Raw genomic sequence first — 72,089 nt, 5'->3', positions numbered from 1 at the left:
CCTGTTATCCTCATTGATGTCATATCAGTAAACACACATCACATTAACTTTTTTCAAAAGCAGAGAGAACCACTTCACTCCCGACAAAGAGGATTACAGAGGTACAAGCTATTTGCAAATTAGGCAACACTGGTACACAGAATAGATTCAGAGTCCATGCATGCGTGGCTGCCATTGGCTAGAGGGCAGTCTGAGTCAACATGTCACTGAACCAACGATTGCCCTGTTGGAAGGAGAGTTAGTGGGGCCACATGGTAGAGCCTAGGTTTCTGGAACTCCATGTAGTCATTTCCTGCCCTGTTCTAAAAAGTCAACAAAAATATAAATGCAGAGGAGACTGTTTATTCTTTGTTATTGCTTTTCAGCATGAATACCTGTTATATGCCAGCTACAGACTAGGGACTAGGAATCCAGAAACAAATAAGATGTGGTCCTTGCCCCTAAGGACCTTATATTTTAATCAAGGAAGTCACAAGCCAAAAATTATAGCACAATGTAATGTTTGCAGAGAAATATACGCCGAGTTCTATGGAACTACAAGGGAAGGACCCTAAAATCAGACACAAGGCAAATGATGGGAAAGGTTTAGAGAAAACAATGTCTGGATTTATTCTAAAACACAAATAGGAGTCAGCTAACGTCCAATTGGAGGGAGAGGTGATGTTCAAAAACTCAGAGGCTTTTGAAAGACTGCAATTTGTTGGGTATAACTAGGAGGCGGGAGGGGTGCTGGAGAGGAGCAGGGCACATAATGCTGGGAAGGCAGGAAACATCAGGGCCTGGCAGGCCTTTGCCATGTGAGGAAGTATGAGCTTAACTGAGCAGAAAGGAGAAGCGATAAAGGATCTAAACAGTGGAAGGAAGGGGCGAGCAATAGACAAGAGGTGGTTGGTATTGAAGAAAGATCATGGTGGCGACTGTATGATGTGTGCAGTGGAAGGGGGTCAAATCCTGGCAGGAAAATAGATGATGGGAGGCAGTTACCAAGATCTAGGCAAGGACGAGTGAGAGCAGAACCGAGGCCGTGGCAGGAGATGGCGAAAACAAGGGTCAGCTATGAGGATCAACACAGAAAACGGAGAGGGCTTAGTGAATGAGTAATCGTGGGAAGTGAGAAGGAAGAATTTAGAATGGCTCCTGTGTTTTTGACTTGGGCAACAGGTGGTGCCATTTCCCAAGAGGAGCAACTATGGGGGAGGAGACACTGCATTTAGATTCAAATGGGTTGCTTTTGTAGTCCCTACAAAATAGGCAAATGGAGAAATTATTCTAGCCAAGGCAATAAGAAGATAATAAATACAACGAACATATACATAGCACTCTACAGTTTATACAGAACTTTCATTGAAATGTGAGACATGGCCGGGCGCGGTGGCTCACGCCTGTAATCCCAGCACTTTGGGAGGCCGAGGCGGGCGGATCACAAGGTCAGGAGATCGAGACCACAGTGAAACCCCGTCTCTACTAAAAATACAAAAAATTAGCCGGGCGCGGTGGCGGGCGCCTGTACTCCCAGCTACTCGGGAGGCTGAGGCAGGAGAATGGCGTGAACCCGGGAGGCGGAGCTTGCAGTGAGCCGAGATCGCGCCACTGCACTCCAGCCTGGGCGACAGCGCGAGACTCCGTCTCAAAAAAAAAAAAAAAAAAAAAAGAAATGTGAGACATGACTGAAGCAGTGTGTGGTGGGCATGTGGGGGAGGTGGTGAGTTCTAAGGGGAATTTATTTGGAGAGGAGGAGCAAGCTGTTTGCAGAGAACACTGAAAATCCAGCACTGGATGCCAGGCGTGGTGGCTCATGCCTGTAATCCCAGCACTTTGGGAGGCTAAGGGGGATGGGTCACTTGAGGCCAGGAGTTTGAGACCAGCCTAGCCAATATGGTGAAATCCCTGTCTCTAGTAAAAATACAAAATTAGCCAGCCACGATGACACACACCTGTAGTCCCAACTAATCGGGAGGCTGAGGCACGAGAATCGCTTGAACCTGGGAGGCAGAGGTTGCAGTGAGCCCAGATTGTGTCATTGCACTTCAGCCTGGGCAACAGAGTGAGACTCTGACTCAAAAGAAAAAAAAAAAACTAGATGCAAAAAGTATGGGAAATCCCAGAAGGGTTTTACAAAGCTGTGTTTAGAAGAAAACATAGGCCAGGAACAATGGGTCACACCTGTAATCTCAGCACTTTGGAAGGCCAAGGTAGGTAGATTGCTTAAACCTAGTAGTCAGAGACCAGCCTGGGCAACATAGTGGGGCTCCATCTCTACAAAAAGTTAAAAAACTGGCCAGGCGTAGTGGTGTGCACCTATAGCCCCAGCTACTTGGGAGGCTGAGGCGGGTGAATTGATTGAGCCTGGAAGGTGGAGGCTGCAGTGAGCTGTGACTGTGCCACTGCACTCCAGTCTGGGTGACAGAGTGAGAATTTGTTTCAAAAGAAAACACAAGAATATTTATTCTGGCAAATTCGAGGTAAAGATAGTGGGAGAGGGGAATTTTGAATTCACTTCCAACTCTTGAAACCAACTGAAAGCCAAGAGCAAAAAAATAAAAAAGAAAATCCTACTTTCAATAAACAGGGGAAAAGTTGTAACACAAAACCAAGGAGGATGACTACTGAATGAAATGAATTTTGATCCAAAATATGGGAGGATTCAGAGCCAACACATCCTTGTAGACTCTGGGAAAGAGATCAATTTCCTTAAGATGAACTACCTTCTTAAGGATGCGAGAAATGCATCAAGGATCCTCTGTGGGTGGACTGATGAGGTGGAAGGTCTGATTAAGGGTGGGGCAGACATGGCCAATGTTCTGCAATATCATTATCTCTATTGTAATGGAACGTATGATTTTTAGATGGGATAAAGACTGTTTATCTGCTTCCCTTGCACATAGGCATGGCTGTAAGTTCTAGCCTATGGAACATAAGCGAAAATGGCATGTGAAATTATGGGAAGTGTGCCCTTTTTTAATAGCTTTATTGAGATATAATTCACACACCACACAATTCCGCCATTTAAAGTGTACAATTCCATGGCTTTTAGTATATTCAGAGTTATGCAACTATTGCTACATTTTTAGATAATTTTTATTATCCCAAAAAGAAACTTGGCACCCCTTATCCACCATCTCCCAAATCCCCTAATGCCCCAGTCCTGGGCAACCATGAACCTACTTTCTGTCTCTCTAGATTTGCCTATGCTGAACATTTTCTGTAAATAGAATCATACACTAAGTGGTCTTTTGTGTCTGGCTTCTTTCACTTAGCATAATGTGTTTGAGGTTCATCCCTGTTGTCACATGTCCATTACTTTATGTCTTTTGGTTGTTAAATTATATTCTGCATTTTGAATAATGGTGCTATGAACATTTGTGCAAGTCCTGTGTGGACATATGTTTCCATTTCTCTTGAGTATATACCTAGGAGTAAAATTTCTGTGTGATATGGTTTTATGTTTAACATTTTGAGAAATTGACAGAACTGTTTTCCAAACTGGTTGCACCATTTTATGTTCCTTCCAACAGATGTGTGAGGATGGGAATTCTGATTTTAAAGATCCTGGATCCTTTTCTTTTTAAAATCAAAATTCCCATCCTCACACACCCGTTGGAAGGAACAGCTTTGGGAGGCTGAGGTGGGAGGATCGCTTGAGCCCAGGAAGCCAGCCTGGCAACAGAGTGAGACCCCCGTCTCTACAAAAACTTTATAAAATTAGCAGGTGCACCTGTAATGTTGGTATGCACTTGTAGCTCCAGCTACTTGGTAGGCTGAGGCAGGAGGATCACTTAAGCCCAGGAGTTCAAGGATGCAGTGAACTATGATTGTGCCACTGTGCTTCAGCCTGGGTGACAGAGCAAGACCTTGTCTCAAAAATAAAAAATAAGATAAAGAGAGAAGGTGAGCTCCTTGTTGGTGACCGGAATACGAACATGCTGACAAGGCTGGAACCATCTTGAATAGTTGGTGAATGTATGTTGAGACTGGCAGAGCAACAAGCTAAAAGGAGCCTGGACAGCAATGGCCTTGAACTGCCTGCTTCCAAACTTCATTTACCTGTAACTAAAGAAATAAAGCTACAATTATATGGGGCTTTCTCTAACTTAAAGCTGAATCTAATCTTAACTGATATTGGTTGTTTGGGGATAGGGAACACCCCTGGAGAATTAGAGACCATAGGGAAAGACTCTCAAGAAGGCAGAACCAAGAGGGAGGTGGCTAAAGGAAGAGCCAGACTGACACACCATTTTATATCTTGAACTGCCTGCTTCCAATATCAGTTAAGATTAGATTCAGCTTTAAGTTAGAGAAAGCCCCATATAATTGTAGCTTTATTTCTTTAGTTACAGGTAAATGAAGTTTGGAAGCAGGCAGTTCAAGGCCATTTTATATCTTCCCAAACTGTCTGTCTTGGTGAGGGGGGATGAAGGAGGAGGCACTAGAATCACTACAACACAGAGCACCTGAGTAAAGTGGGTCTTTTTTTTTTTTTTTTTTGAGACGGAGTCTCGCTTTGTAGCCCAGGCTGGAGTGCAGTGACCGGATCTCAGCTCACTGCAAGCTCCGCCTCCCGGGTTCACGCCATTCTCCGGCCTCAGCCTCCCGAGTAGCTGGGACTACAGGGGCCCGCCATCTCGCCCGGCTATTTTTTGTATTTTTAGTAGAGACGGGGTTTCACTGTGTTCGCCAGGATGGTCTCGATCTCCTGACCTCGTGATCCGCCCATCTCGGCCTCCCAAAGTGCTGGGATTACAGGCTTGAGCCACTGCGCCCGGCCAAGTGGGTCATTTTTGAGCCACACCAATGTCTTGAACTCTAGTATCTGAGAAAAGACGTAACAGCAGAGAGCCCAAGAAGCATGGTGAGAGGTGTTTGAGAAAACAGCCCTGAACTGGCGTTGGGGATGACTCCTGCTCACATTCCTCACTCCCCTCTACCCTATTTTTCTTTTTTTTTTTTTGAGACAGAGTCTCACTCTGTCGCCCAGGCTAGAGTGCAGTGGTGCGATCTCTGCTCACTGCAACCTCTGCCTCCTGGGTTCAAGCAATACTCCTGCCTCAGCCTCCTGAGTAGCTGGGATTACAGGCACACACCACCATGCCCAGCTAATTTTTTTTTTTAGTAGAGATGGGGTTTCACCACATTGACCAGGATGGTCTCAATTTCCTGACCTCGTGATTTGCTCACCTCAGCCTCCCAAAGTGCTGGAATTACAGTGAGAGCCACCACGCCCGGTCTCTACCCTATTTTTCAACACATCATGATCCAGACAGAAACTCCCCCATTCAAAGATGAGGGATAACCAGAAAGGGAGACACGTGGAGATGATTAGGAGAAAAGAAAAGACATCACAAGAGAAATTATTCCAGACAACAGAACAAGAGTTCAGACAAAGAATCCTGCTAAGTCCCAAGCCATAGGCATTATGATTAACTTGGGGAAACATTTTAAAATAGGAGTAAGAGATGAGAGAGGAGATGGTGAGACATCAAAAGGAGGCCAGGCTGAGTTGGATGAGCTCAGGAAGAAAAATAAAAGAGGAAAACCAAAATCATGACAAAGAACCCAGCACGGCATACATTGCAGAATGATTAAATCAAACTAATGAACATATCCATCACTTCACTCACTTATCATTTTTGTGTGGTGAGGACATTTAAAATAGACTAAGCAATTTTGAAATATACAAATCATTGTTATTAACTATAGTCACCATGCTGTGCAATAGATGGCTAAAATCTATTTCTCGTTTCTAACTGAAACTTTGTGCCCCTTGGACATCACCCTTTTCCCCTTCCCCCACCCTCAGCCCTGGTAACCACCATTCTATTCTCTATTTCTATCAGTTCAATTTTTTTAGATTTTATATATAAGGGAGATCATACAGTATTTATCTTTCTGTGCTTGGCTTATTTCACTTAACATTGTGTCCTCCAGGTTCATCCATGTTGTCACAAATGACAGGATTTTCTTCTCTTTTAAGGCTATCTAATATTCCTTTGTGTATGTACACTGCATTTTCTTTCTTTTATCTATTGATAGATACTTGGATTGATTCCATATCTTGGCTATTGTGAATAATGCCACAATGAACATGGGAGTACAGATGACTCTTTGAAATACTGATTTCAGTGGCTTTTCTCAAGGACCTCAAAGGTTCTGTGAAAACCAATAGGCCTGGCACAGTGGCTCACGTTTGTACTCTTAGCACTTTGGGAGGCCAAGGCAGGGGGATTGCTTGATCCCAGGAGTTTGAGACCAGCCTGGGCAACATAGTGAGATCCTGTCCCTATTTAAAAAAAAAAAAAAAAAAGACCAGCAGAACATACAGAGACACTGGCAACCTTAATTTTTATGGCAGGCTTGATCAGTGAAAAACTTACTCTGAAGGCCAGACAAATGCAAAGTTCTCATAAAATGAGGATTTTTTCTTATTTGAATTATATTCTATGGAGCTCTTTTTCCTTCTCTACAGATTTTCTGTTTCGTATTTAATGATGGGAAACAATAATATTAGCTTGTCTGAAAGAAAACACAGAGAGAAGGGAAGGAAGGAAGGAAGGAATAAAAGAAAAAAAAAGCCCAGTTTAAAAAAAAAGATGATAATCTGTCATTTCAAAAAATAAAAGCTAAACAACAGTGAGATTTATGGACACAGAAATATTATAATACTGGAAATGTACAAATGATGTGACTAACGTAAATCTGGAGACATTAGATCGCAAAGGAGGTTTTAGGAGACGAGAGAGCCTATTTCACGCCATTCCCCCATTTAAAGCCCTCCAATGGCTTCCCATTACTCTTGGGTTAAAATCTGAACTCCTTGTCAAGAGAATGAGTTATGCACTCACCTCTTCCTGTTCCTCTCACACACGGCCTCCCTGGTCTCTGAGCTCCCACGCTCGCCAGCCCTCTAGTCCTGAGCCAGGCCTGCTCTGCTATCTCTTCCTTCTGCATGGACGGCTCTGTCCCCAGAGATCCCCCTGACTGAATGCTTTGATCATTCAGGTCTCAAGTCAAATATCACTTGCTCAGACAGGCCCTCTCTGACCTGTAACCTGAACTAGCCACCCAACCCTCCCTAGCCACATACTGTTTTATTTTCTTCATAAATATAATATGAAAAGATCTTATTCATTATATATTTACTGGATTGTGTGTGTTTGTGTGTTTACTGGTTTCTTCCTGCCCCTGTCACACACATATACACCCTACGAGAGCAGGGATCTAGCCTGTTTTATTATCTGGCACATACATCAGAGACTGATGTAAACTATTCAATATATTTTTGTTTCATGAATGAATGAATGAATGAACAAAAAGTCTATTACAGCCTGGATTGAATAGACATCATCTAAAGGTGAAATGTCTGCTTGAGAAAACATAAAAGCATGACAACCACTACCCTTTAATGATTTCTATGCGTTTTCTTTTCTTTTTTTTTTTTTGAGATGGAGTCTTGTTCTGTCGCCCAGGCTGAAGTGCAGTGGCGTGGTCTCGGCTCACTGCAACCTCCGCCTCCCAGGTTCAAATGATTCTCCTGCCTCAGCCTCCCAAGTAGCTGGGATTACAGGCATGTACCACCATGCTCAGCTAATTTTTTGTATTTTTAGTAGAGGTAGGGTTTCACCATGATAGCCAAGCTGATTTCGAACTCCTGACCTCAAATGATCTGCCTGCCTGGGCCTCCCGAAGTGCTAGGATTACAGGTGTGAGCCACCATGCCCGGCCGCCTTTTTTTCTTTAGAGTCATTAATTGGCAACTATTATTTCACCATGGGAAGACTTTTCGTTTTCTTTTTTTTTTTTTTTTTGTAAATCTTTTTTTAGAGATAGGGTCTTATTTTGTTGCCCAGTCTGGTCTCAAACTCTTGGCCTCAAGTAATCCTACTACCTCGGCCTCCCAAAGTCTTAGGGATTAAAGGTGTGAGCCACTGCACCTGGACCCAGTACGAAGATATTTTTCTAAAGATAAGCAACTCTTCCAGCTTTGTTTCAACTTCTTGTTAAATATTCAATATAATTTTTATTTTTAAAGGCATACACACTATGATCTCGTTTTTGTAAAAAGTATTTCTCTACGCTTCTATCTGCAAATTTATTTATTTATTTATTTATGAGATGGAGTCTCGCTCTGTCGCCCAGGCTGGAGTGCAGTGGCGCGATCTTGGCTCACTCCTAGCTCCATCTCCCAGGTTCATGCCATTCTCCTGCCTCAGCCTCCCAAGTAGCTGAGACTACAGGCACCCACTACCATGCCCGGCTAAGTTTTTGTATTTTTAGTACAGATGGGGTTTCACCACAGCCAGGATGGTCTCGATCTCCTGACCTCGTGATCCGCCTGCCTCAGCCTCCCAAAGTGCTGGGATTACAGGCATGAGCCACCACGCCTGGCCTCTGCAAATTTATTTATTCAACAAATGTTTATTGAGCATCTCCTATGGGCCAGGCATTGTTCTAACAATGGGGGCAGAGCAGTGGGAAAAACAGACAGTAGTCCTTGCCTTCATGTAACTTACATGAAGTGGGGGATATGGACAAAAAATTAAAAAGAAATGAGTAATTACAGAGAATGCTTTCAGGTAATGTTATGTATTATGAAGGAGAATTGAGTCAAGGGGTAGAGAATGATAAGGGGTAGCAGCTGGGACCGAGTTTAGGTGGAGGGGTCAGAGCCAGCCACTGCAAGGTGTATTTGAGCGTGGACTTTAAGGGTGGGACGAGGAAAGCCGTGAAAAAATTTAGAAGAGCATTCCTGGCAGGGAAAGGAGAAAATGTAAAAGCCTTGGGCAGAAATAAGCTTGATGTGTTCAAGGAGTAGAAAGAAGGACATTGTGATTGTTGTTTACTGGGCCTTTATGTCACTGTAAGAATTTTTTATTCTATTTTATTTTTTGAGACAGGGTCTCATTTTATCACCCATGCTGGAATACAGTGGCATGGTGCTAAGACCAGAAGCATGAGATGGATGGGAAAGAGAATTGGAAAGGGCTTGGTCTGTCTTGAGGACTGACTTTCCTGGCCCTCCAGACTTGACCGGGTTCCTTTTGCTCTACCCCCTCTCATAACAGTTAAAATCCAAATATCTCTCAAAGAGTGATTGGTGATTTGAACTAAGCTGAACTCCCACCATGCCCGGCTAGTTTTTGTATTTTTAGTAGAGACAGGGTCTCACCATATTGGCCAGGCTGGTCTTGAACTCGTGACCTCAGATGATATGCCTATCTTGACCTCCTGAAGTGCTGGGATTACAGGTGTAAGGCCCTGCACCCAGCCTGAACTCTTGATTCATTTATAGGTGCAGTCAACTAACATTTATTGAGCAGGGTTAAATTATATCAAGACTTCTCTGCAGAGTTACTACGGGGATATAAAGAAAGAAATCTTAAAACTACAATAACTAGAGGTCTGGGTTGGGAAGGTTGGTTCACAGGGCTGGCATTCTCTCTCTCTCTCTGTCTCTCTCTCTCTCACTCTTTTGCTCTTGCTCTCACCCTCTCCCTTCCCCTTTCTCCTCTCTCCTTTGTCTAGGTTCTAGGGAAGGATGACAAATGAAAGAGGACAATTGCCCCCATGTCCCTACTTGAGGGTAAGTATCCTTCTGCCTCCTTCCAACCCTTTCTAGATTTAAACGTACTCTCTTTGCTCACATGTCTCTGGTGGCTTCTTACCCTTGTTCCATAACTGAATTCACTGAAATGCATTGAGCAGGACATTAGGCTAACTGTGCCAGAGTCCAGGCCCTCCTCCACCACTTACTAGTTTTGTGACTGGGAAAATTTCTCCTCTAAAATGGAATTACATTACCCTCTTCCTTGGGAGGAATAAATAAAGAAGTAGTTGGTACTCTGTAAGGCAATGTAGAATTGTAAAGTGTTATTAATATTTGCCTAAGGCAGAATGGAGATGCATCTGTCCAGGCGGGGATGGCATTGAGAACACTGAGAACCCAGAAAGAAGGAAATGCCTAAAATTAGGGTGAGGAGGAGAAGAAACAGAAAGAACTCTGAAGATACCATTTGGTCCGGACCTATACAGCCATTTGCAGGGCTAGCTGCCCAAGATTTGAATCAAGACCCTGGGAGGATGTCAGACAATGAAGCTTTCTGCTCCAGCCTCTCCCCAAGAACCCCAGTTCTGTGGGTATTTGGGGGTGTATTTGTTTCCTGTTGCTATGGTTAAAAAAATGAGCACAAATTTTAAAACAACACAAATGTATTATCTTACAGGTCTAGAGATCAGAAGTCTGCAATGGGTCTCATTGTACTAATATCAGGGTGCTGGCAGAGCTGTGACCCTTTGTGGAGGTTCCAAGGAGCATATGTTTCCTTGCCTTTTGCAGTTTTTAGAGGGTGTTGACGTCCTGTAGCTCATGGCACTCCTCCACCATCTTTGGGGCCAGTGATGGCTGCTCAAGTCTCTCTCACATCTCATCCCTCTCACTCTGACCCTCCTGCCCCCCTCCTTCCACTTAGAAGCACAATTGTGATTGCATGGGCACACCTGGATAATCCAGATATAGCTACCTGTCAAGATCAGCTGATTAGCAACCTTAATTTTTTTTGAGACAGTCACCTAGGCTGGAGTGCAGTGGCATGACCGTGGCTCACTGCAGCCTTGACCTCCTGGACTCAAGCAATCCTCCCACCTCAGCCTCCTGAGTAGCTGAGACCACAGGCATGCACCACCATGCCTGGCTAACTTTTGATTTTTTGTAGAGATGGGGTCTTGCCATGTTGCCCACGCTGGTCTCAAACTCCTGGGCTCAAACAATCCTCATGCCTTGGCCTCCCAAAGTGCTTGGATTACAGGCGTGAGCCACCATGTTGGGCTACAACCTTCATTTTTTCTGCAAACTTCATTCCCCTTTGCCATGTAGCATAACATTTCACAGTTTCCAAGTGGGAGACAGGACTCTAAAAATAATCTAATTAGTTCCGCTCCCGCAGATCCTCCAGCCAGCCCTCCCCAACCTCCCAAAACTAGGCGAGGTGAACCTGCTTGGTGCTCCTAAGTGATAAGAATTGGAGATACAAAGACTGATTGTAGTAGCAACTACAAGGGGAGGTATGGAAGACCCAGAATTTGAGCTGGATTGAGCTACCTAGGGAAATAGCATGAGTGAAAGCAGGAAGGCAGGGGCATGCTCCAAAGATAGGAGGTGGAGCAACAGTGCTGCACTAGAGTGAGGGACAGGATGACAAGTTACAACTGAACTTGGTAGCAAGGACAAAAAGGCTATCTGAGGCATTTGAATTTTACATGACAGTGCATGATGGTTCACTGAAACTTTGCTTTTTAAAAACAACAATTTTAGGCCGGGCGTGGTGGCTCATGCCTCTAATCCCAGCACTTTGGGAGACCGAGGTGGGCAGATCTGAGGTCAGGAGTTCAAGACCAGCCTGGCCAACATGGTGAAACCCCGTCTCTACTAAAAATATAAAAATTAGCCAGGCATGGTGGGGGGTGCCTGTAATCCCAGCTACTCTGGAGACTAAGGCAGGAGAATCGTTTGAACCCAGGAGGCGGAGGTTGCAGTGGATGGAGATTGTGCCATTGCACTCCAGCCTAGGTGAAAAGAGTGAGACTCTGTCTCAAAAAATAAATAAATAATTAAAACCAACAATTTTATTAAGGTCTAATTTACATACCACAACATTCACCCTTTTTAAGTTTACAATTAAATGATTTTTTTTTTTCTTTTTTTGAGATGAAGTCTCTGTCACCCAGGCTGGAGTGCAGTGGCATGATCTCAGCTCACTGCAATCTCTGCCTCCCGGGTTCAAATAATTCTTCTGCCTCAGCCTCCTGAGTACCTGGGATTATAGGCATGTGCCACCACGCCTGGCTAACTTTTATATTTTTAGTAGAGATGGAGTTTCACCATGTTGGTTAGGCTGGTCTCGAACTCCTGACCTCAAGTGAGTCACCTGCCTCAGCCTCCCAAAGTGCTGGGATCACAGGCGTGAGCAACTGCACCTGGTAAGTTTACAATTAAGTGATGTTTAGTAAAGTTATCAAGCTGACCAACTATTACCATCCCCAGTTTTAGAACATCTCCATCACTCCAATAAGCTCTTCCTTGGATCCAGTTTGAGTGCTGATTCATCCGTTAGAAAATAAATCCCTCATGCCCATTTATACTTAATTTCCATTCCCATTCCCAACATCAGGCAAACATTATTTTACTTTCTGTCTCTATAGGTTTACCCTTGCAGGACATTTCATATAAATGGAATTGTACAATATGTGTTTTTTTCATGTCTGGCTTCTTTCACTTAGCATAGTATTTTTGAAGTTCATCCACATTGTAGCATGTAGTCGTATTTTATTCTTTTTATTGCTGAATAGTGTTCCATTGTATGGTTATATCACATTTTATTTATCTGTTCACCAATTGATAGACATTTAGGTGGTTTCTACTTTTTGCCTATTACGAATAATGCTGCCATGAACATTCTGTGGGCAAGTTTGTTCTATTGGGTAGGTACCCAGGAATGGAATTGTTGAGTTGTATGGTAAATTTATATTTAATTCTTTTGGAGGGCTGTACTTAATTTTTATTCCCTTTTTAAAAACAGCTTTATTGAGATACAATTTGCATACCATAGAATTAATCTGTTTTAAGTATGCAACTCAATGAATTTTAGTATATTTATAGAGTTTATAGCCACCACCATCACCACAATCGAATTTTAGAACATTTCTATCACTCTAAAAGACATTTTGTGTCCACATATCTAATCCCAGCCCTTGGCAACCTCTAATCTTCTTTCTGTCTTTATATATTTGCCTTTTCCAAACATTCATATGAACTTAATCATACAATATGTGGTGTTTGGGGTTTGGCTTCTTTCACCGGGCATGTGTAAGATTCATTCACATCGCACAATGTATTAGCACTCCATTCCTTTCTATTGTCAAATACTATTTCATTGTATGGATATGCCATATTTTGTTTATCTGCTCAGTGTTTGATGGACATTTGGGTTGTTTCCACTTTTTGTCTCTTATGAACAATACTGCTATGGACATTTATGTACAAGTTTTTGTGTGGATGCATGTTTTCATTTCTCTTGCATAGATACCTAGGAGTGAAACTGCTGTATTATATAGTAAGTATATATTTAACCTTGTAAGAAACTACTAAAGTGATTTCCAAACTGGCTGCACTATTTATTTATTTATTTATCTTTATTTTTTATTTTTTTTGAGACGGAGTCTCGCTCTGTCACCAGACTGGAGTGCAGTGGTATGATCTCGGCTCGCTGCAACCTCCGCCTCCCAGGTTCAAGCAATTCTCCTGCCTCAGCCTCCTGAGTAGCTGGGACTACAGGTGTGTGCCACCACGCCCAGCTAATTTTTGTGTTTTTAGTAGAGAGCAGATTTTACCGTGTTTGCCAGGATGGTCTCAACCTCTTGACTTCGTGATCCACCTGCCTCAGCCTCTTAAAGTGCTGGGATTACAGGCGTGAGCCACTGTACCTGGCCTGGCTGCACTACTTATGAGGGTTCTAGTTTCTCCTATTCTCACCAACACTTGTTATTGTCTGTCTTTTTTATTTTAGCCATTCTAGTGGAGTTAAAGTAATATCTCATGTGTGGTTTTCGTTTGTTTTTTGAGATGAGGTCTCACTCTGTTGCCCAGGCTGGAGTGTAGTGGCGTGATCATGGCTCACTTCAGGCCCTGCCACCCAGGTTCAAGTGGTTCTCTGCCTCAGCCTCCCAAGTAGCTGAAACTACAGATATGCCATCACACCCAGCTAATTTTAAAATTATTTGTAGAGATGGGGTCTTGCTGTGTTGCCCGGGCTGATCTCAAACTCCTGGGCTCAAGTGATCCTCCCAGTTTGGCCTCCCAAAGTGCTGAGATTACAGGCATGAGCCACCATGCCTGGGATCTCATGTGGTTTTAATTTGCATTTCCTTAATGACTAATGACACTGAACATCTTTAAATGTGCTTATTAGCCATTTGTATATCTATTCTGGTCAAATGTTTTGCCCATGTTTTAATTGGGTTGTTTGTCTTTTTGTTGTATTGTAAGGATTCTTTACGTATTATGGGGGTATTATCAGATACATGATTTACAATTGTTTTCTCCCCGTCCAAGGCTAATCTTTTCCTTTTCTTAATGGTATCTGTTGAAAGATTTTTGAGGAAAAAAAGGACAAAATACAGCCACACTCCAGAAAGGTAGGCAGGCAGCAGTACATGGGATGAATCAAAAGGGACAGATAACTTTTTTTGAAAGTTGTAATAAAGGGAACAGGCACAGGCCAAGTTTTTAAAAATTCTCCGGGAATCAAAGGGTTATAAGCAGCTATTTATTGAAGCCTGTTTACAGTCCAGTTAACCAGTAAACCAGAATCAGTGAAACTACCCATCTGGGGAAGTGCAAAAAACTTTTCAAAAGGCTTTCCCGGATTAGAGAAGGAAAGGGAGAGAGGGAGGAGAGATGAGTGGCTATTCCAGAGCGACATAAAGAATTTCCAGCCTTGGACGGATAGTTCGCAACGTCTTCCAAGTTGGACTGGTGTTTACAAGCGGGAAGCTAGGCGGACCTTGGATTTCGGCGGGTGAAGAGGCTAGGTTGTTTAAGGAGGTGGGGCGCATTTCAGTGGCTCTCTTTGAAAAAGCCCAGCAAGATGTCAGACCTGCTCTCAGTCTTTCTCCACCTCCTCCTTCTCTTCAAGTTGGTTGCCCCGGTGACCTTCCGCCACCACCGCTATGATGATCTTGTGCGGACACTGTACAAGGTGCAAAACGAATGCCCCAGCATCACGCGGGTCTACAGCATTGGGCGCAGCGTGGAGGGGAGACACCTCTACGTGCTGGAGTTCAGCGACCACCCTGGAATCCACGAACTCTGTAAGTCCTGAACAGCTCTTGAGGGTGTGTGGGGCAGAGCCCTTCCCTTGCAAATCCAGTAATTGGGGTGGTTTCTGGGGTGGTCCGTGGACGCCTCCACCTACAAGGTACTATCTCTTTCTCAGCCTGTGCTATTTCCCTCTTAGCCCTCAAACTGCCACTGCCTCTGGGGAGTTATAGCCCTCCTTCAGGCTTCAGCCCTTTCCTCCTTTTTGGGTTCTGTTTGCTCAAAACCTTAATGGTAAAAGATGAGTCTGCTTCCCTGCTCATGTCCCACCTCCCTTCCTTTCCCCCACTTCCTTTCTTTTCCCCTTGCTATTGTTCTGTCTTTCCCGATCCAATGGCTCAGGAGACACAGGCAGAAACAAACAGCCCTTCCAGTTCTGCCAGGAAGCTTAGAAGGGCATAGGGAAATCTCTTCAGGGAGTGACAGTGTGGTATTCCAGACAGAGTTTGGGGACTGGGGTGTTAGTTTTCTTTACTGGATTCTTTTTTTCTTTTTTTTTTTTTTTTGAGACACATGATCTGGCTCTGTTGCCCAGGCTGGAATTCAGTGGCATGATCTCAGCTCACTGCAGCCTCGACCTCCTGGGCTCAGGTGATCCTTTTCCCTCAGCCTCCTAGGTAGCTGGGACCACAGGCATGCACCACCATGCCCGGCTAATTTTTGTATTTTTAGTAGAGACAGGGTTTCATCATGTTACCCAGGCTAATCTCAAACTCCTGGGCTCAGGCAATCCACCCACCTGGGCCTCCCAGTGTTGGGATTACAAGCGTAAGCCACCACAGTTAGCCTGGATTCCTTTTTTTAGTTTGTTTCTACTACAAAAGTAATTCATGTTTGGATTAAAATTTAGAAATTAGATAAGGAAAAAAATAATAAAACTCAACCCCAAATCCCACCACCATTAATGTACTGATGTATATCCTTCCAGACTTTTTTCTATGCATATTTAAACCCCCTGACACAAATACATGTAATCATTTCTATAAAAATGAAATTGCATTATAGCTGCCCTTCTCATTTCACAATCTGTTATGGATAGCATCCATGTCTATAAGCGCAGATCTACACCATTGTGGGTTTGGCTGTGTAATAGCTCATTGCATGACTGCATTTAACTGTCCGTATATTGATGGACATTTGTTTCTAATTTCTTACTTTTTTCCTTACCAATTCCTCCTTCAAACTGTCAACTTCAAATCTCCCTTTACCTCTCCACTTCCACATCCCGTCTGAGTCCAGACTCCATCACAAGCTGCCTACATGATTGCGCTGAACCCCTAACTGGTCTCTAACTTCTTTTTTTTTTGTTTGTTTTTTTTTGAGACAGAGTCTCTCACTGTGTTGCCCAGGCTGGAATGCAGTGGCACAATCTCAGCTCACTGAAACCTCCGCTTCCCGGGTTCAAGCGATTCTCCTGCCTCAGCCTCCCAAGTAGCTGGGATTACAGGCATGTACCACCACACCTGGCTAATTTTTAAAATTTTTAGTAGAGACGGAGTTTCACCATGTTGGCCAGGCTGGTCTCGAACTCCTGACCTCAAGTGATCCGCCCGCCTTGGCCTCCGAAAGTATTGAGATTACAGGCGTGAGCCACCACACCTGACCAGGTTTCTAACTTCTAACTGCTGCACTCTGAATCTTCCATTTGGTACACAGATGCCAGAAAAATTTTCCTAAATCCTGACATGATCCCAGTTTCCTACTTTAAAAGCCTCACACCCCATGGACTGGCCATGGGATTCAGAATATTGCATGGAGGAGGCTCAAAGAAGGCCATGGGGTTACCTGGGATAATTGCCTCACTTTGAAACTGCACTTCCATAGCAAGCAGCCTGCTGTCAATCAGATTATATGTTCACTGTGGAAGCTTGCAAGTGTTCATGGACATCATGGGGTTAGCCCCCAACACTCCAAGCCCCGTTCTTGGTGCTTCTGTACTTTCTAGCTTTCAAGACCTTCCTTGAAGTTTTTTCACAGGACTCTAGCCCTCACTGTTCCCTCTTTCCTCTGAAGCGCTTTAACTGCTATTCACCCATTCATTCCTTTCATTCATTCATTCCACAAATATTTACCAATCACCTACAATATGCAGGCACTTTTGTAGACTCTGGAAGTACAACAGAGAATAAAACAAAGAACCTGCCCTCATGGGCTCAAATTCTAGTGGGGTAAGGCTGGCAATAAATGGGTAACTGAGTAAATATGTATTACATCAGATGGAAATAAGTGCTGTAGAGAAAACTAAATCAGGAAAAAGAGATAAGGATGGCATGGAGGAAGACAAGGGGCGGGGGAGGCACTCAGGAGAGGCGTCTCCACTGAGGTGGCTTTGAGCAGAGAGCTGAAGGATGGGTGTGATGGCACATGCCACCATGATATTGGGCAGGAAAAGATGGCGGGCAGAGGGAAGAGCAAAGGCAACGCTCTGGAGCATGCTTGGCACATGTGAGGAACAGCAAGGGGGCCAGTGGGGCTCCAGCCAAGTGAACGAGGGGAGAGCAAGAGAGGAGGTCACAGCCATGTGATGGGGACACCCGGCAATAGGAGATCACGCAGGGCGTTATAAGCCCTGATAAAGATCTGGGCTTTTACTTTGAGTCAAGTGAGAAGCCTCTGGAGGGTTTTTTAAGCAGAAGAGGGAGACAATCTGACTTAAATTTTGTAAAGATCACTCAGAACAGGGGTCAGCAAACTACAGCCCAAGGGCCAGCCACCTGTTTTGGTAAATGAAGTTTTATGGGAACACAGTCACGCCCACTCACTTTTATCTTGTCTGTGGCTGCTTTTGCTGGAAGAGTTGAGTAGCTGTGACAGAGACAACACAGCCCACAAAGCCTAAAGGATTTACTCTCTAGTCCTTTATAAAAAAGTTTTGCCAACCCCTGACTCTGGAGAATAGACTTTAAAGGGGCTAGGCAGCTGCAGGGAGAGCAAGTGGGAGATTTATTGCAATAACCTAATATGGCCAATAGTACCAAGCTTGAAGGTTCAGGGGCTTGAACCAAAATGGTAGCAGTAATTGTTATGAGAAGTGGTTGTATTCCAGATATATTGAAAGTAGAGGCCAGCTGTGGTGGCTTATGCCTGTAATCCCAGTACTTTGGGAGGATTGCCTGAGGCCAAAAGTTTCAGACCAGTCTGGGCAACATAGTGAGACCTTGTCTCTATAATAAATTTTTTTAGAAAATTAGCCTGGTGTGGTGGTATGCACTTGTGGTCCCAGCTACTCAGGAGGCTGAGGCGGGAGGATGGCTTGAACCGAGGAATTCGAGAGGCTGTCCTGAGCTATGATTGTGCCACTGCACTCCAGCATGAATGACTAAGCAAGACCCTGTCTCTAAATAAAAAAAAAAAAAAAAGAAAGAAAGAAAGAAAAAGGAAAAATAAAAGAAAAAGGAGAGCCAAAAGAATCTCATATTAAGCATCTACTAAGTGCATGGCACTGTCCAAAGTTCTACAGGGCAGTGGTTCCCAGACTTACAGGTTTCATAAAGAAGTTTTAAAAAGGTGGTTTTTCTTTTTTACATAAATAAGAGACTGGAGGGAACTAAAACATATCTTCCAAATTTTATTTTACTGAATAAGGATGTGAAGAAAACTACCTGTCATCTTCTATATCCATCCTTTTCTAACAGAAAAAACATTTTAACACCAAGAAAAGTAAGAAAGACATAATCTACGATTAAAAAAAATACACTAAGATTAAAGAATACCCACTATGGAAAATCCACCACATGATCCTTATGGATTATAAGCATTCCTTTGAGAAAAACTGCTGTAGGTATACTAAGATAAATAATAATGAATGGTGTCACAAGTTAAAAATTATGTACACTGCTAAGGCCAGGTCCAGTAAAGGAAATAGAACATGTACAAAACCAGGTAAAACCTGCTGGGCGCAATGACTCACACCTGTAATCCCAGCACTTTGAGAGGTCAAGGTGGGTAGATCACCTGAGGTCAGGAGTTTGAGACCAGCCTGGCCAACATAGTGAAACCCCGTCTCTACTAAAAATATAAAAATTAGCCACGTGTGGTGGCAGGCACCTGTAAACCCAGCTAATTGGGAGGCTGAGGCAGGAGAATTGCTTGAACCCAGGAGGTGGAGGTTGCAGTGAGCTGGGATTGTGCACTTCAGACTGGGTGACAGAGAGAGACTCCATCTCAAAAAAAAAAAGAAAAGAAAAGAAAAAAAGAAAAAGGTAAAATCGGGGAAGTCAACAGAGAGCTCTCTCTCATCAAGGAGAACCCAAGATGACTTCACAGAATATCATGTGAACTGGGCCTAGAAGGGTGATGAGAAGGATTTGGAAATGAGAAGATGAAGAGGTACAGAACCAGAAAAGTCATGGAGGCAGGAAAATGTTGAGTGGAAGAGAAATCATTTGGCAAGAGCTTTTCTCCTACCTCTTGAAAGAGGGCAAGAATGATTTTCTTTAGGTGATCCCAGAAACTTTCAGATCTTCAATGCTTACCTCAAGCTGAACAGTTAATATGGCCCAAGAGAAGACTAAGGCATGAGACACAGCAGGTGCCTTCCTATTCTGTGCCTCCAGACTTGGCCTGCTTGGATTTGAGGGAGTGATTTTAGTTTTCCCATATTGCAGTGGGGAGAATGGAGAAAAAGCTCAGTCCTGCCCACAGTCCTATTCTTTGTGGTAAGTGGGGTGGGAGGGAGTGGGGAAACCCCCTGCCAGCCCACTGAATCTTAGATCCATCTCTGCGAGGCTGGTCACCTCTGCTCACCTGCTGTGTTCTTGTTCAGATGGAGTAAGAAACTTTTCAAGTGCCAAGAAAATTAAGTTTTCAACTGGGATCATTAGCAGCTGTTATGCTAAAACCTAGAGTACTCCATGAGAGCAGGTTCTGGGGAAACATCCTCATCCTGAAAGGTTTGTCTCTAAGAAGCAGCATGCTACTGTAAATGGCACTGTAAGTGCCACGTGGGCTTGGGCCTCCATAGAGCCATTAGCTAGACAACCTCAGACAAGTTACTTAATCTCTCCCATCCTTATTACCCTCACCCTGAGGCTATTAATGCCCACTTTACAGGTTTTCTGTGAATTTTAGCAGTGTCGAACATAACTGTCTAGTACACTATGGGGGTTCAATAAATGGCACTCATTATTATCCCTGGCATGAATTTTTGTAGTTTTCATAACTGTAATTGGTTAGGAAGGGGCTCAGGGATTATTGCAAAAGACCCAATGAAAACATGAGATTTTCTTTCATTCATTACTGAAAAAGAGAAAAAAGGTCTTCGTGCAAGGTTATGCGTCAATGGCACTTCCAAGCCTCCCCCATCTTTTCTCTTCCTTGCATTTTTTCCTTGCAGTGGAACCGGAGGTCAAGTACGTGGGGAACATGCATGGCAACGAAGCGCTGGGTCGTGAGCTGATGCTGCAGCTGTCAGAGTTTCTGTGCGAGGAGTTCCGGAACAGGAACCAGCGCATTGTCCGACTCATCCAGGACACGCGCATTCACATCCTGCCATCCATGAACCCCGACGGCTACGAGGTGGCTGCTGCTCAGGTACGAGGTCCAAGGGAGATGACGGGGAGAGATCAAGGCCTTCTTAGGAAATAAAGGCCAGTGGACAAGATTCCCTCTCTGTCCCGCTGTAAATGTCACAAATGTTAAAAGTAAAAGATTAAATGGTCAAGAGAAAAAATCTATCAGAAATATAAGAAAGGATGAAGAGGTGGGTTCAGTCCTACAGCACCTCAGTCAATAAACGTGGGCTCTCTCTGAGCCTGCATTCCCTCAACACCTTTCCAGATGACCTGAGGGTTTTGTTGTGAGGATTAATGTGGCAATATCTGTGACAACACTTTGTAACCTGGAAAATACTCAACAGATGTGGAGGGATATTGCAAAACAAAGCTCCTTTCCTGAACTTTTAGCTTCAAACCCTAAATACCTTTCTTCCTTCCACACTACATTTCCATTTGCATTTGTGGAGAAAATAACAAGGACAACAGGCTTTCCCCAGAATTGGGGGCTAGGGGGCTAATTCTAGATTCTTCATACTGTATTATATTTCCATAGAGTTGTTTCCTCTACTAGTATAGTATTTAACCTATTGATTCTATATTTTAGAGTTATATTTGCAGTGGGACCAATAAGAAAAAATGTCTAAGGACTTTTTTTTTTTTTTTTTGAGATGGAGTCTTGCTTTGTTGCCCAGGCTGGAGTGCAGTGGTGCGATCTTGGCTCACTGCAACTTCTGCCTCCCAGGTTCAAGCAATTCTCCTGCCTCAGCCCTCGAGTAGCTGGGTCTATGGGCATGCGCCACCATGCCCAGCTAATTTTTTGTATTTTTAGTAGAGACGGGATTTCACCAGGTTGTCAGGCTAGTCTCAAACTCCTGATCTCAGGTGATCCACCTGCCTCAGCCTTCCAAAGTGCTGGGATTACAGGTATGAGCCACCATGCCTGGCAGGACTTTTTACTTTATTTTCTAACATAAATTCAAAATGTCAGTGTGCCTAACATTTGTCTTATTATTAACATCTTAAGTGTTTCAGACCGATGTGCGTAATTTTAAATCAATGTGCTTGAATCAAGTGTTTCAGACCAATATGCCTAACATTAAATCTTTTGTGGCCATGCATCAGAATCACAGGTGAAGATTTTGAAATACAGATTCCCAGGTCCCATCCCAGACCTACTGAGTTAGTATTGTCAAGGGTGAGGCCAAGCATCCATCTGCTTTATGCAATGGAGATGTTCCTTTAAAAGCTGTGTTTAAAAGGCAGGGTTTTTGGCCGGGTGCGGTGGTTCACGCCTGTAATCCCAGCACTTTGGGAGGCCGAGGTGGGCGGATCACCTGAGGTTAGGAGTTCGAGATCAGCCTGACCAACATGGAGAAACCCTGTCTCTACTAAAAATACAAAAAATTAGCTGGGCGTGGTGGCCCATGCCTGTAATTCCACCTACTGAGGAGGCTGAGGCAGGAGAATCGCTTGAACCCAGGAGGCAGAGGTTGTGGTGAGCCATGATTGTGCCATTGCACTCCAGCCTGGGCAACAAGAGCGAAACTCTGTCTCAAAAAATTAAAATTAAAATTAAAATTAAATTAAATTTAAAAGGCGGGATTTTCTTCGGGGGAGAGTACGTTAAAGCATATTTTAAACTGAGGATCGGCCTGGGGGGTAAGTAGAGACAGAGAGAGCGGTAGAGCCAGGACGTTGAACCAAACACAAACTTGACTCTTGCAGTCTCACCACTTCCTGTTGAAATTACTCAACAAATGAAGAAAGATAACTTTCTTTCACCACTGGAAATCAGGGTGGTGCCCACTACTCTTCCTCAAGACCTGAGTTCCCAAAGAGCAGGAAAATTGGAAAGAGGTGTGGGAGGGAATTCCAGCCTAGCTGATTTCCTTCCATTAGCCCTTTCCTGTGTTGCAGTGGGGAGAGTGGAGAACCAGCTCAGTCCTGCTCACATCCATTGCAGGAGATGGGGTGGGAGGGAGTGGGGAAAACCCCTGCCAGTCCACTGAATCTTAGAGCCATTTCTGGGAAGCTGGTTACCTCTGCTCACCTGCTGTGTTCTTATTCAGAGGGAGCAGATCTTGAACCTGAACCCGAGAGGACCCATCAGGTTCTCAGCCTCTCAGAGATATCTGCCATACCCAGAGGCAAGCTGTCTGCGCGGCTACACAGAGAAGAACTTCCTGGCCACCAGACTTTAAAGCCATGTGTAGGTGGCCAGAATAATGCCCCCCACCAAAGACGTTCATGTCCTAATCCTCAGAACCTATGAATATGTTATGTTACTGGGCAAGGAGGAATTAAGGTTGCAGATGGAACTAAGGTTGCTAATTAGTTGACCTTAAAATAACCTGGAGTATTGTGGGGGGATGGGGCCCAGTGTAATCAATGACAAGGGTCCTTTAAATGTAGAAGAGGGAGACAAAGGTCACAGTCAGAGAGAGATCTGAAGATGTTATGCAGCTGGCTTTAAAGATGGAAGATCCTTGGCCGGGCGCTGTGGCTCATGCCTATAATCCCAGCACTTTGGGAGGCTGAGGAGGGCAGATCACCTGAGGTCGGGAGTTCGAGACCAGCCTGACCAACATGGAGAAACCCCATCTCTAATAAAAATACAAAATTAGCCGGGCGTGGTGATGCATGCTTGTAATCCCAGCTACTCGGGAGGCTGAGGCAGGAGAATCACTTGAACCCGGGAGGTGGAGGTTGTGGTGAGCCAAGATCATGCCATTGCACTCCAGCCTGGAAAACAAGAGCAAAACTCTGTCTCAAAAAAAAAAAAAAAAAAAAAAAAGTGGAAGACCCAAGGAATGTGAACGGTCTCTAGAAGCTAGAGAAGTCAGGGAACAGATTCCCCTAGTCCCATGAAGGAACGTAGCCCACTGACACCTTGCTTTTAGGGCTGTGAGACCTGTTTTAGTCTTCTGACCTCCAAAACTATGAGACAATACACTCGTGCTGTTAAAACCACTAACTTTGTGGTAATTTGTTACAGCAGTAATAGGAAACACAACACTAGCCCTGTTTGTGAAACCTTCTGTTAGGGGAAGCCCTTTCCTGCCAACCTAACTATTGACCAGTGTGCAGGGAAATCAGTGGATAACGCTCATAGCTGTTTATGCTGACGGTCAAGAGCTGCCTTGATATAAATAAGCAAGCAGTGACAAGCCCCTGGAAGCATAAAGAAAATCATATGTCACAGAAGTGTACACCAAAATCAAAGATCCGATAAATGTTTTCCATTGGAACAGAACTGATGTAGGAAACTTACAGGAACTTCAGAACAATTATGTTTTCAATGGGATCTAAGAATGAAATCCAAGCAGGGTGCCATGAAAAGAGGAGAAATCTGAGAATAATACTGAATTCTTAGAAAAAAAATGTAATCTGCCGCATTTTACTGCTTAGAAAAGGGAAAATATGAGAGCGGCAGTTCATCTGTGAGATTCTAGCTTCCTGGCATCCATTCATTCACTTCCAGGAACAGCCTACAATTTGGGCTCCACCTTCTCAGTCTACAGGGACCCACTTGGCACTATTTCCCTTCTCCAATGCCACACAAAACATTAAATGGAATTTCAATTTTGAATGAGCCTTGTAACATATCTCTATTCTATTGCTCTATGTATTTAGTTATTTATGTGTATGTTCATCTCCCCATGTGTACTATGAACTCCTAGAAGGCTAGACTACAATGTCTCACTTGTCTCTTTCCCCAGTGTCTATCTGAGAGCTCTGGATAGAGAAGGACTTAAGTAAATGTTGGTTGACTAAATAGATGACCTAATGAGTGAGTGAATACATAAGCAAATAAATGATAAAACCTGAAATATGGACAAAGAAATGAAGGGATCCAGAAAGTTGATATTGCTCAGAAGAAAGATAAACAAGGATCCTAAAGTTTTTGAAAGGGGGAGGAGTGAGTTTCTCTAGTGTAACCACTTTGAAAAACAGTTGAACAGTTTCTCAAAAAATTAAACATAAGGCCGTAGTGGCTCATGTCTGTAATCCCAGCACTTTGGGAGGTAGGTAGATCACTTGAGCCCAGAAGTTCGAGACCAGCCTAGGCAACATGGCAAAACCCCATCTTTAAAAATAATTTAAAATTAGCCAGGTGTTGTGGCTCATGCCTGTAAGTACCAGCTACCAGGAGGCTGAGGTGGGAGGATCACCTGAGCCCAGGAGGTTGAGGCTGCAGTGAGCCATAATCATGCCATTACACTCCAGCCTGGGCAACAGAGCGAGACCCTGTCTCAAAAAACAAACAGACAAACAAAAAACAGTTAAACATGGACTTACCTTATGACTTGGCAGTTCTACTTATAGATATCTACCCAGAGGAAATGAAAACATACATCCACACAAAGACTTGTGCATGGATGTTCAAAGCAGCATTATTAACAATAGCCAAAAGGTGAAAACAACTCAAATATCCATGAATCTCCCCCTACCACCCTTTGCCAAAATTCGCATTCACCTGAAATCTGTGACTCTGGCCTTATTTGGCAATACATAGTCATCCTTCAGTATCCGTAGGTGATTGGTTCCAGGGCCCCCCACCAATAACAAAATCCTCAGATGCTCAGGTCCTTTATATAAAATGGCATAGTATTTGCACATAACTTATGCACATTCTCCTATATACTTTAAATCATTCCTAGATTACTTATGTTACCCAGTACAATGTAAATGCTATGTAAACAGTTGTTATAATGTACTGTTTAAGGAATAATGACAAGAAAAAAGTATGTACATGTTCAGTACAGATGCAACCATTATAAGCCTAACTACATTTTCAATCAGAGGTTGGTTGAGTCCACAGATGTGGAACCCATGGATATCAAGGGGCTACTGAGGGTCTTTACGGATACAATTAAGTTAAGATGAGGTCACATAAGATCAGGATGGACTCTAAATCCAGCATACCTGGTGTCCTTGTAAGAAGAAAGAAATTTGTGAATAGAGATGTGGACAGACTAGGGAGGAGGCCATGTAAAGATGAAAGCAGAAATTAGAATGATGGGTCTACGAGCCAAGGAATGCCAAGGACTGCCTCCGGCCACCACAAGCTGGAAGAAGCAAAGAAGGGGACCAGAGAGTGTGCTGTCCCTCTAGTTGACTTGATTACAACTTCTAGCCTCCAGAGAATAAATTGGAGAATAAATTGCTGTTGTTATAAGCCATCTAGTTTGTGGTGATTGTTATGGCAGCCCTAGGAAACTAATACAGTTTCCTAATACTAATAGTATTAAACTAATACTCATACTGGTGAATGGATAAACAAAATGTGATAAATCCACGTAATGGAACTATGCAACAATAGAAAGAAATGAAGTACTGATACATGCTACAACATAGATGAACCTCACAAACATTATGTCCAGTGGGGGGGAAAAACCCACAAAAGAACGGATAATGTATGACCCACTTATGTGATCTGTCCAGAAGAGGCAAGTCTAAGGAGACAGAAAGTTATTACCTAGGTCTGGGGTGAAAATGATAAACGGGAATGAGGTGTCTATTTAGTGTCACAGAAATGTTCTAAAATCAGATTGCAATGATGGTTATACAACTCTGTAAACATACTAAAATTCATTGAATTGTACATTTAAAATGAGTGAATTTTACAGTATATGAATTATATCTCAATAAAGCTGTTCATAAAACATTGGGATTCCCATGATCCTGAAACACCCTACTCTTACTAGAACTTCTCTTGAGATATGTACCTCTTACATGTGATCTACAGGGAACTTGAAGCACACCACTGTGACTTTGGATAAGTTAAAGATGAAAATGATTCATCTTCCTGTGATGGGGGCTAAGGGAAAAAAAATGTTACATCATTTGATGAAGCTAATATCTAAGAACTATACAATGTTCTTCAAATATAGGATTCATGACTGCATGCGGTAGCTCTAGCCTGTAATCTCAGCACTTTGTTTGTTTGGTTTGTTTTTTTTAGACAGAGCCTTGCACTGTCACCCAGACTCTAGTACAGTGGCGTGCTCTTGGCCCACTGCAACCTCCATTTCCTGGGTTCAAGTGATTCTCATGCCTCAGCCTCCCGAGTAGCTGGGACTACAAGCATGTGCCACCACACCCAGCTAATTTTTGTATTTTTTAGTAGAGATGGGGTTTCACCATTTGGGCCAGGCTGATCTTGAACTCCTGACCTCAAGTGATCCACCTGCCTCCGCCTCCCAAAGTGCTGAGATTACAGGCGTGAGCCACTGCACCTGGCCTCTCAGCACTTTGGAAGGGTGAGGTGGGTAGATCACTTGAGCCCAGGAGTTTGATACCAGCCTGGGCAACCAGCCTCATCTCTACCAAAAAAAGAAAATAATAAAGAACAATTAGTGGGTGTGATGGCATATGCTTGTTATCCCAGCTACTCAGGAGACTGAGATGGGAGGATTGTTTGAGCCTAGTAGGTAGAGGTTGCAGTGAGCCAAGATTGTACTACTGCACTCCAGCCTGGGCAACAGAGTGAGAACCTGTCTCCAAAAAAATAAGTTAGAAAATATAGGATTCAATCTGAAACCTTCATTTTTCATCTTTTCATTTTCTCCTTAGGGCCCAAACAAGCATGGGTATCTAGTTGGCAGGAACAATGCAAATGGAGTGGACCTGAACCGTAACTTCCCTGATCTCAATACCTATATCTACTACAACGAGAAGTATGGAGGCCCCAACCACCACCTGCCCCTTCCAGACAACTGGAAAAGTCAGGTAGGAGATGAAATTTGCAAACAAAGCAGGTAAATCAGCATCTGGAATTTCTTGCAGAAAGACTGCTAAGCCATCTTTACATCAACTAAACAAGCAAGAATTAAGCATCAACTCAACTCAGTGTTAACCCATCTAAATCAATAATATCTATTTATTCTGTGTCTTTGTATTTTTCTCCCTCAGCATAGAGCCCTCCATGGAGCACACACTCACTAAATGATTTCTTTTTCTTTTTGTTTTTTTTTTCAGATGGAGTCTCGCTCTGTCGCCCAAGCTGGAGTGCAATGGTGCGATCTCAGCTCACTGCAACCTCCGCCTCCTGGGTTCAAGAGATTCTCCTGCCTCAGCCTCCTGAGTAGCTGGGATTAAAGGTGCACACCACCACGCCCAGCTAATTTTTGTATTTTTAGTAGAGACGGGGTTTCACCATGTTGGCCAGGCTGGTCTTGAACTCCTGACTTTGTGATCTGCCCAGCTGGCCTCCCAAAGTGTTGGATTACAGGCGTGAGCCACCATGCCCAGTTAAATATTTGACATTAGTGGTGATTGTGGTGAAGGATATGAAAGCAGTATCATTTTGTTGCATGGTTCTTAACAGTTTTCCAAAATGATTTCACAGCCAGTTTCAGCTGATCATGACATCATGTGAAATGCACCAAGCAGTGTTATCCATCTCTGTTTTATAGCTATTACACTTAGAGAGAAAATAATTTACATTCTCGCAGGTAATGATTGATGGAATCAGGATGAAGACGCAGGCCTGATTCTTATTCCAACATTCTTTCTACTACGCTAGAACGTGGACAGAATCATTCTATAGAGAAGTCTGTCTTACATGTGATAAGCTGTATGCTTACCAACAATTAGCTATAGAAAGAGGTTCAGGCTGGGTGTGGTGTCTCACGCCTGTAATCCCAGCACTTTGGGAAGCTGAGATGGGAGGACTGCTTGAGGCCAGGAGTTTGAGACCAGCCTGGGCAACATAGTGAGGCCCCATCTCTACAAAAGAAAAATACAAAATTTAGCTGGGTGTAGTGACACATGTCATAGACTTAGCTATTTGGGAGGATCCCTTGAACCCAGGAGTTAAAGAGTTCAAGGTTACAGTGAACTATTGTCCTGCCTGCTCTAGCCTGGGCGACAGAGCAACAGACCCTGTCTGCCAAAAAAAAAAAAAAAAGGTTCAGGGAATCTAACCTTTAGTTTTTTCTTTTCCCTTTTTTTTCTTTTTCTTTCTTTCTTTCCTTCTCTCTCTCTTTTTTTTTTTTTTTTTTTTTTTTGAGACAGAGTCTTTTTTACCCCAGGCTGGAGTGCAGTGGCACAATCTTGGCTCACAACCACCTCCGCCTCCCAGGTTCAAGCGATTCTCCTGCCTCAGCCTCCTGAGTAGCTGGGATTACAGGCACATGCCACCACGCCCAGCTAATTTTTGTATTTTTAATAGAGACAGGGTTTTACCATGTTGGTCAGGCTGTTCTCGAACTCCTGGCCTTGTGATCCGCCCGCCTCAGCCTCCCAAAGTGCTGGGATTACAGGCATGAGCCACTGTACCTGGCCCCTTTTCCCTTTCTATATGACCCTTGACTACTTTATCATTACTATACCCTCCCTGATTTCCCTTCCTCTTCCAATTGGAGGATCCCATTCAATATTCCGAGGCCTCACTCTCCAAGAGGCCTGTAATGGAAGTCCTTGGTAACATGAGTGGTTTCACCCTGCTGGTGGGCCTGCTTCTGAAAATAACTAGGCATCCTCTGAGCATCACTGCCACCCCTGGTGATCACGCTGTGTGGGAGAGTTTGAAATGTTCTATTTGTGAATGTCTAAACTTAGAGACTGGGGAAAGAAAAGGAAAGCAGGTGTAAGCCTTTTAATTGGGAGTTTCCCAAATGGAATATTCTGGGATTTTTTTCTCCCTTGAAAATGAAGCAAAAGCCATGCTGACATGTTAGATTTCAAACAGCAACTATCCTCTTGGTTCAAGTAAATAGTAAATAAAAAGTAACTTTGTAAGGCTGGGCACAGTGGGTCACACCCTGTAATCCCAGCACTTTGGGAGGCAGAAGCAGACGAATCAGCTGAGATCAAGAGTTCGAGACCAGCCTAGCTAACATGGTGAAACCCCATCCTACTAAAAATACAAAAATTAGCCGGGTGTGGTAGTAGGTGCCTGTAATCCCAGCTACTTGGGAGGCTGAGGCAGGAGAATCGCTTGAACCCAGATAGCGGAGGTTGCAGATAGCATCACTCCACTCCAACGTGGGCGACAAAGCGAGACTCCGTCTCAAAAAAAAAACCAAAACCAAAAAGCAAAGAACTTTGTGTTAGTCAGCATATCCAACCAGAAGAATGTTCTGATGTATTAAACTTGTTTCTCTAAATAAAATAAGGTAATTGAATCAATGATAACTAGGCTCCCACTCAATCCTCTTGTCTAAATTTTAGGAGAAAAAGCAATGAGGTTTCCCTGGCTCTAGATGGAACAGCCTTGAGGAAGAGGAACAGTGAGAAGCTGGCCTTGTTCTGATAGAGGCTTAGGACACAAAGACAGAACTGCCCCAGAGGGTCTGAGCCCTGGTCACAGACCAAGACTGGTGCCCTCACACTTATATTCATTCTGATTGAGACTCAACCCTATTTATCCAGTCCCCCTGGGATGGAAAAGATGGAACCTTTAGAGCTGACCGTGGTCCAGGAGGAGCCATTAATACAGTAACACCACATAATCTCTAAGCTTGTTTATCCTGAGAGGAGGAAAAATGCTGCAGACTGTAAATTATTTACTTATGCCGCAAGTCCAAGTGGATTCAAGGCTTTCTTTGGCATACTATCACTCACTAGCAATATCATATGCAAGAGACGGGGTGGAATTTCACTGCTTAGCCAAGACTGGCCCATCTGACAGTATGTCTAACCCATGAAATTTGGATATGACCACAGGAGTGTGTTCTACATGTCAACATTACAGCAGGGAAGGAGGAGGTTAAAAACCATCACTGTAAACTAGCGTTTTTCAGATTGATTTATTGGAGTCCTAAATTTCTGCTAAGATGACTTAGAAGTCACTGGAGCAGTGGTAAAATGGGAAACCCTTTTCTAGGGTCCAGAGAGAGGCCAAGCTGGGGCTCTGAGCTCTCCAATCATGGTATCTCTTCATACAGAACTTCTCTTTTTTGGGTGGGAACGGTGGCTTACACCTGTAATCCCAACACTTTGGGAGGCAGAGATGGGCAGATTGCTTGAGGAGTTCAAGACCAGCCTCGGTAACATGGCAAAACCCCATCTCTACAGAAAATACAAAAATTAGCCAGGTGTGTTGTTGCATGCCTGTAGTCCCAGCTACTAGGGAGGCTGAGGTAGGAGCATCGCTGGAGTCTGGGAGATGGAGGCTGCAGTGAACTGAGACTGCACCACTGCACTCCAGTCTGGGTGACAGAGTGAGACCCTGTCTCAAAAAACAAACAAAAAACAAACAAAAAAAAACCCTCTCTCTCTCTCCCTTTCTTTCTCTCTCAACAGACTATTTTTTTAGGATAGTTTTAGGTTCACAGCAAAACTGAGCAAAAAGTACAGAGTTCTCATATACTCCCTGCCCCACTCCACCCACCCCACCATCAGCGTCCTACCCCAGAGGGGTGTGTTTATCACAGTCAGTCATGAACCTACCTTGACTCATTATGAGCGCTCTGAGTCCTTAGTTAGGTTACTGCTCTCTTGGTATTGTGCACTCTCTGGGTTTCAACAAAGGTATGATGATATACAGCCACCATTATGGTATCATACAGAATAGTTTCCTTGCCCTAAATGCTCTCTGTTTACCTATTTTGTATATTGGGATTCCACATAAGATTTCATTTTGAAAAAAGTTCTACACACTCCATTGTTGAAACCATCATTCCAAAGGTCGACATTTCCCCATCTCCACTTTTCATATCCGCCAGGACGCTCACTGTTTCATTCAGACATTTGATCTCCTCAGGCCACTTGCTGACAGACTTACTCTAACCGCCGTTTGTTTGGTAGCCTCAGTTGCCCCTTCACTGCCAACCTCTCGCCTCCTCCCAGGTGGAACCCGAGACCCGGGCGGTGATCCGGTGGATGCACTCCTTCAACTTTGTTCTTTCAGCCAATCTCCACGGAGGGGCGGTGGTGGCCAATTACCCGTATGACAAGTCCTTTGAGCACCGGGTCCGAGGGGTCCGCCGCACCGCCAACACCCCCACGCCTGACGACAAGCTTTTCCAGAAGGTATGTGGAGCGACAGCTTGTCCTGCCAGGGGAACTTGGGGCTCAGAAGATGAGCTTAAGGTCAGTAACAGACCCCTTTTCAGTGCGAGGCCACAGAAAATAATTGAAAATACCGCTTGCTTGTGAGGTGCTTACAGTCTAGTAAATGACATTTGGTTTTGAATAATAAGCCATAGATTCATAAAAAAGTAAATACAAAGAAAGCTTTAAAGTAATTACCACGATGCAGAAAATACTTAGGCTAATGATGAGCAAGAAATATGCCCGAAGACTAATAGCACAAGTGTCATTAAATGTGAATTTTGGGGGGTCTAAAGTAGAATTTTATGATAATATATCCATATTAATGAAAAATAGACTGTGATGGTATTAGGTGGGGCCTTAAAAAAAGAAAAATAGACTACATGAAAAAGTTTAAATAACAGTTCAAAACAATAGAATAAAATCAATGTTAACATTAATTTTATATTAATATATAAAATGGTATAATATAATAAATTTGTAATTATTGGCCTGGTGCGGTGACTCACGCCTGTAATCCCAGCACTTTGGGAGGCCGAGGCGGACGGATTGCCTGAGGTCAGGAGTTCGAGACCAGCCTGCCCAACATGGTGAAACCCCGTCTCTACTACAAATATAAAAATTAGCCAGGCACGGTGACAGGTGCCTGTAATCCCAGCTACTTGGGAGGCTGAGACAGGAGAATCACTTGAACCCGGGAGGTGGAGGTTGTGGTGAGCCAAGATTGCACCACTGCACTCCAGCCTGGACAACAAGAGTGAAACTCCATCTCAAAAAAAAAAAAAAAATGTACTAATATATTAATATATATCTATATAATATAAATGAACATTAATGATATTCAGTATTAATCATTAATGAACTACATGGTGAATAGCACATTGTTTTTTTCTCCATTGATCTCACTTTGTCCACTGTATAGTAAATAGTAATGAAGGAGAATTGTAGAGTTCAAATATATTCCTCTCCCTCCAACACACACCTATCACCCCCTAAATACACATTACTTTTCCTGGAGAAGTCTTGCCTTACTTACTCCTTGATTTATTTGACAAAATTCGGCTAGAAAATGGCACAAAAACAAGGAATCTTCAATATCATCTAGTGCAACTCCTGACTGCACAGGAGAAAACTCAGCCCCGAGATAGTGACAAAATCAGAATACAGATCTCCTAACTCTAGTCTACCACAGATATACTCTCTTAGACACACAGTCACATTCACACACATGCATTCACACATACTCACCTACATACACACACTCATACACACACACATACACACGCTGTCTCTATCCCTGATCCTATTTTCTTTCACTAAAGCAAATAATCCACTGTTTATGTACCCAGCAGGGCTTCTTGGCTTCACCCTAGTTGTGAGTAGGAGCATTGCCATTTGAGTTGGGAATCATCAAGGTCGTTTTCCGCCTGCTTTTCCTCTAGCTGGCCAAGGTCTACTCCTATGCACATGGATGGATGTACCAAGGTTGGAACTGTGGAGATTACTTTCCAGATGGCATCACCAATGGGGCTTCCTGGTATTCTCTCAGCAAGGGTAAGGGGAGTCCTGGGAACTGCTCAAGCTGAAGTGGAATAGTGCTCATTTCTCCTTCTAAATTCCCAGTTTTCCCAGGGAAACAATGGGAATAGCATGGAGTTTTGCACTCAGGTTGAGATCTGGAAAATGGGGAAGTCTCAGGTTGACATTTAGTCATCATCTTGTGATTCTTTAAAACTAAGGTGGGGATGGCTGGGCACAGTGGCTCACGCCTGTTATTCCAGCACTTTGGGAGGCCGAGGCAGGTGGATCACAAGGTCAGGAGATCGAGACCATCCTGGCTAACACGGTGAAACCCTGTCTCTACTGAAAATACAAAAGAATTAGCCGGGTGTGGTGGCGGGCGCTTATAGTCCCAGCTACTCAGGAGGCTGAGTCAGGAGAATGGCATGAACCCAGGAGGCAGAGTTTGCAGTGAGCCGAGATCGTGTCACTGCACTCCAGCCTGGTCGACAGAGCGAGACTCCGAGACTCCGTCTCAAAAGACAAAAACAAAAACAAAAAAACTAAGGTAGGGCCACCTTTTGGTCCTGTAAAACTGGTCGTTTACACAGTAGATTAGGGCATATAGTCACTTGTGGGATCTGAGAGTAGATTGGGTTGAAACCTGGCTTGCCCATTTACTAGTCATGTGGCTCTGGGATAATTACTTATTCTCTCTGTGCTTTCATTTCCTCATCTGTAATTAAGAATAATAAGGCCAGGCATGGTGACTCATGCCTATAATCCCAGCACCTTGGGAGGCCAAGAAGGGAGAATCTCTTGAGGCCAGTAGTTTGAGAGCAGCCTAAGCATCATAGCAAGACCTCATCCCCCTACCAAAAAAAAAAAAAAAAAAAAGCCAGGCAGAGTGGTGCACACGTGTAGTCCCAGCTAATGGGGAGGCTGAGGTGGGACGATCACCTGAGCCCAGGAGGTCAAGGCTGCAGTGCATTGAGCCAAGACTGCACCACTGTACTCCAGCCTGGACAACAGAGTGAGACTCAAAAAAAAAAAAAAAAAGAAAGTGAATACTTGCCTCATAATTTTAATATAAGTATTAAATAAAATAATACACATAAGGCATTTAGAAATGCCTGGGTTATAAATGTTGTAATTGTATTTTAAAAAGTAGCACAGATGTATGCCTCACATAGCAACAGATGAGCAGAGGATCTGGCCTGGGCACAACCAGTTCCCCTGAGATACGCTCCCTGGACCCTGACTGCCTGGCCCCAGCAAGCAGGGGTTTGCCATGGACACTGGCTATTGATAATGTAGGCTTCAAGAGGAGAAACCTCCACAAGAGACTTCTGTCCCTATCCCCTGGGCCTTCCCCGTGACCAGGGGTCAAGATAGAACCTTTGTTTATGAGCCTTCACTGGATTGAAGGATAGAGAAGAGTCTGGAGCAAGAAGCTGGGTTCTTTTAGGAATCATTCTCTAGCATCTGTCTTTCCCCATCCCCTCAAATCTGACCTGGCCATGGCCCAGGCAGCAGATTGGTGAGAGCTGAGTTGGTGGCTGGTCCTGTGCAGAGTAGAAGAGGTGCAAAACTGAGGAGTTGCCATGTACTGGGAGGGTAGACTGGGGACGAAAACTTGCTTGAATACAAGGCACTGCTGGGCGCAATGGCTCATACCTGTAATCCTAGCACTTTGAGAGGCTGAGGTGGGAGGATGGCTTAAGGTGGGAGTTCGAGGCTACAGTGAGCTATAATCATGATGCTGCACTCCAGCCTGGGCAGCAGAGCAAGACCCTGTCTCTGAAAAATAAATAAATACACACATACATAATTTTACATTTTTTAAAAGTTACTTTCTTTAGTTTGCATTAGGAAAGCAAAATATTTTTTGCCCTCCAAATTGAAAATAACCAATATACTTTTTCAAATTATGCTTGTTCTTTTTTTCTCTCTCTCCTCCCTCTCCCTCTCCATCCTCTGAGATAGCAAGGCCCATGCCTCCACTGAGAATCATTGCCCTAAATTAAGCTGGTACAATTCCAAGGTCATTACATTTATCAAATTGATTCTTCCAACAGTGTGGTCTCTTGATTAGCATATCAGCATGAGCTTATTAGAAATGTACATTTCTAATAAGTTGCACCCCACCTCATACCTACTGAATCAGAAACTCTGGGGGTGAAGCCCAGCAAGCTGTATTTAGCCAGAAGGCTCAGCCTTCTAGGTGATTCTAATGCATGGAGAGAACCAATTTACTTGTTTATTTTACTCAAGCATTTTTAAATTTTTATGGATACATGCGAAGTGTATATATTTATGGGGTATATGTGATATTTTAATACAGGCATACAGTGTGTAATAATTACATCAGAGTAAATGAGATGTCCATCCCCTCAAGCATTCATTTCTTTGTGTTACCAACATTCTAATTGTACTCCCTCAGTTATTCAAAAGGTACAGCAAATTACTGCTAATGGTAGTCACCCTTTTGTGCTATCATTCATTCTTTCTATTTTTTGTATCTATTAACCATCCCCATTCTCCCCACCCCCACCATCCTTCCCAGCCTCCGGTAACCATCCTTCCTCTCTATTTTCATGAGTTCAATTATTTAAATGTTTAGCTCCCACGAATGAGAAAGAACATGCAAAATCTGTTTTTCTGTGCCTGGCTTCATCACTATTTTTGCAAATGACAGGATCTTATTTTTTTTAATGACTGAATAGTACTCTATCGTGTAACCCTGCCACATTTTCTTTCTCCATTCATCTGCTAATGGACACTTAGCTTGCTTCCAAATCTTGGCTATTGTGAATAGTGCTGCAGCAAACATGGGAGTGCAGTTAACTCTTCAATATACTGATTTCCTTTGTTTTGGGTATATATTCAGCAGTGGGATTGCTGAATCAACTGGTAGTTCTGTTTTTAGCTTTTTAAGGAACCTCTATACTGTTTGGAGAGAGCCAATTTAATAGGCTATAGTTATTATTCTTCAACTTTCCCCATTCTTTCTGTAACAGCTTGCTTGTACTCATCAGCTTAAAAAGTGATAATTTTTTTCATCTTTATTTATTTATTTATTTATTTTGAGATGGAGTCTCTCTGTCACCCAGGCTGGAGTGCAGTGGCTCCATCTTGGCTCATTGCAACCTCTGCCTCCCGATTCAAACAATTCTCCTGCCTCAGCCTCCCGAGTAGCTGGGGCTACAGGGAACCACCACCACACCTGGCTAATTTTTGTCTTTTTAGTAGAGACGGGGCTTCACCACGTTGGTCAGGCTGTTCTCAAACTCCTGACCTCAAGTGATCTGCCCACCTCAGCCTCCCAAAGTGCTGGGATTACAGGCACCCCGCTTCATTTTTATTGTGGTAAAATATACATAACATAAAATTTACCATTGTAATAATTTTTAAGCATCTGATTCTGTATTATTAGGTACATTTGTAATGTTGTACAGTCACCACCAGCACTCATCTCCAGAACTCTTTTCAGCTTATAAAAGTGAAACTCTATATCCGTTAAACAATAACTACATTTCCCCTTACCCCAGCCCCTGGCAACCACCATTCTACTTTTTGTCTTTATGATTTTGACTGCTCTAAGTAGCTCATATCAGTGGGATCATGCAATATTTGTCTTTTTGTGAATGCCTTATTTCACTTACCATCATGTCCTCAAAGTTCATCCGTGATATGGTGTTTCTCAGAATTTCCTTACTTTGAAGGCTAAACAATATTCCATTGTATGCTTATACCACATTTTGTTTCTCGTTTATCCACCGATGGACATTTGGGTGGCTTTCACATTTTGGCTATTATGAATAATGGTGCTACAAACATGGATGTGCACATCTCTCTTTGAGACCCTGATTTCTGTTCTTTTGGATATATAAACCCAGAAGTGGAATTGTTGGACATAAGGTAGTTCTATTTTTAATGTTTTTGAGGAACTGCCATACTGTTTTCTGTAGAAAACACCACCCGTGCACAGGAGTTTCAGTTTCTCCACATCTTCACCAGCTCTTACTTTTTTTTTTTTTTTTTTTTTGATAGTAGCCATCCTAATAAGTGCAAAGTAGTGTCTCATGGTAGTTTGATTTGCATTTCTCTAATGATTAGTGATCTTGAGCATCTTTTCATGTGCTTATTGGCCATTTGTATACCTTCTTTAGAGAAATGTCTATTCAAATCCTTTGCCCACTTAAAAAAATCAAGTTGTTTGGGTTTTTTTTTATTGTTGTTATTGTTATGTTTTACGAGTTCTCTATGTATTCTGAATATTATATCTTATCAGATGTATGAATCACAAATATTTTTCCCATTCCATGATGGCCTTTTTACTCTGTTGACATTGTATTTGTTTGTTTGTTTGATTCTGTCATCACCTGTTCTGTCCTAGAGATACTGTCTTTTGATGAACAAAATTTTTCCATTTTCATGAAGTCTAATCTGTGATTTTTTTTTCTTTTGTTGCCTGTATCTTTGATTTCATATCCAGGAAATCATTGCCAAATTCAATGTCATGAAGCTTTTGTCCTGTATATTCTTCTAAGAGTTTTATAGTTTTAGGTCTTACGTTTAGGTCACCAATCCATCTTGAGTTCATTTTTGTATATGGTGTTAGATAAGGCTCCAACTTCATTCTTTTGCATTTGGATATCCAGTTTCTCCAGCATCATTTGTTGACATGACTGTCCTTTCCCCATTGAATGGTCTTGGCATTCTGGTCAAAAATCCTTTGACAATATATGTGAGGGTTTCTGGGCTGTCTTCCATTCCATTAATCTATATACCTGCTTTTATACCAGTACCACATTGTTTTGATTACTGTAGCTTTGTAGTAAGTTTCAAAATCAGAAATTGTGAGTCTCTAGCTTTGTTCTTATTTTTCAAGATTATTTTTACTCTTCTGGGTTGCTTAAAATTCCATATGAATTTTAGGATGGGTTTTCTATTTTTGCAACAAACATCATTTGGATTTTGATAGGGATTGCATTGAATCTGTAGATCACTTTGGGTAGTATAGACATTTTTAAGTGAGTAATTTTTAACCCAAATGAAATTATAATGAAAATAACCATCCTAATAATGAGAAACATATTAAAAAGTAATTGATTCAATTGAATAATGTAGAAGATTGGAACAAGCAAGTATTTTTTAGAAGAAGAGGAAAATGTAGCTGTCTTCTGCTTTTTCAGGAGTCTGTTTTTCTGGGATGGGTATTTTCAGATTAATGTTGTATTCTTAGCTAGGAGAAGGGATGTGAAAGCAAAATATTAATCTCATTCCTGACCTCCCAGGTCTGAAGAACATTGTAGTTCAAGGAGAAAATCTGTTATCTTAAAAACAGTCCATGTGCATAGTCAATAGTAAGGCACAGCTAATAAGCAGACTTTGGAAATGATAAAAGGGACAAGAAGTGAAATTCAGTCATGAAATGGAAAAAAACATAAAGGATGAAGATGACAAAAGGGACATTTAAGAAGAGAGGAAACTGCAGAGAGAGATGCATGTGAACTGGAAATTTGGGAAAAATTTTATGGAGGAAAGAAAGAAATAGAGGTCAAGAGGTAGAATAGAAGTTGATGAAGAAAAGAAAAAAAAGGTAATGAAGGGGGTGCTGGATATTTCCAACACAAAGAAATGATAAATGTTTGGGAGGATGGATATTCTAATTAGCCTGATCTAATCACTGTACAGTTTATTGAAACGTCACTATGCGTGTTCCATGAATATGTACATATTATTAGGTGATGTACATGAATATGTACACATTATTATGTGCCAATGAAATAAATAAAATTAAAAGAGAATTCCCAAATAAATAAAAGCAGAAAATTTTAAAAAGAGAGAGAGAGATGAGATGGGGCATTGAGTGGGAACCTGGTTATGGGAATCTGCCACTGCCCTCTTTCCTTTAGGAATGCAAGACTTTAATTATCTCCATACCAACTGCTTTGAGATCACGCTGGAACTGAGTTGTGACAAGTTTCCCCCGCAAGAGGAGTTACAGCGGGAGTGGCTGGGTAATCGGGAAGCCCTAATCCAGTTCCTGGAACAGGTAAAACCTCATTTGTTAACTCTCATGTTTGCAAAAAGAGAAGTGCTTCTCAGACAAGGTGTTTCACAGGTTCAGGTCTGACTTTTGCTCTGATTCAGTCCAATAGATCTGGGCTGCTTCTTCCAATGAGATTTATTCATTCAACATTATTGAGCAGCTGAACACAGTGGTTCGCACCTGTAATCCCAGCAGTGTGGGAAGCCGAGATGGGAGGATCACTTGAGCTCAGAAGTTTGAGACCAGCCGGGGCAACATAGCTAGACCCCATGTCTACTAAAAAAAAAAAAAAAATTAGCCAAGCATGGTGGCATGCTTCTGTAGACCCAGCTTCACAGGAGGATGAGGTGGGAGGATCGCTTGTCTTGTGCCGGGAGGTCAAGGTTGCAGTGAGCTGTGATCATGCCATTGTACTCCAGCCTGGGCAGCAGAGCAAGATCCTTCTCAAAAAAATTATCAAGCACAACTATTTGTCAGAAACTGTACTATACGCTGTGAATTATGAATAAATAAGCAAATATCCCTGCCCATATGGAACTTACCTTCTAGTGAGGAGAGACAGGCAGTAAACAATAAGTTGTATAACATGTTAAAAAAGAAATGCTATGAAGAAAGTCTTTCGGGGAAGTGATATTTAAACAAAAATTTCAAGGAGATGAGGGAGAGAAACATGCAGATATCTAGGGGATAAAAGGGTTCCTTGAAATGGACACAACTGCAAATACAAAACCCACAAAAAGAATATGAAAAGTGCTTGGCATCACTAATCATTACAGAAATGCAAACTAAAACTACAGTGAGATTCCACCTCAAATTGGTTAGGATGGCTGCTATCAAAAAAACAGAAATTCACAAATGTTTGCAAGGATGTGGAGAAATTGGAACCCTTGTGCACCATCAATGGGAATGTAAAGTGGTACAGTCATTATAAAAAACAGCTAATGGCAATTCCTCAAGCAATCAGAATTCCTATGTGCTCCAGCAGTGCTACTTTTGGGTATATATTCAAAAGAACAGAAATAAGGGCCTCAAAGAGATATTTGCACACCCATATTCATAACAGCATTATTTACAATAGCCAAAAAGTGGGAGCAACCCAGTGTTCATTGGTGGATGACTGTATAAATGAATGTGGTATATTCCAGTGGAATATTATACAGCCTTAAAAAGGAAGGAAATTGTCATCAGGTGTGGTGGCTTATGCCTGTAATCCCAGCACTTTGGGAGGCTGAGGTGGGCAGATCGCCTAGGTTTGGGAGTTTGAGACCAGCCTGACCAACATGGAGAAACCCTGTCTTTACTAAAAATACAAAATTAGCCGGGCATGGTGGCACATGCCTGTAATCCCAGCTACTGGAGAGGCTGAGGCAGGAGAATCGCTTGAACCCAGGAGGTGGAGGTCGCAGTGAGCCGAGATGGCACCATTGCACTCCAGCCTGGGCAATGAGAGTGAAACTCCATCTCAAAAAAAAGGAAGGAAATTCTGACACATGCTACAACATGGATGAATCTTGGGGACATTATGCCAAGTGAAATTAGCCACCCATAAAAAGACAAACACTGTATTATTCCACATATATGAGGTACTTAGAGCAGTCAAAATTATAGAGATGGAAAGTATTGATAGAATGGTGGTTGCCAGGGGCTGGGGGAGGGGGTAATGGAGAATCATTGTTTAATGGATATAGAGTTTCAATTTTTTAAGATAAAAAGAGTGATGCAGATGGATGGTAGTGATGGTTGCACAACATTACAAATGGGTTTTATTTTTTTATTTTTTATTTATTTATTTATTTTTTAATTTTTTTTTGAGACAGAGTCTCGCTCTGTCACCCAGGCTGGAGTACAGTGGCCGGATCTCAGCTCACTGCAAGCTCCGCCTCCTGGGTTCATGCCATTCTCCTGCCTCAGCCTCCCAAGTAGCTGGGACTACAGGTGCCTGCCACCTCGCCCGGCAAGTTTTTTGTATTTTTTAGTAGAGACGGGGTTTCACCATGTTAGCCAGGATGGTCTCGATCTCCTGACCTCGTGATCCGCCCGTGTCGGCCTCCCAAAGTGCTGGGATTACAGGCTTGAGCCACCGCGCCCGGCCTTTTTTTGTTTTAGACAGAGTCTCGCTCTGTCACCCAGACTGGAGTGCAGTGGTGCGATCTAAGCCTACTGCAACCTCCACCTCCTGGGTTAAAACAGTTCTCCTGTCCTCAGCCTAGCTAAATGTATTTAATAACACTGAACTATACACTTAAAATGGTAAACTTTATTTTATCACAGTCTGTCATAGGAAATAAAAAAATTTAAAAAAAAAGAAAAAGAAAAGAAAGCCAGGACACCAGTGTGGCTGGATTGATCTCAGAAGTAAGGGAGAGAAAAGGTGGTTGGAGATGGGATCAGAGAGCTAACAGGTAGCTTGACAGACGGACCATCACAAGAACTTTAGCTTTTGCTCAGAGTGAGTTAGGTTTTGAGTAGGATAGTGACATGATTTGAGTTAGGCTTTAACAGGATCACTCTGACCACTCTAATTGTGAAGAGATTAATTGGGGCAGGGAGAGAGGCAAAGAGACCAGTTAAGGGACTATTACCATCATCTTTGTGAAGATAAAATGCAAAAACATACGAGAAAGGGCTTTGAGACTCTAAAACACCGTACAAATGTTTTATGATCATAACTATATACTTGTTCCTGCAGGTTCACCAGGGCATCAAGGGAATGGTGCATGATGAGAATTATAATAATCTCGCCAATGCTGTCATTTCTGTCAGTGGGATTAACCATGATGTCACTTCAGGTAGGTGGTCACTGCTTAGGGGGAGGAAGGAAGCGTTCACTCCCGCATCTTCTTCAGCATAATCAACGGGCCAGTTTGTAAGCCAGTGAAACTAGCAGGGGCGTCAAGGATGCTGGGAGTAGGGGTGGGGGGATGGAGGAAAGAAGGGCAATGAAAATGGAGACAGTAAATTAAGAGGCTGAATCAAACAACCAAGATGTTTTAATGGAAAATCTTTTGCTTCTGATGCAAGCAATCCCTGAGAGGTCAGGACCAGGAAAGACTGATGTAAATGTAACTTCTCCTCAGCATTCAGGAGTGGCTACCACATACAATTTTGTTAGGGGTATTTTCTGGGCTTAAGCCTGTTAATAGCTCACATACTGGTGTGAAATTGGGTAGAAAGAGGCTGTAAAACGGATAGTTATCCTTGTGGCTGACTTGGCGTTTCTCTACACCTCCAATGGGAAAGTTAGCAAGATTCTTTCCATCATAGGCTTACTGTGGGGCAAGATTGATGGTGGAGACGGATCTTAGAGCTACCTGGAATCTCCTAGAAGAGCACAGAATTATGTCACAGCAGACTGGTGTTGTAAGCTGACTCAGCCCAGCTTGATCATGCACAATTTGTAGGATTTTTTGTTTTATTTTGCTTTTAATGCATAACAGTAGCTACCAACGGTATTGGTTACAGGTAGATGAGATTTGCCTAACTCCCCACCTTTTTTTCTTTTTTTGAAAAGGAGTCTCATTCTGCCATCCAGGCTGGAGGGCAGTGGTGTGATCTCACTGCAACCTCTGCCTCCTAAGCTCAAGCCATCCTCCTACCTCAGCCTCCAAAATGGCTGGGACTACAAGCATGCAACACCATGCCTGACTAATTTTTTGTGTTTTTTGTAGAGATGGGGTTTCACCATGTTGCCCAGGCTGGTTTCGAGCTCCTGGGCTCAAAAGCCTCCCAAAGTACTGGGGTTACAGGTGTGAGCCACTACACCCAGCCCTCCGCACAACCTTAATACTAGCAAGTCTCACCTGAATTTTACTACACTAACATTTATTACCTAGCAGCCATTTCACAGTTCCTACAATCTGTTTAAGCTGGATGAACTCTCAGCTTTCTGTTCTTTAAAGTGATCTCAATGCATCTTACATGAAAAGTTCATTCAAGGCAAAAGTATTGTCTAAAGGCAGAATCCTGTAGCCTCACAGTGAAGTATCAGACAACCAGAGTCTGGACACAGGACTGTTTAGGAATCCAAACTCAGGAATCATCCTTTTTATTTGTTTTTTCTTTTTCTGTTTTTTACAGAAATGTTTCTGAATCGTAGGAATCATTCTTATAAGCACAGTCTTCTTCAGGGCTTGCTAGATTCTTTCAAGCAAAGTGATGGGGTCTCACTATGTTGCCCAAGCTGGTCTCAAACTCAAGCAATTCTTCTGCCTCAGCCTCCCAAATAGCTGGATTACAGGGTCTCACTCTATTGCCTGGGCTGCAGTGCAGTGGTGCAATCAGAGCTCACTGCAGCCTTGACCTTCCAGGCTCCCAAGTAGCTGGAACTACAAATGCATGCCACCATGCTCAGCTAATTTTTTTGTTTTTTATTTTTTTTACAGAGACAGAGTTTTGCCCTGTTGTCCAGGCTGGTCTCAAATTCCTGAGCTCAAGTGATCTGCCTGCCTCAGCCTTCCAAAGTGCTGGGATTCCAGAAGGGCACACCTGGCTTTTGCTAGATTCTTATGCTCTGTCCAAGCAAGTCTGGGAATGTCTCTAAAACAGTCTAGCCAATCAACATATATTGCTGGGCACAGTGGCTCACGCCTGTAATCCCAACACTTTGGGAGGCCCAGGTGAGAGGAACACTTGAGGTCAGGAGTTCAAGACCAGCCTGGCCAACATGGTGAAACCCCTGTCTCTACTAAAACTGCAAAATTAGCTAGGTGTGGCCAGGTGCGGTGGCTCACGCCTGTAATCCCAGCACTTTGGGAGGCCGAGGCGGGTGGATTGCCTGAGCTCAGGAGTTTACAACAAGCCTAGGCAACACAGTGAAACCCCATCTCTACTAAAATACAAAAAATTAGCCATGTATAGTGGCGTGTGCCTGTAGTCCCAGCTACTTGGGAGGCTGAGGCAGGAGAATCACTTGAACCCAGGAGGTGGAGGTTGCAGTTAGCCGAGATCATGCCACTGGACTCCAGCCTGGGCAGAGTGAGACTCTATTTCAAAACGACAACAAAAACAAAACATATTAAACACCACTGATTTTTCCAATAAGTGCCACTTTTACCTGCCATTGTGTTAATTAACAAATTATTAGGCTGGGCACAGTGGCTCATGCCTGTAATCCCAACACTTTGGGAGGCCAAGGCGAGTGGATCACCTAAGGTCAGGAGTTCAAGACCAGCCTGGCCAACGTGGTGAAACCCCGTCACTACTAAAAATACAAAAAATTAGCCAGGCATGGTGGTAGGCAACTGTAGTCCCACATACGCAGGAGGCTGAGGCAGGAGAATCACTTGAACCCAGGAGGTGGAGGTTGCAGTGAGCCAAGATTGAGCCACTGTACTCTAGCCTGGGTGACAGAGCAAGACTCCATCTCAAAAAAAAAAAAAAAAATTAATCATTTCACCAGTGAAAAAACTCATTGTAAACATTCGTTATGTTACTTAGCAAAGCATCTAGTGTTGAGGAGAGAGAAAGCTAGCTGAAGCCCTCATAGGAGCTGCATCTGGAATGGGGCCTTTCTGATACGACACTCGCTCACCACTTCAGGATGCAAGTCCCCAATTAAGAAAACGACAATCCCTGGGGTGTCATTTCAACTATCCAACATGTGTACTTTGCTGAAGTATTTTAAAGTAAATTCCGGGCATTTAATAGGGGGCAGAAAAAGACTTCCTCATTATTGTTTGTCTCAATGTTTATCGTATTTGTTATTTCAAATATGCATTGCTATATACTTAAAAAAAATGAATTTTAAAGTCACTGTCATAATTGAATCTAAAGGAATGGAAAGTCATTAGCCAAAATGCTCTTTCCCTGTTATGGAAAAACAGGTTTCTTTTGAATTTTATTTTTTCCCTTGCCATACTTTTTGAAGGTGATAAAAGAAATTTTTTTGTTTTTTGAGACAGTCTTGCTCTGTCACCCAGGCCGGAACACAGTGATACGAGCCACTGCAACCAGCCCAATAAAAGCAATATTAAAAATAGGATTCTCACTGGGCACAATGGCACATGCCTGTAATCCCAGCACTTTGGGAGGCTGAGCTGGGAGGTTTGCTTGAGGTCAAGAGTTCAAGACCATGCTGGTCAACATAGCAAGACCACATCTCTACAAAAAATAAAAGTAATAAAATTAACCAGGCACAGTGGTGTGTGCCTATAGTCCTAGCTATTCAAAAGACTGAGGCAGGAAAATTGCTTGAGTCCGGGAGTTCAAGGTTGCAGCGAGCTATGATAGCACCACTGCACTCTAGCCTGGGCAACAGAGTGAGACCTTATCTCAGAAAAAGAGATAGGACTCTCAAAATTGTATCTTTACTGGTCATGTAGTCCAGCCTTCCCATTGAATATAAGATTACACCCATACAACACCGCCAGCAGCTTTTTATCCAACCCAGGGCTGGCATGTTCAGTGGTGCAGATTTTGCACTGTACATCTGCGTAGCCTTTCCAGGCTTCTGATCTAGTCCGTGCTTGTGTGCTCACAATTTCACAAAGCAGTCCATTCCTTTTTATGTAGCTCTGTTTCTCTCAACAGGTTTGTTTCTTTTATTTATTTATTTGAGACAGAATCTTGCTCTGTCACCGAGGCTTGAGTGCAATGGCGTGATCTCAGCTCACTGCAGCCTCCACCTCCCACCTTTCAGCAATTATCCTGCCTCAGCATCCCAACTAGCTGGGACTACAGGCATGTGCCACCACGTCTGGCTAATTTTTGTATTTTTAGTAGAGACGGGGGTTTCACCATGTTGGCCAGGCTGTTCTCAAACTCCTGACCTTAGGTGATCCACCCACCTGGGCCTCCCAAAGCGCTGGGATTACAGGCATGAGCCACCACACCTGGCCTCAACAGGTTTTATTTCTGTCTAGCAAAATCTGCCTCCCTGCAACTTAAACCCATACTTCTCATTCTTATTTCTTTAGATAGACATCATTTCTTCACAGTGGCCTTTCAAATATCAAAACTGTGGGCTCATGGAGTTTCTTTATTAGGCAAAACATTCACAGACCTTTCACCCTTTCCTCTCTCCTAGTGATGCTTTACTGGAGGTGAGTTTGTATTAAACTACAGGGTCTGGAATTACATTTAACACGTTCAGTGTAGAGCACAGTAAAACTCCTGCTTCCTAGGAGCTGAGGCCATACTCCTATTAAGATAGCCCACAAATGATTTAAATCTTCGCTAGTTTCATGCTATTAAGAAAAGCTTAATAGGCTAGGTGCGGTGGCTCATGCCTGTAATCACAGCACTTTGGGAGGTTGAGGCGGAAGGATCACTTGAGCCCAGGAGTTTGAGACCAACTTGGGCAACATAGTGAGAACCAGACTTTGTTTATTCATTTTAAAAAAGAAAAGATGGCTGGGCTCAGTGGCTCATGCCTGTAATCCCAGCACATTGGGAGGCCAAGGCTGGTCAATCACCTGAGGCCAGGAGTTCGAGAGCCGCCTGGCCAACATGGTGAAACCCTGTCTCTACTAAAAGTATAAAAATTAGCTGGGTGTGGTGGTGCATGCCTGTAATCCCAGCTACTTGGGAGGCTGAGGCAGGAGAATGGCTTGAACCCAGGAGGTGGAGGTTGCAGTGAGCTGAGATCACACCACTGCATTCCAGCCTGGGCAACAGAGTGACAGAGTGAGACTCCATCTCAAAAAAAAAAAAAAAGCCAGTGGGCTCAGTGGCTCACGCCTGTGATCCCAGCACTGGGAGGCTGAGACAAGCAAATCACCTGAGGTCAGGAGTTCGATATTAGCCTGGCCAACAGGGTGAAACCCCCGTCTCTACTAAAAACACAAAAATTGGCTGAGCATGGTGGCACGCGCCTGTAATCCCAGCTACTTGGGAGGCTAAGACAGGAGAATTGCTTGAACCTGAGAGGCAGAGGTTGTAGTGAGCTCACATCATGCCACTACACTCCAGCCTGGGTGACAGAGCGAGACACCGTCTCAAAAAAAAGAAAAGCTAACTATCCAGACCAGGTCCAAATAAGGCAAACACGAAGCTGTAACCAATCTGGCTGTTTCTGTACCTCATTTCTGGTTTTTTTGTATTTTACTTTCCTTCTTCTATTCTTAAAGTCTCTCCAACTGTGCAGAGATTACTCTCTGAATTTGCTGTGATTCTGAGGGCCCAATTTGCAAATTGCTTTTTCCTTCATCAATTAAACTTTGTTAAATTTAATAATAATAATTAAAAAAAAAAAAAAAGCCAAGCTTGTAGTCAGTTAAAAACCCCAGCTTATTTGGGACAGGTTTTTAATCAGCGGACTGAGTTATATCCTTGTGACTTTCAGGTGACCATGGTGATTACTTCCGGCTGCTGCTTCCAGGTACCTACACTGTTAGTGCCATAGCACCTGGGTTTGACCCAGAGACAGTGACTGTGACCGTGGGTCCTGCGGAACCAACATTGGTGAGTTAGGCTGAGCTTGATGGTGCACTATAAAGATCACTTATACAGTCTATTTTGGAGGACAGTGTCCCGCTCTGTCACCCAGGCTGGAGTGCAGTGGTACCATCGTGGTTCACTGCAGCCTCGATCTCCCAGGCTGAAGCAGTCCTGCCGTCTCAGCCTCCCAAGTAGCTGGGAGTGAGTTTAGGCGCACACCACCATGCCCGCCTACTTTTTCTACTTTTTGTAGAAAAAGAATTTCATCATGTTACCCAGGCTGGTCTTGAACTCCTGGGCTCAAGTGATCTGCCTGCCTCAGCCTCCCAAAGTGCTGAGATTACAGGCATGAGCCACCACCCTTGGCCCTTACAAAATCTTCGGTGATTGTACAGCTGTCATCTTTGCCCAGCTTTCTTTTACGGTTTTTAAAAAATTAATTGCTCGCACATCCTAATTTTTGTTGTGTCACTCTCCTATTATATCCTTCCTCACTTCCTTTTGGCTTTTCCTCTTCTGTCTCACATAGCATAGTGATTCAAAGCACTGCCTAGTTCTAAATTCAGCTCATTTGCCCACAGACCTTGGACAAATTACCTAATCTCTCTTGTTCTCAGTTTCTTTCTCAGTAAATTGGTGATGATAGTGCCTCCTTCACAAGAGGCTGAAATGAGAACATGCACATAAAGCCTTTAGAATGCAAGGACCAAATCAACTCTCAAAAGACAGATTAATTGGAGAAAAGCCATACCAATTTATTTTTATTTTATTTATTTATTTATTTTTTGAGACAAGGTTTTGCTCTTGTTGCCCAGGCTGGAGTGCAATGGGGGCATGATCTCGGCTCACTGCAACCTCTGCCTCCCAGGTTCAAGTGATTCTCCTGCCTCAGCCTCCTGAGTAGCAGGGATTACAGGCATGTGCTACCACGCCCAGCTAATTTTTGTATTTTTTTTTTAGTAGAAATGGGGTTTCTCCATGTTGGTCAGGCTGGTCTCAAACTTGCGACCTCAGGTGATCTGCCCACCTCGGCCTCCCAAAGGGCTGGGATTATAGGCCTGAGCCACCGCGCCTGGCCTGTGTGTGTTTTTTTTGTTGTTTTTTTTTTGTTTTTTTTTTTGGTGGAGGGGAGCATACCAATTTGTTTAATGTGCATACACAGGAGCCTTCAGAACGAAGGCCCAAAGATACAGGGGAAATTGTCCACTTTTATACATAGGTTCAACAAAGTAGGTACAGCTAGGTATAAATGCAATTGGACAAAAAGTATCAGCTAATGCTATGCACTGAGTGAAGAAATCCAGCAAGGCCTGTCTGTCCAGACTCTTCTGGGCTCTCTGACCATGTATTTCTTCCTTCTGGGTGTGAGTCGGTACCCTCTCTGAAAAGAGGGTCTTATGACCTACAGTCAAACAAGGTAGGTCAGATATGTCCTCCTCCTCTTCTTCCTCCTCCTCCTCCTCCTCCTCCTTCTCCTTCTCCTTCTCCTTGACCTACAGTCAAATAAGGTAGGGTCTTATGACCTACAGTCAAACAAGATAGGTCAAATATGTCCTCCTCCTCCTCCTCCTCTTCCTCCTCTTCTTTTTCTTCTTTCATAGAGACAGGGAGTGACTCTGTCTCTCAGGTTGTGCACTGGCATGATTATGGCTCACTACAGCCTCAGACTCAAGAGATCTTCTGCTTCATCTTCCTGATAGCTGGGACTACAGGCACATGCCACTATGCCCAGCTATTTTTTTTTTTTTTTTTTTCGAGATCGAGTCTCGCTCTGTCACCCAGGCTGGAGTGCAGTGGCTCAAACTCGGCTCACTGCAACCTCTGCCTCCTGGGTTCAAGCGATTATCCTGCCTCAGCCTCCCGAGTAGCTGGGATTACAGGCATGTGCCACCACGTCCAGCTAATTTTTGTATTTTTAGTAGAGATGGGTTTTCACCTTGTTGGGCAGGCTGATCTTGAACTCCTGACCTCAGGTGGTCCACCCTCCTCAGCCTCCCAAAGTGCTGAGATTATAGGCATGAGCCACCGCACCCGGCCTAATTTTTGTTATTTTTTGTAGGGACGGGGTTCTTTGTGTAGCCCAGGCTGGAGTCCAGTGGTAGTCATGGCTCACTGCAGCCTTGAACTCCTGGGCTCAAGAGATCCTCGCACCTCAGACTTCCAAAGCAGTGGGATTACAGGCATGAGCCACTGTGCTCCCACGGCCTAGACTGTGCGCGGCCTAAATCGGTTAATTTCTTTAAGACCAGTTTTTACAGAGAAAGGCAGCGGGCTTGCATTCTTCTGTGCCACTGGTAAGGACTGCCACCAGAGGGCGCTCTATCATACCTTCTGGTGCTCCGTGGGCCCTGATCTTGCTTTCCACTCAAGGCCGCAAAGAGCCGGTAGCTACTCTTCAAGATTCAACTCTCCAGGGCTTTCTTTTACGGATAGGAAGAGAAGCAAAGAACTTCTTTGATTTTACAGCCTGGATCTTTTCAGTTTTAGTTGTACTAAGATCTCAGAGCTAACGGAGCTCAGAGATCGTGGACACTAATCCTCAGATTTCTCAAACGAGGACAAAGTAATGAGGCAGTCCTATTTAACGGCCATCTACAGATCTCATTTCTCAAAAGTCAGCCTTTCCTAGGGCCGCCTCGCTCCTTCTGTACACAACCCTAGAGCTTGCTAGACCCTCCCACCGCCTTTCCCTATTAACATGATGCAGTCAAGTCAAGCTTGTCTTTTACTATTTACTGAATAAGTACTATGTATGACATGATATGAGAGCTTTCCAGCATTATCTCATTTAACCTTCACAACAACCCTGTGAGACAGATGTAAGTATCCCCATTTATGGCTTACAGAAGATAAAAGAAACTTGGGTAGTATCACATAACAAGTGGTAGGAGTCAGGATTCGAACCTATATCAGGCTCTCTGGCTCCCTTCTTAGCCAATGTGTTACTGGAACTCATACTAAGTGTACAACCTGTGTTTGTAGTTCCTTAATGTACCACAAGGATCCGGGGAAATAACTATGCTTTAAGTGCTTTGAGAATTCCTCTGGAATTTCCAGATAGTTTCTTCCTCCATCTACTTCCCTAGTCCCATCTCCTAAATAATGTAAATTACTTCCCATTACTGTTGCAGGAAACAGAGAGTAAATCTTTCATTGTAGCCTATTAGCTGATCTGGGGTCCTCTTTCCCTTTTTTCTTGTTATATCCTAAAATTGAATGACTGGTAAGCAGCTACATATATAAGTTTTGCATTACCAGCAAGTCTCTCCAACGCCAAATTCAAACAACTGCACGTCCTCTTGAGTAACACACTCAATTTCAAAGAGTTTTTACCCCCTTTTTCACGTATTCTTTAAATAAATTAACATAACCCATCATTATGTCAAATATACTCAGAGAAGAAAAGATGTTTGTCATTTGGATACAATTTCCAGACACAATAACAACTGAAAATCCATTTATTGATCACAAAGGAGTCTATCTCCCTTCCCAGTCTAAAGCAGATATCCATCTGTCTGGGAAAGAAAAAAGGAAAAAAAGAATGCCCAGGCGTGGTGGCTCATACCTGTAATCCCAGCACTTAGAGAGGCTGAGGCAGGTGGATCACTTGAGGTCAGGAATTCGAGACCAGCCTGGCCAACATGGCAAAGCCCTGTCTCTACTCAAAGTACAAAAATTAGCCATGTGTGGTAGAGCACGCCTGTAATCCCAGCTACTTGGGAGGCTGAGGCAGGAGAATTGCTTGAACCCAGGGGGTGGAGTTTGCAGTGAGCTGAGACTGCCACTGCACTCCAGCCTGGGTGACAGAGCAAGACTCTGTCTCAAAAAAAAAAAAAAAAAAAGATTGTTTACTACAGGGTTTCCAGCTTTAAAATGTGTCAGTTGGGTGTGGTGACTCACACCTGTAATCTCAGCACTTTGGAAGGCCAAGGCTGGCAGATCACTTGAGCCTAGGAGTTTGAGACCAGCCTGGGCAATATGGTGAAATCCTGTCTCTACAAAACAATACAAAAGTTAGCCGGGCATGGTGTCATGCACATGTAGTGCCAGCTACTTGGGAGGCTGAGGTGGGAGGATCACTTGAACCCAGGAGATGGAGGCTGCAGTGAGCTGTGATTGCGCCATTGCACTCCAGCCTGGATGACAGAGTAAGACCTTATCTCAAAATAAAAATAAAATTAAATAAAATATCTTCCAGGGCCCAGTGTTCCCTTTGCTTTTCCCCAAGGCCTTCCACACGTCACCACTCCTTTCCTTTTCTTCTGTCCTTGCCTCATTTTCTTGTCTCTCTTCTCTCTCGTTTTTTCTGTCCTAGATTCCTATGTTACTAAATAGGAACTGATAAATAATACAGTACCGTTGGCTCTGATTCCCTCCTCCCCTCCTGGAGGAACTAGCAGAAAAATTGGCTATGGATTTTTGCGGAAGGGGCAGGAAATAACCCCACAGAGAGGCCTCTCAGTCAGGGGCATGTTTTTTAACTCCCAGCTGGCTTCAGGGGCTCAAGCTGTTCCAAGGGCGGGAAAGCCCAGGCCTGCCCCAGGGGAGTGTGGTTAGGACACTGTGCCACTCCCTCTCTTCCTCTTCAGCCTGGGATAGTTCTACGGCTCTTCCACACCCAGAATGTCCCACATTTGTCAGTGAAAAGTATCTTTCCATCTGCGTGCCGTGGCCAGAAAAGTTGCAATGTAGTGCTTAAAAGGATGCATTAACACACATGGAAATTTCCAGTTTAAGAATCCAAAGCAGGGTGTGGTGGCATGTGCCTGTGGTCCCAGCTACTCAGGAGGCTGAGAGGCTGAGGCAGGAGGATCTTGAGCCCAGGAGTTTGAGTCCAGCCTGGACATCATAACAAGACCCCATCTCTAAAATTTAAAAAAAAAAAAAAGTAAAATAAATAAAAGAGTCTATACCAACACTGTTTATCATCTCTACTATCTATAAAGTCAAACACGTATGGCAGAAGGTTTAGTTCTGAAGCACGGTGACACTTACCGGCATGCCTGAGCATGGCACCTGTGAGTCACCCAGGCAGCATAAAGAAGATTATTACAGCACTGTCTGTCATGGCTCTTGTCCTAAGTGGCAGTATTGGTGAAATCATGATTTAATGTGTAGATATATTTTTCTTTCTTGTCTTTACTTTTTTTTTTTTTTTTTTTTGAGATGGAGTCTCACTCTGTCACCCAAGCTGGAGTGCAGTGGCATGATCTCGGCTCTCTGCAACCTCTGCCTCCCGAGTTCAAGCAATTCTCCTGCCTCAGCCTCTCGAGTAGCCGGAACTGTAGGTGTGCGCCACCAGCCCAGCTAATTTTTGTGTTTTCAGTAGAGGTGGGGTTTCACCATGTTGGCCAGGCTGGTCTCTAACTCCTGATCTCAAGTGATCTGCCCACCTCAGTCTCCCAAAGTGCAGGGATTACAGCCACCATGCCCAACCTAATTTTTTTTCCTTTTTCTTTTTTTTTTTTTTTTTGAGATGGAGTCTCACTGTCACCCAGGCTGGAGTGCAGTGGCAAGATCTCAGCTCACTGCAGCCTCCACCTCCCGGGTTCAAGCAATTCTACCACCTCAGCCTCCTGAGTAGCTGGGATTATAGGTGTGCACCACCATGCTTGGCTAATTTCTTTGTATTTTTAGTAGAGACAGGGTTTCACCATATTGGCCAGGGTAGTCTTGAACTTCTGACCTCAGGCGATCCACACCGCCTCAGCCTCCCAAATTGCTGTAATTACAGGCATGAGCCACCACACCCAGCCCATTTTTTTCTAATACATATAAAATCAATGTATATTAAGTTCATCCAATCATACTCTATCTATCACCAGTGATTGCATACCAATTTGGGGGGAACATTAGGCAAGTCTATATGACACCACCAGTGCTTCTCTGGGTCACTGCTATAATAATTCTCCCTAGTACCCAGCCCTCAGAAACCAGAACTATGGCAAAAGATGGTCCAAATGGATCTCCTAGCTTCTGCTCTTTTCCTTCCAGGTTCACTTCCACCTCAAAAGAAGCATCCCTCAAGTAAGCCCTGTGAGGAGAGCTCCCAGCAGAAGGCACGGAGTCAAAGGCAAAGTGCAGCCCCAGGCAGCCAGAAAGAAAGGAATGGAAATGAGGCAGCTCCAGAGAGGCCCTGCCTGAAACCCACAGTGCCAGGCAACCCTTCAGAAAGGCTTTGCTCCTGCTCTCAGATCAGATAAAGCGTTCTTTCTATTTTATTAACTGGGACGTATTTAAATACAAACATATTCAGAACAGTTCAGAATGGTCTCTGTCTGTTCCAGGGGTAAACCATCTCTAGGTCATCATGAAAGGAATTAGGATCTATTGAAAGGTGATGTGGTGGGCCGGGCGCGGTGGCTCAAGCCTGTAATCCCAGCACTTTGGGAGGCCGAGACGGGTGGATCACGAGGTCAGGAGATCGAGACCATCCTGGCTAACACGGTGAAACCCCATCTCTACTAAAAAATACAAAAAAACTAGCCGGGCGAGGTGGCGGGCGCCTGTAGTCCCAGCCACTCGGGAGGCTAAGGCAGGAGAATGGCGTGAACCCGGGAGGCGGAGCTTGCAGTGAGCTGAGATCCGGCCACTACACTCCAGCCTGGGCGACAGAGCGAGACTCCGTCTCAAAAAAAAAAAAAAAAAAAAAAGAAAGGTGATGTGGTGGCCGGGTGTGGTGGCTCACATCTGTAATCCTAGCACTTTGGGAGGCCGAGGCGGGTGGATCACCTGAGGTCAAGAGTTCAGGACCAGCTTGGCCAGCATGGTGAAACCTCGTCTCTACTAAAAATACAAAAAATTAGCTGGATGTGGTGGCACATGCCGGTAATCCCAGCTACTCAGGAAGCTGAGGCAGGAGAATCACTTGAACCTGGGGGGCGGAGGTTGCAGTGAGCTCAGATCACGCCACTTCACTCCAGCCTGGGCAAAAGAGTGAAACTCTGTCTCAAAAAAAAGAAAGAAAGAAAAGAAAGCTGAGGTGGTAGTACATAAATCTAGCGGTGTTTGGTAAGGTTTTTCCATACTGAGAGTCTGGTTTAGGCTCCATGCCAGTCTACACTGCATCCAGAGACTGGTTCTGGCTGGTTGGCAGCTGCATCTCCAGAATTTAGCACAGAGTTTGCAACAGACTTAGTGCTCAGTGAAGATTTCTGAACCATGACTGAAATGCTGAAGTAAGTGATCCATCATCGATGTTGTTCCCGTGGCAAAATTAGGTGACCAGTTCTTCTGAAATCCCAGAGGATCATTTCAGCAATAGCCAATAGCATCTTAATAAGAAAAGAATTTGACATGCAAATACCCAGTGACATGGCTACCCTTCTTCGTACATGGACATTTAATAAATATGCATCTTTCAAAACATTTGCTGGATATGGAAATATAGTGCAGCTGCCCCGAGGCATGGCTCTGTCCCGGTTCTGTCCCCGGCACGACATAGCACTCTCCTCCTCTTTGAGTTCCCCAGGAAGAACCCGTTTGTACTAAAAGCATTATTGAGCAAAGTAGATGTTACTGAAGATTTTGAAGGGTCTTTCATCACCTACCTTGCAGCACACAAGTTTACAAAGCCTCACTGGGCATGTGGGGGTTCCAGAGTCCCCTGTGGGAAGTGGTTTTTTGCCATACACCTCATTTCAGAGCTCAGCCTCAGTTAGGGCAGGCTCCAGTTTCCTCATCTACTCCCCTCCCCGCGGGACCTCTAATTAACACAGCCCTTTTCTTACCACTGAGAAATTGAACTCTACTAAATAATTACAGCCATGTGCCACATAATAATGTTTGGTTAACAATGGACGGCAGTATAATGGTGGTCTCATAAGATTATAATACCATGTTTTTACTATACCTTTTCTATGTTTAGATATGTTTAGATTTAGATTAGATATGTTTAGATTTAGAATAGGTAACACAGGCCGAATACGGTGGCTCACACCTGTAATCCCAGCACTTTGGGAGGCCGAGCTGGGTAGATTACCTGAGGTCAGAAGTTCGAGACCAGCCTGGCCAACATGGTGAACCCCATCTCTACTAAAAATACAAAAAATTAGCCAGGTGTGGTGGCAGACGCCTGTAATCCCAGCTACCTGGGAGGCTGAGGCAGGAGAATCGCTTGAACCCAGGAGGTGGAGTTGCAGTGAGCCGAGATCGCACTACTGCACTCCAGCCTGGGTGACAGAGTGAGACTCCATCTCAAAAACAAACAAACAAACAAACAAACAACACCAAAATAAAGAATATGACCCACACAATTACCACTGTGTTACAATCGCCTGTAGCATTCAGTATAGTAACATGCTGTCCAGATTTGTAGCCTAGGAGGAATAGGCTCTACCTTTTTGCCTATGTGTGTAGGAGGCTATACCACCTAGGTTTGTATAAGTACATGCTATGATGTTTGCACAATGATTAAATCACTTAGGGATACATTTCTCAGAATGCATCTACATTGTTAAGTGACATGACTGTACGGTGGTCCCTTGGTTCCAGGACCCCCTCAGATACCAAAATCCAAGAGTGCTTAAGTTCCTTTTATAAAATGGCATAGTATTTGCATTTAGCCTAGGTATATCCTCCCTTTTTTTTTTTTTTTTTTTGAGACGGAGTCTCGCTCTGTCGCCCGGGCTGGAGTGCAGTGGCGCGATCTCAGCTCACTGCAAGCTCCGCCTCCCGGGTTTACGCCATTCTCCTGCCTCAGCCTCCTGTGTAGCTGGGACTACAGGCCCCCGCCACCTGGCCCGGCTAGTTTTTTGTATTTTTTAGTAGAGACGGGGTTTCACCGTGTTAGCCAGGATGGTCTTGATCTCCTGACCTTGTGATCCGCCTGTCTCGGCCTCCCAAAGCCATATACTTTTAAGTCACCTTTAGATTACTTATAATACCTGATACAATGTAAATGCTATGTAAAGAGTTGTTATATTGTATTTACTTTGTACTATTTTTATTGTTGCGTTATTTTATTTTTTGTTTTTCTGACAGCCTCACTCTGTCACCCAGGCTGGAATGCAATCATGGCTCACTGCAGCCTCAACCTCCCAGACTCAAGCAGAACTCTCACTTCAGCCTCCCAAGTAGCTGGGACCACAGGCGCGTGATACCATACCTGGCTAATTTTTAAATTTCTTTGTAGTGAGAGGGTCTCAAACTCCTGGGCTCAAGTGATCCTCCCACCTCTGCCTTCTAAAGTGCTAAGATTACAGGCATTAGCCATGGTGCTCAGTCTGTATTATTATTATTATTATTTTATTTATTTAAATAGTTTTGATCCAAGGTTGGTTGAATGGGAACCCACAGATACGGAGAGCTGACTGTATTCCCATACCCATCAGAAAACAATAGGTGCTCTAGCTGTACCCATCAGAAAACAGAGATGCTCTAGCTGTGACAACTCACCCTCCTCTGGAGGCCATTCGGGGTTAGGATTAACACATAATTCATTTTTCTGTTACCTGAGCAATCTCTCTGTCTGTGGTCAAAAAGAAAACAGAAGAAAAATGTATCTTTTCCCACTTAGGGAATTCACTCCTCAGGTTAAAAGGCTAATCCTTTCTTTCCATTTTTCATTTCTTCCTAATTTTAATCCCATGTTCCTTGTGCCTTTCTTGTTGTTATAAAGAGGCAGCTATTTGAGAGGGTTTCCATTTTTCAATTTAGTGAAACTTTATACCTGAGGTTGCCGCATGTGCTTAGTTTTCCGGATTGTCTGAATATCACTTACTTTGTGTTGAGGTTCCTTGGCACAAAGTCACCTGACAGAGCTAATGTTTGTGAAATGTCACAATACTTTCACTGGCATAGCCACAGAATTTTATTCATTCTTCCATTTATTCATGCAGGGAACATATTTTGAGTCCTTGCTCTCAATAAATTCAGAAAATACAAAGGGGAAGAAGATACAGTTCATTATCTCAGTGCAGCCACAGGCTACTTGGGAAGGAAACAGATCATTCTTGTGCCTTGTAATAATTGCTGTGATTCCACTGACTCTGGGGGTAAGGACAGAAGCCAGTGGGAAGGGCCTTACTCCAGTCTTGGGAAGGTCAGGAAAGGGATCCCAGAGCTAGTAGAGTCTAAGGTGAGATATAATGAGGTCAGATAAAGAGGCGTTGGCCGGGTGGAAGCAAATGGGAGAGCAATAGTTAGGCTGAGGAGACAGCACAGCTTGAGGCTCTTGGAAGATTTGCAGCTTGTTCAAGGGAGCTGCATGAAATTCAGCATGGTGGCAGCTGAGTGAGATGCCAGAAGTCAAGGCCAGTAGGGTAGGGAGGGACCAAATCATGAAGGACCTTTGAGCCACAGCACAGAGTTTGGACTTTATCCTGAGAAAAACAACTAGCCATTGAAAGGTTCTACTGAGGGGAGTGCAGAATCAAATTTAGAATGAGACCCGGCTGCTGCCTGAAGAGCTGGCTGGGGCAGAGGGGAGACTGAGGCTAAAAGGTCAGTGGGGAGACGACTGAAAGCCAGGACAAAAGGTGGCCTCAGTCCAGGCAGGCAGCAGGGCTGGGGAAACACCAGGAAACTCCAGAGCACTTGCTGCCAGCTCCCCAGGGCTTCTCTGCTGCTTTTAGACTCCCAGTCTGATTCAGACCCACCCTGCCTGCCACCTAAGGATTTGAAGTACTAAAGGAGATGCAAATTTTTAAACCAAGCCCTAAAAACCATTCTTAGTAAAATGCACTCAAGCCAGAGGCGATTATACAGACCAAGTATTATATGGAAAATACAGTGTCTGGCTGTGACCACATGAAAAGTTCTCACTGCATACAAAGGACATGAGATCAGGACTCACAGGAGGAGAGTGGGCAGGGTTGACAGAACATGAAGGAAGGGCCTCCAACTTTGGGCTCAGCCCTCTCCTGGCTGGTGCCCTTTCTATTTTATAGCTAGAAAGTTATTTTAAAGAGGAAACCCTCTGCACGGAATGCCAGCCTGGATAGGTGGTGTTTCCTAAAGGGGAAGAACCCCCAATGAAGGGCATAGCTTTTGGACTCTGACAGACGTGGGTTTTTAACTCTAGTGCTGTTCCTTATTGGCTGTGTGACCTTGAGCAAATAACTTACCTTCTCTGAGTCATAGTTATTCATCTGAAAAAAAAAAATATCTGGCCAGGCATGGTGACTCACACCTGCAGTCCAAGCACTTTGGGAGGCTGAGGCAGGAGGATTGCAGGAGTTTGAGACCAGCCTGGGGAACATGGCAAAACCTTATCTCTACAAAAAATGCAAACATGAGCTGGGCGTGGTGGTGTGGACCTGTAGTCCCAGTTACTCAGGAGGCTGACGCAGGAGGATCGCTTGAGCTGGGGAGGTGGAAGCTGCAGTGAGCTATGATTGCATCACTGTACTCCAGCCTGGGCAACAATGTGAGACCCTATCAAAAAAAGAAAAGAAAGGAAAAGAAAAGAAGAAAAGAAAAGAAAGAAGAGAAAAGAAAAGAAAAATGAAAAGAAAAGAAGAAGAAATCTATCTCACTGTAACGGCCCAATGAGTTTATCTTGCCTGCTGCCTAGACAGAGGCGATTTATCAAGATAGGGGAATTGCAATGGAGAAAGAATAATTCAGGCAGAGCAGGCTGTGCAGGAGATCTGAGTTTTATTATTATTCAAATCAGTCTCCCTGAGCATTTGGGGATCAGAGTTTTTTGATCGTTTGTTTTGTTTTGTTTGCAACCGAGTCTCGCTGTGTCCCCCAGGCTGGAGTGACAGTGGTGCAGTCTCAGCTCACTGCAACCTCCGCTTCCCGGGTTCAAGCAAGTCTCCTGCCTCAGCCTCCCTAGTAGTTGGGATTACAGGTGCACGCCACCATGCCCAGCTAATTTTTGTATTTTTAGTAGAGACGGGGTTTCACCGTGTTGGCCAGGCTGCTCTCGAACTCCTGACCTCAAGTGATCTGCCCACCTCGGCCTCCCAGAGTGCTGGGATTACAGGTGTGAGCCACCGCGCCCAGCTTGGGGATCAGAATTTTCAAAGATAATTTGGTGGGTAAGGTCTTGGGAAGTGGGGAGTGCTGATTGGTCGGGTTGGAAATGGAATCGTAGGGGGTTGAAATGAGGTTTTCTTAATGTCTTCTGTTCCTGGATGCGATGGCAGAACTGGTTGGGCCGAATTACCAGTCTGGGTGATGTCTGCTGATCCATTGAGTGCAGGGTCTGCAAAATATCTCAGACACTGATACTAGGTTTTACAATAGTGATTTTATCCCCAGGAGCAATTTGGGGAGGTTCAGGCTCTTGGAGCCAGAGGCTGCATGACCCCTAAACTGTAATTTCTAATCTCGTAGCCAGTTTGTTAGTCCTGCAAAGGCAGACTGGTCCCCATGCAAGAAGGGGGTCTTTTTAGGAAAGGTCTATTACCCATTTTGTTACAGAGTCAAACCATGAACTGAATTCCTTCCTCAAGTTAGTTCAGCCTACACCCAGGAACAACCAAGGACAGCTGAAAGGTTAGAAGCAAGATGGAGTCAGTTAGGTCTGATTTCTTTCACTGTCAGAATTTCTTCAGTTATAATTTCGCAAATGTGGTTTCATCACTCTGAGTTTGTGGGGATTAAAGGTGCTGCCCTTATAAATGAGTCAGGAGTGGGGAGGCCAACACTCGCCCCACACTTCCTAAGAGGATTATCACTTATCTGCCAGCGACATCAAGGACTTAGGGGTGCAAAGAGGAGTTTGGAAGTGAGGCATTCTCCTAAGAGGCTGAACCAAGCCCACCCTGTCCTTTCGCTCTCTCTCTCTTTAAAAAAAAAAAAAAAAACCAAAAAAACTTCAAGCCAGGTGTGGTTGCATGTGCCTATAATCTCAGCTACTCAGGAGGCTGAGGCAGGAGAATCGCCTGAACCCAGGAGACAGAGGTTGCAGTGAACCAAGATCGCACCACTGCACTCCAGCCTGGGCGACAGAGCAAGACTCCATCTCAAAAAACAACAAAAAAACAAACACTTCATACACAGAAATTCAACCTTTATTAGTTCCTTATTCTTCCTGGCACTTTTCCTTCTAAGTTGGGGATTTCATGACACAGTAATTCCCACCCCCCTCACTTGACGAGATAGGAGAACTGGCAGTTTTCAGACAGCATGATACCTGATGACTTCTGGACCTGGTGCCGGTTCCCACGGAGGTTCCTGCTGGTGGGTTTCCGCTCCAGTAAGCTGTGACTGCCTTGTCTTTGTATCTTTATATCCCAACACTCAGATTATAAGGAAACGTATTACACATATGAACTGAGTGCACAATCTCCAATATTACTTTCACATTTTTTCTCCTTCTGACCTCTTTCACTCTTTTTCTTCTTTTATCTGGTGGTAATAGTTTTGCATATCTATTTTTTAAATTAGAAACTGGTATGCAGAATTCTCATGTCTTTCAATGCCCCTTGCACTTGTATAATTCCCCTTCCATGCAAGCGGGTGGAATCCGTAAATATGAGATAGCATGTGTAAACCAGGAGTATGTCAGACAAGTCTTAATCAATTTAGAAAGTTTATCTTGTCACAGTTAAGGATGTGACCATGACAGCCTCAGGAGATCCTGACGACATTTGCCAAGGTGGTCAGGACACAGCTTGGTTTTATATTTTTCAGGGAGACATGAGACATGAATCAACATATGTAAGATATACATTGGTTTGGTCCGGAAAGGTAGGACAACTCAAAGTGGGGAGGGGTCTTCCAGGTAATAGGTAGATAAAGACAAATGGTTGCATTCTTTTGAGTTTCTGATTAGCCTTTCGGGAATACACAAGGCACAAGTGAATACAAAGCAAAATTTCGAAAATGGTAATGTCTCAATACAATGGAATCAAGTTTATTTCTGTTAAAGATCCAGGAAATGAATTCACAGTGTGATATTGTGATCTATTAAAAGAAAAACCTTAGACAGGTCAAGTGTAGTGGCTCACACCTGTAATTCCAGTGCTTTGGGAGGCTGAGTCAGGATAAGTTCACAAGTTCAAGACCAACCTAGGCAACATAGACCTCGTCTCAATTAAAAAAAAGGTTTCTTAATTAAGAAAAACCTCGGCCAGGTGCAGTGGCTCACGCCTGTAATCCCAGCACTCTGGGAGGCTGAGGCGGGCATATCATGAGGTGAGGAGTTCAAGACCAGCCTGGCCAACATGGTGAAATCCTGTCTCTACTAAAAATACGAAAATTAGCCAGGTATGGTGCCTCGTGCCTGTTATCCCAGCTACTAGGGAAGCTGAGGCATGAGAATTGCTTGAACCTGGGAGGCGGAGGCTGCAGTGAGCCGAGATCGCGCCACTGCACTCCAGCCTGGGCCGTAGAACGAGACTGAGTCTCAAAGAAAAAGAAAAGAAAAAGAAAAACCTACATTTTCGGTTATTTCAAAAAAACAAAACAAAACAAACAAAAAACACCTTAGACAGATTAAATTTAACAATTTTTAATTGAGCAAAGAATGATTTGTGAACCAGGTAACACCCAAACCAGAATAAGTTCAGGGAGACTCTGGCGCTGTTGTATGGTCTAAATTTTATGGACAGAAAAAGGAAAGTGATGTACATAAAACAGAAGTGATGTACAGAAGCAGCTGGATTGGATATAGTTTGATGTTTGCCTTATTTGAACACAGTTTGAACAGTTGGCCACCTTTGATTGGTCAAAACTCAAAGATTGGTACAATAGTAAGGTTACAGCCTGTTTACACATTTTGGTTACAGTTCACTATGTACAAAAAAACCTTTAGGCTGAGCTTAAAGTACGTAAGAAGGCAGCTTTAAGCTTTCATATTGAATTCTGAAAGGAAACAAAAACAAAAGTGTTCTCTTAACCTATGATGTGGGTTAAGAGAAGTCCAACGTCCTGTTTCTGACTGATTATGGAGCAACAAAGGTACTCAAATTTCTTGCCCATGTTGCCTCCTTACCTTCCATGTATCAAGGGATAAGTTTGTCCATGTACAAATAAAAGTATACCCTATAGTGCACACAAGAGACCTCTTTTTCAGTTCTATTGTTCATAGAGGCATAAGCAAGGAAAAAACTGAGAGATAACAGTTTCATGATACCAGAGGAGTCTTGATCTGTGATCCTGGGAAATAGCCGTCTACATCTAGGATGCTGTCTGCTTATAGGGAGAAACTTCCCTGGGTAGCTTTCTTTCTTTCTTTTTTCGTTTCTTTTCTTTTTGGAAACAGTCTTGTTTGCTCTGTTGCTCAGGCTGGTGTGCAGTGACACAATCCCAGCTCACTGCAGCCCCGGATTCCCAGGCTGCAGCAATCTTCCCATCTCAGCCTCCCAAGTAGCTAGAACTACAGGTGTGTACCATTGTGGCTGGCTAATTTTTGTATTTTTTGTAGAGATAGGGTTTCACCATGTTGACCAGAGTGGTCTTGAACTCCTGAGATCAAGGTATTAGCCTGCCTCAGCCTCCCAAAGTTCTGGGATTACATGACTGTGCCACTACGCCTGGCTAACTTTTTAAAGTTTTTTTTTTTTTTTTTTTTTTTTTGAGACGGAGTCTCGCTCTGTAGCCCAGGCTGGAGTGCAGTGGCCGGATCTCAGCTCACTGCAAGCTCCGCCTCCCGGGTTCACGCCATTCTCCAGCCTCAGCCTCCCGAGTAGCTGGGACTATAGGCGCCCACCACCTCGCCCGGCTAGTTTTTTGTATTTCTTAGTAGAGACGGGGTTTCACCGTGTTAGCCAGGATGGTCTCGATCTCCTGACCTCGTGATCCACCCATCTCGGCCTCCCAAAGTGCTGGGATTACAGGCTTGAGCCACCGCGCCCGGCCCTAAGTTTTTTTTTTTTAAATAGAGTCTCACTTTGTCACCCAGGCTGGAGTGCAGTGGCGTGATCTCAGCTCACTGCAGGCTCCTCCTCCCAGGTTCACGCCATTTTCCTGCCTCAGCCTCCCAAGCAGATGGGACTACAAGTGCCTGCCACCATGCCCCGCCAATTTTTTGTATTTTTAGTAGAGACAGGGTTTCACCGTGTTAGCCAGGATTGTCTCGATCTCCTGACCTCATGATCTGCCCGCCACGGCCTCCCAAAGTGCTGAGATTACAGGTGTGAGCCACCGCGCCTGGCCTTTTAAAGTTTTTGTAGAGACAGAGTCCTACTATGTTGCTCAGGCTGGTCTTGAACTCCTGGGCTCAAGCAATCCTCCCACCTCAGCCTCTCAAAGTGCTGGGATTATAGGCATGAGCCACTATGCCCAGCCAGATTTACATTAAGGTCCCCAAAGGGGGACAGTTCTAAGAATCTGGAGGGACCCTTCTGAGTTGTGAGATTAGGAACCTAAAGTTTAAGGTTTAGAAGTTTTGCTGCAATGTGGGTGACAAAGGTAGTCTTTCTCTAATGTTCTCAGAAGAACCCATCTTTTAGTCCCAGGTTGTGAAGAGTTTGATCAGTGAGTGGACCATGAAAAGTTTTCTTAACCTAGTGAAAACATACTTTTGGCATAATGCATGAAAGTTTTTTTTTGTTTGTGGTTTTTTGTTTGTTTGTTTGTTTTCCAGATGGAGTCTTGCTCTGTTGCCCAGGCTGGAGTGCAATGGCACGATCTCAGCTCACCGCAACCTCCACCTCCCAGGTTTAATCGATTCTCCTGCCTCAGCCTCCTGAGTAGCTGAGATTACCGGCGCCTGCCACCACTCCCAGCTAATTTTTTGTATTTTTTAGTAGAGACAGGGTTTCACCATGTTGGCCAGGCTGGTCTCAATCTCCTGACCTCATGATCTGCCCGCCTCAGCCTCCTAAAGTGCTGGGTTTACAGGGATGAGCCACCATGCCCGGCCCGACCAAGGAAATCTTAATCTTCGACCTTAATATGTGTGTATCTATTTTTTGAGACAGTTTCTCACTCAGGCTGGAGTGCAGTGGTGCTATCTCAGCTCACTGCAGCCTCGACCTCCTGGGCTCAGGTAATCCTCCCACCTCAGCCTCCCGAGTAGCTGGGACCAGAGACATGCACCACCACACATGCCCAGCTAATTTATTTTTGTATTTTTTTAATAGAGTCGGGGTTCTCTCTATGTTGCCCAGGCTGGTCTTCAACTCCTAGGCTCAAGCAATTTGCCCATCTCCCAAAGTGCTGGCTTTCTAACATGCTGGGATTATAGATGTGAGTCACTGTGCCCAGCCAATCTTTTTTTTTTTTTTTTTTAAGACCGAATCTCACTCTCTGTCACCCAGGCTGGAGTGCAGTGGTGTTATCTTGGCTCACTGCAACCTCTGCCTCCCAGGTTCAAGTGATTGTCCTGCCTCAGGCTCCTGAGTAGCTGGGATTACAGGTGTGCACCACCTTGCCTGGCTAATTTTTTTTTCTTTTTGAGATGGAGTCTTGCTCTGTTGCCCAGGCTGGAGTGCAATGGTGTGATCTCGGCTCACTGCAACCTCCACCTCCTGGGGTCAAGTGATTCTCCTGCCTCAGCCTCCCAAGTAGCTGGGACTACAGATGCATACTACCAGCCTGGCTACTTTTTTTGTATTTTTAGTAGAGATGGGGGTTTCACCATGTTGGCCAGGCTGGTCTTGAACTCCTGACCTCTGGTGATCTTCCTGCCTTGGCCTCCCAAAGTGCTGGGATTGCAGGCATGTGCCACTGCACCTGGCCTTTTTATTCTTTTTTCTTTTTGATACAGAGCCTTGCTCTGTCATTCAGGCTGGAGCACAATGACATGGTGTCAGCTCACTGCAACCTCTGCCTCCCAGGTTCAAGCAATTCTCCCTCAGCTACCTGAATAGCTGGGATTACAGCCACATGCCACCAGGCCCAGCTAATTTTTTGTATTTTTAGAAGAGACAGGGTTTCTCCATGTTGCCCAGGCTGTTCTCAAACTCCTGAGCTCAAGCATGAGCCACCATGCCCTGCCTGGCCAAGTATTTTAAACAATGAAAAGAATTTTTGGCTGGGTGCAGTGATTCATGCCTGTAATCCCAGCACTTTGGGAGGCCAAGGCGGGTGGATCCCTTGAGCTCAGGAGTTGGAGTCCAGCCTGGGCAACATGGCGAAACCTCGTCTCTACTAAAACTCCAAAAATTAGTTGGGTGTGGTGGTGGATGTCATCCCAACAACTTGGGAGGGTGAGGCATGAGAATCACTTTGCCTGGGAGGTGTATGTTGCAGTGAGCCGAGATCACACCATTGCACTCCAGCCTGGGCTATAGAGCAAGACTCTGTCTCAAAAAACAGAGAGAATTTTGAAACTGTGACACAGGTACCCTCCCCAATGTCTTTCCTAGTTGTCCTGGGTCTCATGTAGTCATGTGGCACCCAGAAGGACTATGAAGGGCAGGGCCTGAGTCCTGAATTTATATACCAGGTATAGAGCTCCAGACAGAAGACAGAGCATGAAGATGATACCTGGAGGATCAAAGCCCTCCTAGAATAGGTAGGAGGCAAAGCTGGGGCAGGGAAAAGGGACCATAACTGAGTTTGACTCTGCCTTGCAGCTGGTGGTCTAGGCACTGGGAACATGACCCCAGGCCCGCCTTTGTAATCACTGCACAGGTGGTTCTTGCGGGCTGCACAGACAAAATCAACTTATTGAGACCACCCCATTGCAGTAGAGAAAAAGTTTAACTGATGCAAGCCTGGCCCATTTGACTGGAGTTATCAGTCAAATCAGTCTCCCTGAAGGTTTGGAGGTTAGGGGATTTTATGGACACTTTGGTGGGCAGGGGGCTAGGGAATGGGTGCTGATGATTGGCTGGAGATGCACTCACAGGTGTGTGGAGAATTGTCCTCTTGCTCTGAGTCTGCTTCTGGGTGGGGCCACAGGATCAGCTGAGTCATGAGTCATGAGTCTGAGTGGGGTCAGTCTGAAAGATATCTAAAGAAAATCAACCTTACGTTCTACAATAGTGATGTTTTCTATAGGAGCAATTGGGGAAGTTCCAAATCTTGTACCTTCTGGCCACGTGACTCCTGAGCAGTAAGGGATTATTGAAATTACACCTACAAACCTGGGAAACAATGTGAGACCCTGGTGATATGGTTTGGATATGTGTCCCCACCAAATCTCAGTTTGAAATGTAATCCACAATTTTGGAGGCAGGGCCTGGTGAGAGATGTTTGGGTTAGGGAGGCAGATCCCTCATGCCTTGCTGGAGTCCTTATGATAATGAGTGAGTTATCATGTGATCTGGTTGTTTAAAAGTATACGGCACCTCCCTCCCCACTCTCTCTTGCTCCTGCTTTCATCATTAAGTGAAATCCCTGAAGCCTCCTCAGAAGCTGAGTAGAGGCCAGTACCATGCTTCCTGTACAGCCTGCAGAACCATAAGCCAGTTAACCTCTTTTCTTTATAAATTACCTAGTCTTTGGTTTTTCTTTATAGCAATGCAAGAGCAGCCTAACACACTTGGCTCTACATAAATAAATAAATAAATAAATAAATAAATAAATAAATAAATTAGTAGGGCATGGTGGTATGCACTTATAGTCCCAACTACTTGGGAGGCTAAGGTGGGAGGATCAGTTAAGCCCAAGTGTTCAAGATTAAAGTGAGCTATGATTGCACGCCAGCCTGAGCATCAGAGCAAGACTCTGTCTCTAAAGCAAAACAAAACAAAAGAAACTATGCCTATGTCTTAGCAGAATTCAAGCCCCTCCCATGATACTAGTCTTGTGCCCTTTCATTAGTTTTTAAAAGGTAGGTTTCAGTCTCTGAGCAAGGAGTGGGTAAGTTTTAGGGAGGGACTATTACCATCCTTTCTTTAAAGTGTAAACTAAATTCCCACCAAAGTTAGTTTGGCCTATGCCCAGAAATAACCAAGGACAGCTTGGAGGACAGAAGGAAGATAGAGTCAACTATGCCAGATTTATCTTACTGTCATGATTTTTTTGTTTGTTTGTTTTTTTTTTTTTTTTTGAGATGGAGTCTCGCTCTGTCACCCAGGCTAGAGTGCAGTGGCATGATCTTGGCCCACTGCAACCTCTGCTTCCTGGGCTCAAGCAATTCCCCTGCCTCAGCCTCTTGAATAGGTGGGACCACAGGCATGTGCCACCATATCTGGCTAATTTTTGTATTTTCATTAGAGACTAGGTTTCACCATGTTGGCCAGGCTGGTCTCAAGCTCCTGGCCTCAAGTGATCCACTCGCCTTGGCCTCCCAGAGTGTTGGGATTACAGGTATGAGCCACCACTCCTGGTCTCTTACTGTCATATTTTGCAAAGGCAGTTTCACCATGACCACTCATCCAGACCCCAGAATCCAGAGGCTCAAAACCAAAATAAGAAGCTCACAGTTAAATCAAACAAGTATCAAAAATATTAAGAAGCAGCATTAGTATGACTTTAAAACATGTAGCAGAGAGAGCTTACATCTGTCTGAGCAGTACATCCAGGCAAAAATATCGTGATTTACTTTCCAACCTGACTCTGGCATAACATTACAAGACAAAGAAGGTCAAAATATTTTACCCTAAAATACATTTCTGTCTGACCAGTAAATCCAGGCAAAAATACCCTAAAGAGATGAACTAAATCTGAATAGGAAACATTTGTCATCTGTTGCCTCTAAGGGTAGTCACTATAAGACTTCAAAAGAACTTTGGTCTCCACAGTCTTTATCTTAACCTGAACATTCCCTCTCTATCAATCCCAGGTCTTTAGACAATCTCAACCAATTGTCAACCAGAAAATGTTTAAATTCACCTATAGCCTGGCAGCCCCACCCTGGTTTGAGTTGTTCCACCTTTCTGGACCAAGCCAGTGTATTTCTTAAATGTATTTGATTGATGTCTCATGCCTCTCTAAAATGTATAATACCAAGCTGTGCTCGACCACCCTGGGCAAATGTTCTCAGGACCTCCTCCTGGCTAAACTCCACTCTTAAGCCTGGAACCTCTGCCCTAAGTGAAAACAACTGACCCTATTTTTCCACCCAAATGATTGCCTTTTTGGCCCACCCTACCCCCTATCCTGTGTCCATAAAAACCAGACCAGTTGGCAGAAAAAAGAAAGAGCAACATGAGCAGCCAATGCAAGTGGTCTGGAACGCAAGCTGCTGAGCCTCAGGATACAAGCAGCTGAGCAGCAAACAGAGAAGCAAGCAACTGAGCATGGGAGACTACAAATAGAAGTAGCTAACTTCAGATGGTGAGGCTTCAGGGAAAGATCACCTTCTTCCTGCATCATCCCCTTTCCAGCTCCCCATGCCGCTGAGAGCCACTCTTCAAACAGTTCATGTGATCTGATTCTTCCTGGACACTGAAAAAGAACTTGGGTGTCAAAAAGGCAGCTGCAGGAGCCTGTCACCCTGACCCTTCACTGAGCTGTTAACACTTAGCCATCCAAGGACTGCAGGCTAAGTGAAACGAACCACTGCAATTCCTGCCCCGCCCATGAAGAGGGTGAGGGTCAAGGGAAGTATCCTATCTCAGGCCTGATAGTAACTAAGCCAAAGGATGAGCAGATTAAATTCTTCTTGTTCTTTTCCTTCTTCTTTCTTCTTCCCTCTTTGATCTTTCTTCTTTCTTCTTCTCAGAATCTTGCTCTGTTGCTTGGCTGGACTGCAGTGATAAGATCATGGCTCACTGCAGTCTTGACCTCCTGGGCTCAAGCAATCCTCCCACCTCAGCCTCTGAGTAGCTGGGACTACAGGCACACATTACCATGCCTGGCTAAGTTTTAAATTTTTTGTAGAGACAATGTCTCACTTTGTTGCCCAGGCTGGTCTTAAACTCCTGGGCTCAAGCGATCCTCCTGTGTTGACCTCCCAAAGTGCTGGAATTACAAAGATTTAACTCTTCTTATCGATTAGCCACATAAGCCTTTTATTTACTCTTTATAAACAGTCTTTTTTTCCCCCTTTGTTTTATTATTTACTTTTTTTTTTTTTTGAGACAGAGTCTTGCTTAGTCACCCAGGCTGAAGTGTAGTGGTGCCATCTCAGCTCACTGCAACCTCTGCTTCCATGTTCAAGCGATTCTTGTGCCTCAGCCTCTCAAGTAGCTGGGACTACAGACGTGTGCCACTACGCCCAGCTGATTTTTGTATTTTTAGTAGAGATGGGGTTTCACCATGTTGGCCAGGCTGGTCTTCAACTTCTGACCTCAAGTGATCTGCCCACCTTAGTCTCCCAAAGTGCTGGGATTACAGGCGTGAGCCACCACGCCCAACCAATTATTTACTTTTAAACTATTTTGTTTATTGGCATTTTTACAACATATAAATATCTTTTAAATTTTTAATTAATTAATTTATTTTTATTTTTTTGAGATGAAGTCTCACTCTGTCACCCAGGCTGGAATGCCATGGCATGATCTCGGCTCACTGCAACCACCGCCTCCTGGCCTCAAGCAATTCTCCTGCCTCAGCCTCCCAAGTAGCTGGAATTACAGGTATCTGCCACCATGCCTGACTAATTTTTGTGGTTTTTAGTAGAGAGAGGGTTTTGCCATGTTGACCAGGCTGGTCTTGAACTCCTGACTTCAGGTGATCCACCGACCTCGGCCTCCCCAAAGTGCTGGGATTATAGGCGTGAGCCACCACGCCCAACCAGATATTTTTTAAAAAGCAATTAAAATATCGGCTGGGTGTGGTGGCTCACGCCTGTAATCCCAGCACTTTGGGAGGCCAAGGTGGGTGGATCACGAGGTCAGGAGATCGAGATCATCCTGGCTAACATGGTGAAACCCCGACTCTACTAAAAATACAAAAAAATTAGCCGGGCGTGGTGGTGGGTGCCTGTAGTCCCAGCTACTTGAGAGGCTGAGGCAGGAGAATGGCATGACCCTGGGAGGTGGAGCTTGCAGTGAGCCGAGATCACGCCACTGCACTCTAGCCTGGGTGACAGAGCAAGACTCTGTCTCAAAAAAAAAAAAAAAGCAATTAAAATATCGAAATCTTTTCAGAAGTTTCTGTACATCAATACTTATCTCTGGATGAAACTAATTCTGGGGCCCTCATTTTTTTAAACTTTTTTTTTTGAGACAGGGCCTTCTTTTGTCACCCAGGCTGAAGTGCAGTGGTGTGATCACAGCTCACAGCAGCCTCAATCTCCTAGGCTCAAGAGATCCTCCCACCTCAGGCTCCTGAGTAGCTCTGACTACAGGTATGTGCATCACACCCCGCTAATTGTTTTGTATTTTTTGTAGAGACAAGATCTCACTATATTGCCCAGGCTGGTCTCAAAGTCCTAGGCTCAAGCAATCCTCCTGCCTCAGTCTCCCAAAGTGCTGGGATTACAGGCGAGAGCCACCATGCCCAGCCTGGGGCCCTCATTTTTAAATGCACTTTTTAAAGTGCAGTATTCATTTGAAATGTTGTAATTTTGTATTACTTTTAGCAAGGTCTTGCCATTTCTGTGTTTGCTGCTAACCTCCGCCTCCTGGGTTCAAGCAATTCCCCTGCCTCAGCCTCCCGAGTAGCTGGGATTTTAGGTGCCTGCTACTACACCCAGGTAATTTTTTGCATTTTTAGGAGAGACAGGGTTTCACCATGTTGGCCAGGCTGGTCTCCAACTTCTGACCTCGTGATTTGTCTGTCTCGGTCTCCCAAAGTGCTGGGATTACAAGCATGAGCCACCATGCCGGGCCCAAGGGCCTAATATTTATGCATGTATAGGTAAGCATAGCTGGAAGGTGGGGTACTATGTTCTTCAGTAGTAAAGGACCACATTATTATTATTATTATTATTATTATTATTATTATTATTATTTGAGATGGAATTTCGCTCTTGTCGCCCAGGCTGGAGTGCAATGACAACGATCTTGGCTCACCACAGCCTCCGCCTTCCAGGTTCAAGCGATCTCCTGCCTCAGCCTCCTAAGTAGCTGGGATTACAGGCATGCGGCAGAACGCCCAGCTAATTTTGTATTTTTAGTACAGATGGGGTTTCTCCATGTTGGTCAGGCCGGTCTTGAACTCCCAACCTCAGGTGATCTGCCTTCCTTGGCCTCCCAAAGTGCTGGGATTACAGGCATGAGCCACCGCGCCTGGCCAAGGACCACCATTTTTACTTTGGATCTTGTCTTTAACTCTCAGATCCCTTTGATTAACTTAGCTAATGCTTTTCTTTCTACCTAAGTGTGCAAGAAAAGGAAACAAAAGGAATACTACAACACAAAAATCTCTGTGAATTTCTAAAAGCTGAAGTTCACAGCCTCTGTACTATTACCATTTACTGCCAGTTTCTCTCTGACCCAGTCAGACATCTGAGGCCTCTAATTGGATCAAAGCCAGTTAACTGTTGCATGCAATCTGATCCTAGACCTAGTTCAGTTTATATCACAACTTCCAAGCCCAATTCATATCAAAAATTCACTCAAACAGATAGCTCAGAACACAAACTCATAGAGCTTCAAAATCGGAGAGAGAAAACACCCATGATCCCCAGTTGTGAGAGAGAGCAATGACAACAATAATCTGGTGGGTACCTCGTTTGGTCACTCAGTGCCCCTGGTGGGGGCTAGAAGCTCTACTTCAGATCCCATTTCTGATACCATCTGTTAAAAAGAAAACCTTAGGGCCGGGCGCGGTGGCTCACGCCTGTAATCCCAGCACTTTGGGAGGCCGAGGCAGGCAGATCACCTGAGGTCAGGAGTTTGAGACCAGCCTGCCCAACATGGCGAAACCTTGTCTCTACTAAAAAAAAACACACACAAAAAGTAGCTGGGCGTGGCAGCAAGCGCCTGTAATCCCAGCTACTCAGGAGGCTGAGGCAGGAGAATCGCTTGAATTCGGGAGGCGGAAGTTGCAGTGAGCTGAGATTGCGCCACTGTACTCCAGGTTGGGTGACAAGAGCGAAACTCCGTCTCAAAAAAAAAAAAAAAAGAAAGAAAGAAAACCTTAGGCACATTAAATTTAACAGAGAGTTTAT

General features: G+C 44.0%; 1 protein-coding gene across 1 annotated transcript; it reads left to right on the top strand.

The window, feature by feature from the left end:
- Positions 1-14,360: 14,360 nt before the first annotated feature.
- On the top strand, positions 14,361-53,556 carry CPN1 (carboxypeptidase N subunit 1). The gene is made up of 9 exons (XM_025397186.1): positions 14,361-14,859; positions 20,202-20,398; positions 26,938-27,093; positions 31,159-31,341; positions 32,805-32,916; positions 38,784-38,923; positions 41,610-41,709; positions 47,202-47,320; positions 53,291-53,556. Exons 1-9 carry the CDS (start codon positions 14,637-14,639, stop codon positions 53,438-53,440), a joined length of 1,380 nt encoding a protein of 459 aa, XP_025252971.1. The 5' UTR covers positions 14,361-14,636; the 3' UTR covers positions 53,441-53,556.
- The last annotated feature ends 18,533 nt before the right edge of the window (positions 53,557-72,089 follow it).

Source organism: Theropithecus gelada, chromosome 9 (assembly GCF_003255815.1).
Source record: "Theropithecus gelada isolate Dixy chromosome 9, Tgel_1.0, whole genome shotgun sequence".
Lineage (NCBI taxonomy): Eukaryota > Metazoa > Chordata > Mammalia > Primates > Cercopithecidae > Theropithecus > Theropithecus gelada.
The sequence above is the reverse complement of the archived record's forward strand: the minus strand, read 5'-3'. Positions and strand labels throughout refer to the sequence as shown.

Coding starts and splice junctions, on each gene's coding strand:
- CPN1 (XM_025397186.1), top strand. CDS start 14,637: ATGTCAGACCTGCTCTCAGTCTTTCTCCACCTCCTCCTTCTCTTCAAG. Junction 41,710..47,201: donor TAACCATGATGTCACTTCAG/GTAGGTGGTCAC, acceptor TGTGACTTTCAG/GTGACCATGGTGATTACTTC. Junction 47,321..53,290: donor GTCCTGCGGAACCAACATTG/GTGAGTTAGGCT, acceptor TTTTCCTTCCAG/GTTCACTTCCACCTCAAAAG.